Genomic DNA, 72,089 nt, shown 5'->3' with positions numbered 1-72,089 from the left:
ATAATTTTTCATGTACATTTATTATGGAAAATTTCCAGCATACAACAAAGTAGAGAGAATAACTTGCTTTTAACATTTCATATTTTTTCCTTATATATCAGAACTCAGATGGCTTAGCCAAGTTCCATAATGAGATAAACAAATGATTTTGGTCTCTATTTTAGGATAGTGTAATTTTCATCCTTTCTCTCCCTTCCTGTCCCTTTCCTCACACCTTCACTTCTTCCTTCCCTCTGACATGTTTTCTGAATATAAATTTTTCGATCACTCACTCTGAGTGATAGAACTCTGAGAAATAGAACATCCTGTAAATTTCTGGAAAGTAAAAGGTAATGGGACAATAAACTGAGTTTCCCACACCTGTCCCTTCAAATTATTTGTGTGTGTGTGTGTGTGTGCGCGCGCATGTGTATTGATATAGTTAACAGCAAGTACAAAATATATATTACAAAAGTAGAAGAGAGAAATGGGTTACTATGTACTAGGAAACTAATTTTTTTTTTTTTTTTTTTTTTTTTTTTTTTTTTTTTGAGATGGAGTCTCGCTCTGTCGCCCAGGCTGGAGTGCAGTGGTGCAATCTCGGCTCACTGCAAGCTCCGCCTCCTGGGTTCACTTCATTCTCCTGCCTCAGCCTCCCAAGTAGCTGGGACTACAGGCGCCCGCCACCGCACCCGCCACCATGCCCGGTTAATTTTTTTTGTATTTTTAGTAGAGACGGGGTTTCACCATGTTAGCCAGGATGGTCTCGATCTCCTGACTTCGTGATCCACCCGCCTCGGCCTCCCAAAGTGCTGGGATTACAGGTGTGAGCCACCACGCCCGGCCAGAAACTAATTTTTAAATGTCTATTAAAAGGTGATTTTGCTTCCTTACCATTTTGAAGACTACTTACAGTGAAGATAAGCAAAATTAAAATCCACATTTCTTTAGCACTAAGGAGTTCAGATCATATCAGAATGGACAGAGAACATTGTGTCTTTGAGGGGTCCATTAAAAGAGTTTTTAATATGTTTTTAAGCATATACATTTAAGAAGTACAAATGCACTATGAGAAACATAAATCAGACTTTTGATAAATTAAAGATATAAGGTCTTAGTTTTTCTATTTAGGAAATAAAAAAGATTTTTTTTGTCCAGAAACCAAAACAGAAAAAGACATGCACATCAAATAGACTTCAGTCTTCCTTTATTATATCTAGTACTGAAGAAATGCACAAAGAAGTATTGTTTTTACTTTTCTTACAGTAAGAACTTTTCTACTAAGATAACAAGCATACCTTCACACAAACACTAACTATGTAAGCAAGGTCAACAGCAAGTTATATAATAAACTCCTTGGGGGTGATAAATAGGTTTAATTGTAAGTGACCAGTTGCTTTTAGAATATTAGAGTGAATCTTTTGGAATTTTGGCGGGGGGAGGGTACAGGGGACAGAATGATGAGTAAGTAGCTACTACTGTTATTTTCCACTGATCAGTGCAATGCCCAGCAGAGCTGTGATCTTCAAGTGTTAAATTACATTGCATGCAAGTTGGTTTAGATGCTAGGTCAGCACAGAAATATACATGGGTAACTATGTTCCTTGTTAGCATTCCTGAGATGCTTCATTTGTTAATACTCAGTTCACATAGTGAGGCCCGTCTTTTCAAAGGCTTTTCATGCAACATATATATTTTTCCTTCAAATTATTTTCATTTTCTGCTGAACTTTGCTGAGGAAGTTGACATTTCATGTTAGTCAGCCAGTAACTCATTCAAACATTTTGTTTTGTCCACACTGGTTCAGTGACTCTTGCCATCGCTAACACAATTATTATTCTGGCTTGCGCTTACATCAAACCATAAATGCCTGCCCCTTCCATCTGTAGTAAAGCAAAAGCATTTGCCAAATAATTTTAACAACCAAATTGCAGATCATAAAGATAGAAAACAAATATTAAGGCAATATTTGTTCCAGAGCAGCAAAGAATTTAATGTTACATTGTTGCTAGGCAAAGGCAAGATAGTGAGGTGAGAAGTAGATAAGACGTGGTAAAGCCTTTTTAAAGAGCATCTCTGAAAACATTAGATAAAATCATTTTGCATTTAGCACATCTTAGTTTCAGCTTACTATTTTATAATGTCCTGTTCCAATGTTTATTACTGAGGCTACAAGTTAATTAAATGAAAATATAGTTCTTTGCAGTCTTTAGTGAAAAATAAAACTCTCACTTTAAATGACATCTTAAAACCCTATGTTAGCTTTGCCTATAGATTTACATTTAATATATAGTTCCTCCTCACTCTTTTTACTATGAACACAGGTTTTAATTCATTGTTTGTCCCTGACTCTTTAACAGTACAATTGTTATTTAGATGAACTTTGAACTTTTTGAATCAGGAATTCAGGGTTTTTTTTTTAAATTCCTAGCCTCCCATAAAGCAAGGACACTGCCTTCACTCTCAGTCTCACCCTTATCAGAACTCCTCTTTCCCAACACTAAAAAGTATTAAAAATACATTATTTTAGTGTTAGCTTACCATGTAAAATACCTACCAGAACTAGTATAGTCCATGCCTGCTTTATTTTAAGGCTTTACTGAATGCAACAAGCAGAGTCAATCTGTAGCATGATCATTTTGTAATAAGAATACCTATTAATTAGTAAGTATGTGCGACATCTCCCCTTAGGTATTGATAGCATTTTAGCCAAACATTACCATTAGCAAGTCCATAAATAAGTAATGATGGCAATACGTTTTGTAAAATTATAAAGATCTTTTTTTTCAGGGCTTATTTCTTTATAAATAGCAAAATGCTGTCATTTCCAAAATGAGAAAATCATCTACCATATCTTTCCTGAAAAGTAATATTTATACACAAAATTTAGGACTTCAAACGTTTCTTGAATTGCATGAGTTGAACAATAGTTATCCATCTGGGGAAAACCACCACAGCTGTGTGTGTTCCTATTTGATATATATAGGACCTCACATTAAACTCATCATTAAGGGGAGTGATTTTTTTTTTAAAGACTTTTTTTATTTAACCCCAGCTCTGGGTACAGAGAAGTGCAATACAATTAATCAAACAAATAAACATAAACCTTATTATCTTCATATTAGTTAAGTAAATGAAGCAATAGATAATTTATCATCACTTTTAATCATTTTGACAGAAGATATAGCTCACCATTCAGGGCCGGTGCAGAATACAATATTTTATCAGTCTTCCATCCCCCTATATTTTTAGCAACTTGATTTATCTCCAGGTAAAGTAAGTTAACATGACATTATATTATATATTAACATAATATTGAACTTAACTAGTATTAACTACTATTCATCAGTACAATTATTACTTGATAAGACTGTTATTAAGAGGATATATTTACTTAACATTTTTATCACTCCCTATCTTTTCTAAACAAAGGGAAATAAATCTTTCAGCTGAAAGAAGTTCCAATAGTCTCACAATTCAAGGTTGAAGAAATACACCTTTCATTCAAATTAAGCACAGACAACCTATGCAAAAGGTAAAACAAGAAGGTTCAATAACATGTGAAACGGCCTCAGATTATTCATAACACAATGGTATAAGAATAAAAGTTAGGCCATTTAAAGTCTGATAAAATTAAACCAGAAGTATTCCAGCCTGTCTGTAAAGAGCAAATAATAAGAGAGGGGAAAAATGGATATAAAATTTCCCAGTGAAAAAGAAATATGCAGTTGGGACTTAAATTGTGCTTCTAAACAGATTATTGTTGCTCTAGGTCTGCCTTCTCCAGTTAGTCTTTATCACGTTATTATTTCTTTATTCTGAGCAATCAGTTTGTATCATTTTCAGTATGTTGGTTTATACCCTAATCGAAATAAAAAGTACTGTTCATTATTGAAACTATCTCAAGAGTTTATTATCCAATTAACAAGCTATCCACATATTTCAGATATGCTTTGAAAGTTCTGTTCTTTGTTTCATACAAATTTTTTGTCAAAGTGAAAGATGAATTATAAATTCAACTTCAGATAGGAAGCTACTCTAATGCTTTGTACCACATTCATGGAGTTTCCTTATTGTAGAGTTATTGCAGAGGTTTTGTTTATTTGTTTGTTTTTTGTTTGGTTTTTGAGACAGGGTCTTGCTCTGTTGTCCAGCCTAGAGTGCAGTGGCACAGTCGCAGCTCGCTGCAGCCTCAACCTCTTGGGCTTAAATGATCTTCCCACTTCAGCCTTCCAAGTAGCTGAGACTACAGGTGCACACCATCACACCCAGCTAATTTTTGTATTTTTCTTGTTGTCGTTGTCGTTGTTGTGGTTGAGACATGGTTTTGCCATGTCGCCCAGGCTGGTCTCAAGCTCCTGAACTCAAGCAATCCGCCTGCCTCAGGCTCCTAAAGTACTGGGATTAAAGACATGAGCCACCACACCTTATAATTCATTGGGCAAGAACTATGGTTTCAGCTATTAATGGAATATTTTTGCTAGTGGGGCTGGTTTGCAGGACTGATCAGTTAGGAGAAGGGCAAAGGAATGGAAACTACCACCTTCAGAAGATCATGAAGGTTGATGAAAATGGTATGGGTGGGCAATGAGCACTCTGCGTTTTCAAAGCAGTATTTCCAAATGTTGCATATTACATTCCCTCTTAAATATACCTAATGTGCATTAAAATATTAAAGGTTCTGATATTACAGTTTGTTTACTTTAGAACTTGCCAAATTTATCTGACCACTTACATTTAGGGACAGGGTGTATATTATTATTTCTGGGAAGCAAAAACAAAGAAGAGGATGGCCAGAATGGCAGTAGAGAAAAGCAGCTGCCTGGCTGATAAGCTAGTGCCACTTGCCAGGGCATGAAGCAGAACCTCTGGGTCTGTGATTAAGAATGATGGAACACAAAGCCCTCATCCATGCAGAATAAGCAATAGCTTGCTGGGTTTTTTTGTGTTTTTGTTTTTGTTTTTGTTTTGTTTTTGAGACGGAGTCTCGCTCTGTTGCCCAGGCTGGAGTGCAGTTGAGCGATCTCTGCTCGCTGCAAGCTCTGCCTCCTGGGTTCACGCCATTCTCCTGCTTCAGCCTCCCGACTAGCTGGACTACAGGCGTGCGCCGCCACGCCCGGCTTAATTTTTTTGTATTTTGTATAGTAGAGACGGGGGTTTCACCTTGTTAGCCAGGATGGTCTCGATCTTCTGACCTTGTGATCTGCCCGCCTCGGCCTCCCAAAGTGCTGGGATTAGAGGCGTGAGCCACCACACCCGGCCAGTAGCTTGCTGTTGAAGCTACATGTCTTGACTCTTGCTTATGCCCTGGATGGAGAAATGCAATGCCTGCAGAGGAGAAGTGTGGGAACAAAAGAATGAAATTCTGCTGCAGAAATTTGTCTCTAAGCCAGTAGCAGTTCTACTGAAACTATTCCAAAAAAAAAAAAAAAAAACTGAGGAGGAGCAACTCCTCCCTAACTCATTCTATGAAGCCAGCATCACTCTGATACCAAACGCTGGCAAAGACACAATGAAAAAGGAAAACTACAGGCCACTATCCCTAATGAACACAGATGCAAAAATCCTCAACAAAATCCTAGCTAACCAAACCCATCAGCACATCAAAAAGTTAATTCACCATGATCAAGTAGGTTTCATTGCTTGGATGCAAGTTTGGTTCAACATACACTAATCAATAAATGTGACTCATCATATAAGCAGAGCTAAAAACAAAAAAAAAATGATCATCTCAAAATACATTGAAAAAGCTTTTAATAAAATCCAACCTCCCTTCATAATAAAAAAGCTTCAAGAACCAAGGCATCAAAGAAACATGCCTCAAAATCATAACAGCCATCTATGACAAACCCACAGCCAACATCATACTGAGCAGGCAAAACTGAAAGCATTCCCCTTGAGAACTGGAACAAGACAAGGATGCCTACTCTCATCACTCCTATTCAACATAGGACTGGCAGTCCTAGGCAGAGCAATCAGGCAAGAGAAAGAAAAGGCATCCATATAGAAAATGAAGTTAAACTATCTCTGCTAATGATATGCTTCTATACCTAGAAAACCCTAAAGACTCTGCCAAAAGGCTCCTGGAACTGCAAATCAAAATTACAATGAGATATCACTTCACCTCAGTTGAAATGGTTTTCTTTTTCTTTTTTCTTTTTTCTTTTTTTTTTTTGAGATGGAGTTTCACTCTTGTTGCCCAGGCTGGAGTGCAATAGCGTGATCTTGGCTCATTGTAACCTCCGCCTCCCGGGTTCAAGTGATTCTCCTGCCCCGGCCTCCTGAGTAGCTGGGATTACAGGCATGTGCCACCATGCCCGGCTAATTTTGTATTTTTAGTAGAGACAGGGTTTCTCCATGTTAGTCAGGCTGGTCTCGAACTCCCAACCTCAGGTGATCCACCTGGCCTCCCAAAGAGCTGGGATTATAGGAGTGAGCCACTGAGCTGGGCCTCAAATGGTTTTCATGCAAAAGACAGGTAATAACACATGCTGTAGAGGATGTGGTGAAAAGGGAACCCTCGTACATTCGTACAATGTTGGCGGGAATGTAAATTAGTACAACCACTATGGAGAACAGTTTGGAGGTTCCTCAAAAAACTAAAAATAGAGTTACCATATGATCCAGCAATCCCACTGCTAGGTATATAAGCAAAAGAAAGGAAATCAGTGTACTGAAGAGATACCTGCAATCCTATTTGTTGCAGCACTGTTCACAATAGCCAAGATTTGGAAGCTACCTAAATGCCCATCAATGGATGTTGGATAAAGAAAATGTGATACGTATACACAAAGGAGTACTATTCAGCCATAAAAAAAAGAATGAGATCCTGTCATTTGCAACAACATGGATGCAACTGGAGGTCATTATGTTAAGTGAAATAAATCAGACATAGACAGACTTCACATATTCTCACTTATTTGTGAGTACTAGAAAACAAAACAATTGAACTCATGGAACTACAGAGTGGGAATGGTTAATGATTACCAAAAATATATATAGTTAGAAAGAATGAATAAGACCTAGTATTTGATAGCACAACAGGATGACTATAGTAAATAATAATGTAATTGTACATTTTAAGATAACTAAATGAGTGTAATCGGATTGTTTGTAACACAAAGGATAAATGCTTAAGGGAATGGATACCCCATCTTCTATGATGTGATTATTGTTTACTGCATGCATGTATCAAAGCATGTCATGTACCCCATAGATATATATACCTACTGTGTGTCCAAAAGCATTTTTAAAAATAATAAAAATTTAAAAAAGAACAAACCTGGAGGCATCACATTACCTGACCTCAAACTATACTATAAATCTACAGTAACCAAAGCAGCATGGTACTGGCATAAAAACAGACACATAGACCAATGGAACAGAATAGAAAACCCAGAAATAAAGCTTTACATCTGCAGCCATCTGATTGTTGACAAAGTTAACAAAAATAAGCACTGAGGAAAGGACTTCTTACTTAATAAACGTTGCTGGAAAAACTGTCTAGCTATATGCAGAAGAATGAAACTGGACACCTACTTCTCAGCATATATAAAAATTAGCTAAAGGTGGATTAAATATTTAAATGTAAGGCCTCAAACTATGAGAATCCTAGAAAAAGACCTAGGAAACATCATTTCTGGGTATTGGTCTTGGGAAAGAATATATGATTAAGTCCTCAAAAGCAATGACAACAGAAACAAAAATTGATAAGTGGGGCCTAACTATAATAAAGGGCTTCTGCACAGCCAAAGAAACCATCAACAGAATAAACAAACAACCTGCAGAATAGAAGAAAATATTCACAAATGATGCATCAAACAAAAGTCTAATATCTGGAATCTATAAGGAACTTAATTGAACAAACGAAAAACAACCCCATTAAAAAATGGGCAAAAGACATGAACAGACACTTCTGAAAAGAAGACATACAAGCAGCCAAAAACATATGAAAAAATGCTCAACATTACTATCAGAAATGCAAATCAAAACCACAATGAGATACTATTCATACCAATCAGAATGGCAATTACTAAAAGTTCAAAAAACAACAGAAGCTGGTGATGTTGTGAAGAAAAGGAAACACTTAAATACTGTTGGTGGGAATGTAAATTAGTTCAGTCACTGTGGAAAGCAGTTTGGAGATTTCTCAAATAACTTAGAACTACCATTTGACCCAGCAATTTCATTATTGGGTAAATGTCCAAAAGAAAATAAATCATTCTACCAAAAAGACACATGTACTCATATGTTCATTGCAGCACTATTCATAATAGCAAACATGGAATCAAACTAGGTGCCCATAAGTGGTGGATTGGATAAAGAAAATATGGTGTATTTATACTATGGAATACTATGCAGCCATGAAAAGAATGAAATTATGTCCTTTGCAGCAACATGGGTGTAGCTGGATGCCATTATCCTAAGCAAATTAATTCAGGAAGAGAAAATCAAATACTGCATGTTCTCACTTATAAGTAGGAGCTAAACATAGGGTACTCATGAACATAAAGATGGCAACAATACACACTGGGGACTACTAGAGCAGGGAGGGAAGGGGGAGGATGGGATAAGGATTGAAAAACTATTGGGTACTATACTCAGTACCTGGGTGATGGGAACAATCATAACAAATCTCAACATCATTCAATATACTCATGTACCAAACCTGTGCATGTACCCCTGAATCTAAAATAAAAGTGGAAATTATATAACAAAAGACATTTTCCTTTAATCAGGGTTTAGAAGGGATTCTTTATTGCTTGTGTCCCTGTCCTAAATCTGATCCTTCTTTATATAAAAAAGTAACAACTTAGCATTATATTTGTCATCCAAACCACCCCCAAGATAGGTAAGCATCTTGGATTATCCATTTGCACTATTATGTCTTATTGGGAGACAGGACATTTTCCCACACAAGTATGGGAAAAACAGAAGCTTCAGGGTCAGGCTGATTCACGTTCAAATTCTAAATTACAATTTGCTAACTATCTGATCTTGGGTGAGATATTTCATTTTTTAACATATTTTTCCTTCAAGTGCGGATGATGCTATATACCTCACCTATGTTATCTTTTGCCCATGTTTTCTTCATGGCCACTAGCCAAAAATAATAAAATGTTCCATGAAGGCATTATGCTGAATGTTTTGCACATATTATCTTATTTAAATTTTGTAATAACCCAATGAAGTGGGTACTATCATTATCTACATTTTATAGAGGAGAAAACTAGTACACAGAGAAATGTTCCAAGGTCACATAGATATTAAGTGGTGGAGTTGGGAATTAGACTGATACTGAGTGTACTCTTGAGCACTATGCTAGTCTGCCTATACATGCAATTGCAGGAGAGGGAGGGTGAAATGTAAATTACCTGTATGTCCCTAGCCATGTAATATTAATCTATTGATAGTTAAGCTGGATCCTGATAGCTCTAAGTCTCTGACTGCTTTACTCTGAAACTCCAGTCCCTACCAAAGACCTCTCTGAGAAATCTTAACCTTTTCCAGCTAACTATTCTGATTACCAACCTTTTTTGTTTTTTTTTGTTTTTGAGACGGAGTCTCACTCTGTCACCCAGGCTCTGGAGTGCAGTGGCGCAATCTCAGCTCACCATAACCTCCACCTTCAGGGTTCAAGCAATTCTTCTGCCCCAGCCTCCCTAGTAGCTAGGATTACAGGTGTGTGCCACCACACCCAGCTAATTTTTGTATTTTTAGTAGAGACGGGGTTTCACCATGTTGGCCAGGCTGGTCTCAAACTCCTGACCTCAAGTGATCTGCCCACCTAGGCCTCCCAAAGTACTGGGAATACAGGCATGAGCCACCGTACCTGGCCTGATTATCAGCTCTTTTGATGGTCTTTTGCTCTCAAAAGTAAAGAGAATGGATCCTCCTCTGGCTTTACATAGTGGAGCCTATAGCATATTTGACACTGAATTTAGTGATGCAGACCATTTAGCTCATTGATACAGTTTTTTTCCTTCCCCTTGCACAAATGAGCTGGATCTAGGTAACTTTCCATATCTGTGTTCATTCTGAACTCTACTAACAATAGCATGACATCTCTGACATAGGAAGTTCAATTCCTCTGACAAGGAATTGAACCCCCAAAAACTGGTTTCAAGCCAATCCCATAACCTCTATGACTTTTTCGATAAGATATTAGTAAAATTATTTCATAACTTTGTCAAAGTTACAGATTAAACCTGGTATATCTTAATGGCCCATCCAGCTCAATTAGGCCTTCATGATGCCACATCTCCTGTTATAGAAGAACTGCCTACCTTCCTTCTTAGGGTTTACTGCTGAATCCAGTTCATCATAGAAGTTCTTTCTTTTGATGGTTTCTCTCTTAAAGTCACTAAAATCTTATCTATTTTACCCTTTTCGCTCTGAATTATTGAACCCCAATTGTGGATAAAACATAGTTAAAGTATAGCCTCAGCTGGGAAATGTTCTTCATGTCAATTGTGAATCAAAAATTTCAAATTGATATTCATAGGGAGATATGTCAGGTAATAAGATAGATGCAACTAAATGTCAATTCTTGCCAAGCAAGGACTCTGATACACAAACATGTTAGTAATTTCACAGTGGAATGCTGGACCTGGCTTATACTGGCTCAGGAAATTGTGAAATTTTCAAAAAATTTTGCAAGCCAGTTGTTAAGCTGTCAATATAGCTTAAAATTGACTACAGTGGGAGTAGGAGTGTATGTGCCATGGAAATCAGCAAACACTGCAAATCCCCTAAGTGCCCCATCTCACCCCAAGAGAACTAGTTAAACATTTCCCAGCACAACCCTCTTTCTTCATCTTATTTTGTTGAGTGCTAACAGAAGTGGGTGGTGGCAAGTCACTCGAGGCTTTCAGTAAAGTGAGATGTTGAAATAGGACAAATCAGTAAAGACTCATAGTTTCTCAAATCCAGCTGAGGAAATTCTGAGGAGCTGGGATTTGCTTTTAGCGAGTCTAGTCCGTCTTCTGATTCTCATCATTACAGGGTAAGAATGTAGGTGAATGTTTTCTGGTTCATTTAACATGTCAGTTGGCAAAAAATTCTGAAACTAAGGATACCACTTAATTTTTGTGGCAATGACTTCAGTTGCTAAACCTTTAAATGCCTGTTTTCTATATAAAAATTAACAGTTGATGTTAAAGAAATTAAGAGCCAAGATGTCTTATTTCAGTTTGAATATATATTAGGTTTAGAACAGGGCTTCTTAGCCCTGATTGCAATATGAAAATCACCTGGGGAGCTTTGCGAGCATTCTATTATTAGGGGCCCCTCCCCAGATCAATTAGTTTAGATTCTAGAGAGGAGTCATGGCTACTATTGAATAAAAGGTTCTCCAGGTGATTCCAATGCACACCAGGATTAGAAGCCGCTGTGAAGGTTTTGAGACTTTGGATTCCTCCCACCTGATTGAAGTCAGTATGTAATTACAAAGGCTGAGCTTCTGAAGGGTTGACATTTCCCTGAAGAAAGGAGATAAACACAGAACTGTAAGTGGTTGGGATTTGATTTTGTTGCTTTTGTGTAATTTTAATAATGTTTTCTTTATGGCCAGCATATTTCAAAGTTGTAGTAACGGCACTCATGTAAAAACACTGGGAGCAACTAGAAATTTTAGGGAATCACTTGTGAACCAAATTTACTTGTTGACTGCAGAAATACATTCCAAGTGAGGAAGGGGTAGATTTCTCTGATGGTATGTCCTGGATATTTCTCCATTTCTGTGATATTCTTTCATTTAGAGAGATTATTACACAGAGATGAAACAGTCATGTCTAGATTTGTGTTTTCCTTGTTGCAAAGTTTTTATTTGTCACTTCTCTGTGTTGCAAAGACACCTACACACTTGTTATCAGGAAGTGTATTAAGGCAGCCTGTGCTTAAGTGTGGTAAGGGCTATTTTAAACCCCAAATATGTTTAAATATTTTTTTAATCATAAACTTTAAGATAATTGTGGGATTGCAAAAATTTTCTCCCATTCTGTAGGTTGCCTGTTCACACTGATGGTAGTTTCTTTTGCTGTACAGAAGCTCTTTAGTTTAATTAGATCCCATTTGTCAATTTTGGCTTTTGTTGCCATTGCTTTTGGTGTTTTAGACATGAAGTCCTTGTCCATGCCTATGTCCTGAATGGTATAGCCTAGGTTTTCTTCCAGGGTTTTTTACGGTTTTAGGTCTAACATTTAAGTCTTTAATCCATCTTGAATTAATTTTTGTATAAGGTATAAGGAAGGGATCCAGTTTTAGCTTTCTACACATGGCTAGCCAGTTTTCCCAGCACCATTTATTAAATAGGGAATCCTTTCCCTATTGCTTATTTTTGTCAGGTTTGTCAAAGATCAGATAGTTGTAGATATGTGGCATTATTTCTGAGGGCTCTGTTCTGTTCCATTGGTCTATATCTCTGTTTTGGTACCAGTACCATGCTGTTTTGGTTACTGTAGCCTTGTAGCATAGTTTGAACTCAGGTTGCGTGATGCCTACAGCTTTGTTCTTTTGGCTTAGGATTGACTTGGCAGCGCAGGCTCTTTTTTGGTTCCATATGAACTTTAAAGTAGTTTTTTCCAATTCTGTGAAAAAAGTCATTGGTAGCTTGATGGGGATGGCATTGAATCTATAAATTACCTTGGGCAGTATGGCCATTTTGATATTGATTCTTCCTACCCATGAGCATGGAATTTTCTTCCATTTGTTTGTATCCTCTTTTATTTTGTTGAGCAGTGGTTCGTAGTTCTCTGTGAAGAGGTCCTTCACATCCCTTGTAAGTTGGATTCCTAGGTATTTTATTCTCTTTGAAGCAATTGTGAATGGGAGTTCACTCATGATTTGGCTCTCTGTTTGTCTGCTATTGGTGTATAAGAATGCTTGTGATTTTTGCACATTGATTTTGTATCCTGAGACTTTGCTGAAGTAGCCTATCAGCTTAAAGAGATTTTGGGCTGAGACGATGGGGTTTTCTAGATATATAATCATGTCATCTGCAAACAGGGACAATTTGACTTCCTCTTTTCCTAATTGAATACCCTTTATTTCCTTCTCCTGCCTGATTGCCCTGGCCAGAACTTCAAACCCTATGTTGAATAGGAGTGGTGAGAGAGGACATCCCTGTCTTGTGCCATTTTTCAACGGGAATGCTTCCAGTTTTTGCCCATTCAGTATGATATTGGCTGTGGGTTTGTCATAGATAGCTCTTATTATTTTGAGATACATCCCATCGATACCTAATTTATTGAGAGTTTTTAGCATGAAGTGTTGTTGAATTTTGTCAAAGGCCTTTTCTGCATCTATTGAGATAATCATGTGGTTTTTGTCTTTGGTTCTGTTTATGCTGGATTACGTTTATTGATTTGCATATGTTGAACCAACCTTGCATCCAGGGATGAAGCCCACTTGATCATGATGGATAAGCTTTTTGATGTGCTGCTGGATTCTGTTTGCCAGTATTTTATTGAGGATTTTTGCATCGATGTTCATCAAGTATATTGGTCTAAAATTCTCTTTTTTGTGTGTGTCTCCACCAGGCTTTGGTATCAGGATGATGCTGGCCTCATAAAATGAGTTAGGGAGGATTCCCTCTTTTTCTATTGATTGGAATAGTTTCAGAAGGAATGGTACCAGCTCCTCCTTGTACCTCTGGTAGAATTCGGCTGTGAATCCATCTGGTCCTGGACTTTTTTTGGTTGGTAAGCTATTAATTATTGCCTCAACTTCAGATCCTGTTATTGGTCTATTCAGAGATTCAACTTCTTCCTGGTTTAGTCTTGGGAGGGTGTATGTGTGGAAGAATTTATCCATTTCTTCTAGATTTGTTTATTTGCATAGAGGTGTTTATAGTATTCTCTGACGGTAGTTTGTATTTCTGTGGGATCGGCGGTGATATCCCCTTTATCATTTTTTATCATGTCTATTTGATTCTTCTCTCTTTTCTTCTTTATTAGTCTTGCTAGTGGTCTATCAATTTAGTTGATCTTTTCAAAAAACCAGCTCCTGGATTCATTGATTTTTTGAAGGTTTTTTTTGTGTCTCTATTTCCTTCAGTTCTGCTCTGATCTTAGTTATTTCTTGCCTTCTGCTAGCGTTTGAATGTGTTTGCTCTTGCTTCTCTAGTTCTTTTAGTTGTGAACTCATCTGACAAAGGGCTAATATCTAGAATCTACAATGAACTCAAACAAATTTACAAGAACAAAACAAACCCCATCAAAAAGTGGGCGAAGGATATGAACAGACACTTCTCAAAAGAAGACATTTTTGTAGCCAAAAGACACATGAAAATATGCTCATCATCACTGGCCATCAGAGAAATGAAATCAAAACCACAATGAGATACCACTCACACCAGTTAGACTGGTGATCATTAAAAAGTCAGGAAACAACAGGTGCTGGAGAGGAAGTGGAGAAATAGGAACACTTTTACACTGTTGGTGGGACTGTAAACTAGTTCAACCATTGTGGAAGTCAGTGTGGCGATTCCTCAGGGATCTAGAACTAGAAATGCCATTTGACCCAGCAATTCCATTACTGGGTTTATAGCCAGAGGATTATAAATCATGCTGCTATAAAGACACAGGCACATGTATGTTTATTGCGGCACTATTCACAATAGCAAAGACTTGGAATCAACCCAAATGTCAAACAATGATAGACTGAATTAAGAAAATGTGGCACATGTACACCATGGAATACTATGCAGTCATAAAAAAGGATGAGTTCATGTCCTTTGTAGGGACATGGATGAAGCTGGAAACCATCATTCTCAGCAAACTATCACAAGGACAAAAAACCCAATGCCGTATGTTCTCACTCATAGGTGGGAATTGAACAATGAGAACACTTGGACACAGGAAGGGGAACATCACACAATGGGGCCTGTTGTGGGATGGGGGCAGGGGGGAGGGATAGCATTAGGTGATATACCTAATGCTAAATGACGAGTTAATGGGTGCAGCACACCAACATGGCACATGTATACATATGTAACAAACCTGCACATTGTGCACATGTACCCTAAAACTTAAAGTATAATTAAAAAAAAAAGATAAGTTTGGGAATATCCAAAAAAGTTTTGATGTTTTTCCATGATATATTAGCCCCCTTTTAATAACAAATATAAAACCCTTTCAAAAATATTTTTGGTTCACCAAATTTACTGGGCTATTAAGCTATTGAGTAACTCAGCGTGTATTAGTTGATGTTGGCTCACTATAAAGGAATGCCTGAGATTGGGTAGTTTATAAAGAAAAGAGTTAATTTGGCTCACAGTTGTGCAGGCTGTATAAGCACGGCACCAGCATTGCTTCTGGTGAGACCTCAGGAAGCTTCTACTCATGGTGGATGGCAAAGGGGGAGCAGGCGTGTTGCATGGTAAGAGAGGGAGCAAGGGTTGGGGAGATGCCAGGCTCTTTAAACATCTAGCCCTCCCATGAACTTATTACCATGGGGAGGGCACCAAGCCATTCATGAGGGATCCACCCCCATGACTGAAACACCTCCTACTAGGCCCCACCTCCAACACTAGGGATCACATTTTCATATGACATTTGGAGGGAACAAACATCCAAACAGTATCACAGCACTAGATTCAAAACGATGTTTCTGATTTTTGCTGACTTCTTTCCTCAGAGATTTACTAACCATGAATTTCCAACTTTCAATATGATGACACAGTGACTGAGATTACAGTCTGAGGATGATAAATTACCACCTAAAAAAGATAGATTTTGAAAAGAAAAGACTGAAAAGTCAGAATAATATTAGAAATCTGGTCCAGACGATAAATGCTGAAATAAGAGATAGTTTTGCCATTTAATCATAATTATTTGAAAAGCCATAGAAAGGTTTAATTTCCTTATAAAAGCATTCTTTTTTAAAAATCCTAATTACATAACATTTATTTATATAAGATCTTAGCAATACAAGTTTCAAGAGTATGTTGAACTTTTATTTGATGAGCTTTCTCTGGAATTGACCTTTGTTTCCATTTTATCCTTGAATATGGGAGAAAAACACTTAACTGGCAAAAAAGAAGATTTTCACAATAATACTTAATTATAAAAGCAAATGTATCTTAGTGCAATTATCACATTCATTTCATGCATACTAAAGGGGTTAAAGCCAATTTAACTTTATGGTTTCTAAGATTAAGTGAGTTTCTATTAAGAAATTGGAATGTCATATTAAAATTCAGTTTCACTGAAAAGGGTCAAGAGCAGTTTTCAGAAACATAAAAGTATTCCTATGCCTTACAGATTATGACTTTCAAACTTTCTCATAAAGAATATCAATACACATTAGTGATATGTATTGAAAATGATGTGGGCAACAGCTTTAATATTTGCAGGTTTCTTTTGGTCTCTATTCCTGAAATCACCTTGAATATGAATAATTATGACCCTTCTTTTATAAAGTTATTTAGTAAGGCTGAAAATTATGGGCCAATTATGTGTCTAAGGGGACAAACCCATCTCAGCCTGAGTAATGACTAAGAAGACTTCAAAGTGTTGTTAGAAGTTGTGGCTCTGTTTATAAGACAGCAAGCGAGCACATTTGAATGTCTAAACTGAGTGTATGTCTCAGCATTTTTTCCACTAAAATAACATAATTTTAATACTCCAACATATTGGAAAGACTATTTATCCTGCCTCTCATTGCTTCAGAGAAGGAGAAAATTAAAAAGTCATTTACTACCACCAGCTAGGTCCTTTGTGCTCCATGTGTAGTAGAACAATTTCAGTTAAGATGCTCAAAAAAGTTTTAATGCAACACAGCGATAGGAATGCATCTTTCAGCACCATTCTAATGTCATTTGTTAGGCAACAGTTTGGAGTCTTTCCCTTGGAAAAATTAGAGTTATTGGAAAGGAAACTCTATTGTACTCTTGCTCAATTTTATTTAATGACAGCATGATTTGGAGAGGCAAGAGGGCCTCTTTTTAAGAAAAGAAAACCGCCGTTTAAAAACTTAGTTTTTTTGTTTTTTGTTTTTTTTTTTTTTGAGACAGAGTCTTGCTCTGTCACCAGGCTGGAGTGCAGTGGCGTGATTTCGGCTCCTTGCAACCTCCGCCTCCTGGGTTCAAGCAATTCTCCTGCCTCTCAGCCTCCCGAGTAGCTGGCGCTACAGGCACACGCCACCACACCCAGCTAATTTTTGTATTTTTAGTGGAGACAGGGTTTCACCGCATTGGCCAGGATGGTCTCGATCTTTTGACCTCATGATCCACCAGCCTCGGCCTCCCAAAGTGCTAAGATTACAGGTGTGAGCCACCGTGCCCAGACTGTTTTTTTGTTTTGTTTTGTTTTGTTTCCATAGGATTTTGGGAAACAGGTGTTATTTGGTTACATGAGTGAGTTATGTAGTGGTGATTTGTGAGATTTTGGTGCACCCATCACCTAAGCAGTATATGCTGAACCCAATTTGTTGTCTTTTATCCCTCACTGCCCTCCCACCCTTTCCACTGAGTCCCCAAAGTCCATTGTATCATTCTTCTGCCTTTGCAGCCTCATAGCTTAGCTCCCTCTTATGAATGAGAACATAACAATGTTTGGTTTTCCATTCCTGAGTTACTTCACTTAGAATAACAGTCTCCAGTTCTATCGAGGTTGCTGTGAATACCATTAATTCATTCCTTTTTATGGCTGAGTAGCATTCCGTCTTATGTATACATACACCACAATTTCTGTATTTACTCATTGACTGATGAGCAATTGGACTGGTTCCATATTTTTGCAATTGTGAATTGTGCTGCTATAAACATGCATGTGAAAGTATCTTTTTCATATAACAGCTTCTTTTCCTCTGGGTAGATAACCAATAAGTGGGATTGCTGGATCAAATGGTAGTTCTACTTTTAGTTCTTTAAGGAATCTCCACGCTGTTTTTCACAGTGGTTTGTACTAGTTTGCATTCTCACCAACAGTGTAGAAGTGTTGACTTTTCACCCCATCCACACCAAAATCTATTATTTTTTGATTTTTTGATTATGACCATTCTTGCAGGAGTAAGGTGGCATTGCATTGTGGTTTTGATTTGCATTTTCCTGATCATTAGTAATGTTGAGCATTTTTTTTTATATGCTTGTTGGTCATTTGTATAGCTGCTTTTGAGAATTGTCTATTCATGTCCTTAGCCCACTTTTTGATGGGATTTTTTTTTTTTTTTTCTTGCTAATTTGTTTGAGTTCATTGTAGATTCTGGATATTAGTCCTTTGTTGGATGTATAGATTGTGAATATTTTCTCCCACTCTGTGGGTTGTCTGTTCATTCTGCTGATTGTTCCCTTTGCTGTGCAGAAGCTCTTTAGTTTAATTAAGTCCTACCCATGTATCTTCATTTTTGTTGCATTTGCTTTTGGGTTGTTTGTCATGAAGTCTTTGCCTAAGCCAATGTCTAGAAAGGTTTGTCCAATGTTATCTTCTAGAAGTTTTATAGTTGAGGTCTTAGATTTAAGTCCTTGATCCGTCTTGAGTTGATTTTTTAGTAAGGTGAGAGATGAGGATCCAGTTTCATTCTGTTCATCCTAGCATGTTTGGCAGCATCCATGTCCTCTAACCACCAGATGCCAGTAATCGTCCTTTCTCCTCAGCTATGACAACGAAAAATATCTCCAGAGTTTGCCAAATGTCCTTTGGGAACAAAATTCCTTCCTCTCCCATCATTGAGAACCACTACTGTGGATTCTCCTGCATTGTGACATAATCATACATTTTCCAAAATGGGTATTAGGAAGTATAGATAATCAGCCCCATACTATTGATAATCCTTATGTGCAGTACCAAAGGAAGTACTTAAAAGAAAAAGTTGAGTTCTTTGCTCATTAAACTGTATTTATTGCTTGTTAAAGGCAAGCTGTACTTGTAAGCATAGTCTCTCTGAGAAAAGAAGAGCATTGGACTTACACAGGGTTTAGGAAAGCGAGGAGTCCCAGAATCGGCAAATTTTGGTGTGAGTTGTGTTGATATAATAGATTAGGTCCAGTTTGTAACTGGTTCAGGTAGTTACTTATTGCTACAGCCAAAGAACAATCAGTCATTTCCAAGTAGCATAGGAATCTTTTGCTTTTAAAAGTATTATGCCCTAAAGTTTACGAAAATACTTTAAATGACAGAACAGATATTCCACTTCAATCTTCAGAGTCTGAAGACAGCACATACGCTGAGTGATTACATAGTACCTCCCAAAGTTTCTCATACTTTTTTATTTTAAATGAATGTAATAGTTTTTACTCTGATGGCATTATTGAACTGTTAATTGGGTTACCTATTATATAAAGATATTATCAAATTACTGTTCATAAAATAAACAAGGTTTGACCACTTTCATGGTCTAAATCGTATGTGAAATTCAGTCTTAATTCTAATTCAGGTCAGGGTTATATGAGGCAAGGCAACGAAATGAAATGAATTTCCTTTTTTTTCTTACTTCTTTGATGTTTACTATTTTATCTTATGACATACTTAGTGTATTAAAATAATCAAATGGAAAGAATGTTTCATGTTTCTCACTCCCCAGCTTATCTTTGTTGGGAAATATCACATTTAAATGATAAGAAATATTTTTCATATTTTTAGGGAGAGGTTTTCTAATGGTGTGGATGGAAGACAGTGGTCTGTCAAACTCTCTCTTGAGTAAAAAGAGGCAGTTAGACATAACTCTTAGCACTGATTTTTCTCAGGCAAAAATGATCAAGGGCTCTTTTCTTAGACTAGCATTTATCACAATGTGATCCTTGAACCAGCAGCATCAACATCATCTGGGAACATGTTAGAAATGTAAATTCTCAGTCTGCCTTCCCCTATCCACCCCCACCCCAAAAACTTCATATCCAGATGATTCTGACGCATGCTAAAATTTGCAGGCTACTTTCTGAAACTATAGAGAAGTTTATGACATCTGTCATTGCTTTATCTCTTCATTTCTCACTAGTTTCATAATCATTCAGATACTAGAAAATAAAATGAAATAATAGAAAGCACTTTCTTTCCTATAAACTTATTCTGTCTACACTGGATACTTTGCTGCATACAGCTAATTCTCAATTATTTGGATGGTAATTTATTTGGGTGGTGAATTACCAATCTGCCAGCAACCAGTTCTTGCTAGCAATTATGTAGTGGAATATCACAATTAGTGAAAATTAGATCTGCTCCTTTATTGTTGCTACCTTTCATGTGCTTGCCACTATAAACTGGAGACACAGTCTAACCCAAGTTCCACATAATTTGGCCCCCTTGGTTTTATTTCCCATTATTCCCTAGCCTAGTTCATGTAGTTGTACTGGTGAGGGGTGGAAAATTGGTTTAGATTAGTTCATAACAATACCATACTTAGTTTCAACTGCCTGTCTTCATTCCTGTCCATAATTCCAGAAAGCCCCTTATCTCCCTTTGCCCCACTTCATCAAATTTCTCTCCATCTCCTGTGGGAGATCAGCATGTAGGTTCCCATTTCAATGAGAAAACCAAGTCCAAGAAGGGTAATTAGAGCAAAGGCCCAACCATGAGAACTGGCCAACTCAGTAAGAGAATATGGCCAGACAGCAACGTGGTAGTAGGCATCAAGGAATAGGGCCTCCCTCTGGCAGTTAACTAGCTATAAAGAAACAAATATCTTATAGGACCTGCTAGCTGGTCAGGATAGGCACGGTCAGAATGGACATGGGACAGGCAGGGACCTGACCCTACAGGCTGAAGACATTCGTGAGTTCAGATGAGAGGGGACTGGGAAAGCCCTGTAAAGATGAGATTCAGGCCCAAATTCTCCAAAGCCTGTTCCTAGATCAGCCCCATTTTCATTATTTTTCTCATTTGTTCAAAGCATGTTGCACCTCACAATTTAGGAGTTAGTAACCTGCTCTATTTTTGTTGAGCGTCATTTTATTAGTCAGCTTTAGGCACTAAAAACTTGATATCTGCATTTGTCAGCTCAGGCTGTCATAACAAAATACCAGACTGGGTGATTTAAACAACAAAAATTTATTTCTCACAGATTTGGAGGCTGGGAAGTCCCAGATCAAGGTGCTGGCCAATTTGGTTCCCCAGCAAGGACTCTTCCTTGTTTAAAGCCAGTTGCCTTCTTGCTGTGTCCTCACACAGTAGAGAGAGAGTGTGTGGAAGCATGCTTTCTTTTGTTTCTTCTTATAAGGGTACTAATCTCTTTGTGAGAGCTCCACCTTCACAACCTCATGTTAACCCAATTAATTCTCAAATGCTGACCTCCAAATACCATCGCACGGAAGGTAGGACTTCAACATGTGAATTTCAGGGGGGACACAATTCAGTTCATAGTAGTCATTTTGAGGAAATATATAGTTTTTTTTTCCTTACTGAGCTTTTGTAATACTAAGTGCAAAGTAGGCAGTCAGTTAAATTTGCTGGTTATTTGATATTTGCATCCTATGTGCAATTGATTGCCACTGTTTTTTTTAAAAAAAAATTGAATAAAATGCCTTTCTATAAGTTTGGACATCTTGCTTCTTAAGGTTTCTTCTGTATAGATCAGGCATTTACTTGTCTTGTAATTCATGGTATTCAAGTTAGCCTTTGGAGGGGAAAAAAGGAGGTAGAAACAGTAGCACCTGTGAAAGCAGCTTTGTTAAAAAAGCTGGAGATTGAAGTACAGCTACCTTTAAGATCTGCCTGCAAATCTGAAATTAAAAGTAGATATATTGAGGGTTGTTGACTTTTAATCTAAAATAATGCCTTATTCCTGTGGCTTATTTACTCAGGATCTATAATGCCCAATTTGTTGTAAAGCATTCCACAGCTAAAATACATCAATTAAAAACAACATTTACTGAGCTAACCCTAGGTACCAGATTAACTCCAATATACTGATAACTAGCTGAATTTACCTCTTCTGGAAAACTCCGTTGCTTAGGGGACAGGTGAGTAGAACAATTGTATTTGCTTTTGTTTTTGTTTTAATTTCATTTGTTTTATTTTCTTTGCTTTTTTTCCTTCTTTCTTTATTGTTTTCCATAAGTTATGGGGGTACAGGTGTTATTTGGTTACATGAGTAAGTTCTTTAGTGGTGATGTGTGAGATTTTGGTGCACCCATCATCCAAGCAGTACACACTGCACCATATTTTGTAGTCTTCTATCCCTCGCTCTCTTCCCACTCTTTCCCCTAAGTCCCCAAAGTCCATTGTATCATTCTTATGCCTTTGTGTCCTCATAGCTTAGCTCCCACATATCAGTGAGAACATAAGACGTTTGGTTTTACATTGCTGAGTCACTTCACTTAGAATAATAGTGTCCAATCTCATCCAGGTCACTGCAAACGCTGTTAATTTGTTCCTTTTTATGGCTGCATAGTATTTCATTTTATATATATATTATATATATTCATTATATAATGTATATATAATTATATATACATTATATATAATTATATAACATTATATATATAAAATTATATATACATTATATATAACATTATATATACATTATATATAAAATTATATATATAACATTATATATACATTATATATAAAATTATATATATAACATTATATATACATTATATATACATTATATAATGAATATATATTATATATATATACACACACACAAACACACTCACACATATATATCACAGTTTTTTATCCACTCACTGATTGATGGGCATTTGGGTTGGTTCCACAATTTTGCAATTGTGAATTGTGCTGCTATGAACATGCGTGTGTAATTATCTTTTTCAAATAATGAATTCTTTTTCTCTGGGTAGATACCCACTAGTGGCATTTGGCTTGGTTGCACAATTTTGCAATTGTGAATTGTGCTGCTATGAACATGTGTGTGTAATTACCTTTTTCAAATAATGAATTCTTTTTCTCTGGGTAGATACCCAGTAGTGGGATTGCTGGATCAAATGGTAGTTCTACTTGTAGTTCTTTGAGGAATCTCCACTGTTTCCCATGTGGCTGTACTAGTTTACATTCCCACCAGCAGTGTAGAAGTGTTCCCTGATCACTGCATCCATGCCAACATCTACTGTTTTTTTATTTGTTGATTATGGCCATTCTTGCAGGAGTAAGGTGGTATTGCATTGTGGTTTTGATTTGCATTTCCCTGATCATTAGTGATGTTGAGCATTTTTTCATGTTTGCTGGACATTTGTATACCTTTTTTTGAGAATTGTCTATTCATGTCCTTAGCCCACTTTTGAGGGAATTGTTTTTTTCTTACTGATTTGAGTTTTTGGATATTAGTCCTTTGTCAGATGTATAGATTGTGAAAACTTTCTCCTACTCCGTGGGTTGTCTGTTTACTCTACTGACTGTTCCCTTTGCTATGCAAAAGTGCTTTAGTTTCATTAGGTCCCAGCTATTTACCTGTTTTTATTGCATTTGCTTTTGGGTTCTTGGTCATGAAATCCTTGCCCAAGCCAAAGTCTAGAAGTATAGTCATTGCAATCAGACTATACTTCTTCTAGAATTTTTGTAGTTTCAGGTGTTAGGTTTAAGTCCTTAATCCATCTTGAGTTGATTTTTGAATAAGATGAGAGATGAGGATCCAGTTTTATCCTCCTATATGTGGCTAGCCAATTATCCCAGCACCATTTGTTGAAAAGGGTGTCCTTTCCCACTTTATGTTTTTGTTTGCTTTGTCAAAGATCAGTTGGCTCTAAGCATTTGGGTTTATTTCTGGGTCTCTATTCCGTTCCATTGGTCTATGTGCCTATTTTTATACCCATACCATGCTGTTTTAGTGACTATGGCCTTATAGTATAGTTTAAAATCAGGTAGTGTGATGCCTCTAGATTTTGCTTAGTCTTGCTTTGGCTATGCAGGCTCTTTTTTGGTTCCATATGAATTTTATAATTGTTTTTTCTAATCTGTGAAGAATGATGGTCATATTTCGATAGTGATTTCATTGAATTTGTAGATTGCTTTTGGCATTATGGTCATTTCACAATATTGATTATACCCATCCATGAGCCTGGGGTGTGTTTCCATTTGTTTGTGTCATCTATGATTTCTTTCAGAAGTGATTTGTAGTTTTCCTAGTAGAGGTCTTTCAACTACTTGATTAGGTATATTCTTAAGTATTTTAATTTTTTTGCAGCTATTGTAAAAGGGGTTGAGTTCTTGATTTGATTCTCTGCTTGGTCACTTGGTATATAGAAGAGCTACTGATTTGTGTATATTAATCTTGTATCTGGAAACTTTGCTGATTTCTTTTATCAATTCTAGGAGCTTTCTGGAGGAGTCCTTAGCATTTTCAAGATAAACCATCATATCGTTCGCAGTGACAGTTCAACTTCCGATTTGGATGTCCTTTATTTCTTTCTCTTGTCTGATTGCACTGACTAGAACTTCCAGCACTATGTTGAAGAGGAGTGGTGAGAGTGAGCATTCTTGTCTTGTTCCAGTTCTCAGAGGGAATGCTTTCAACTTTTTCCTGTTCAGTATTATGTTGGCGGTGGTTTTGTCATAGATGGCTTTTAGGTATGGCATTAAGGTGTGTCCCTTGTATGCCGATTTTGCCGAGAGTTTTAATCATAAAGCGATGCTGGATTTTGTCGAATGCTTTTTCTGCATCTATTGACATGATCATATGGTTTTTTTTTCAATTCTGTTTATGTGGTATATCACATTTATTGACTTGCATGTCTTAAACCATTCCTGCATCCCTGGTATGAAACCCACTTGATCGTAGGTAGTGGATTATCTTTTTGATATATTGTTGGATTTGGTAAGCTAGTATTTTCTTAAGGATTTTAGCATCTATATTCATCAAGGATATTGGTCTGTACTTTTCTTTTTTGGTTATGTCCTTTCCTGGTTTTGGTTTAGGGTGATGCTGGCTTCACAGAATGAATTACGGAAGGTTCCTTCCTTCTCTGTCTTGTGGAATAGTGTCAAAAGGATTGGTACCAATTCTTCTTTGAATGTCTGATAGAATTCTGCTGTGAATCTTTCTGGTCCTGGACATTTTTTGGTTGGTAATTTTTAAATTACCCTTTCAATCTCACTGCTTGTTATTGCTGTATTTGGGGTGTCTAATTCTTCCTGATTTAAGCTAGGAGGGTTGTATTTTTCCAGGAATTTATCCATCTCGTCTAGGTTTTCTAGTTTATGTGCATAAAGGTGTTCATTGTAGCCTTGAATGGTCTTTTGTATTTCAGTGGTATCAGTTGTAATATCTTCTGTTTCATTTGTTAGTGAGGTTATTTGGATTATCTCTCTTCTTTTCTTGGTTAATCTTACTAATGGTCTATCAATTTTATTTATCTTTTCAGAACCAGCTTTTTGTTTCATTTATCTTTTGTAGTTTTTGTTTGTTTCTTTGTTTCAATTTCAGTTAGTTCTGCTCTGATCTTGGTTATTTCCTTTCCTCTGCTGGGTTTGGGTTTGGTTTGTTCTTGTTTCTCTAGTTCCTTGAGGTGTGACCTTAGATTGTCTAGTTGTGCTCTTTCAGACTTTTTGATGTGGGTGTTTGGGGCTATGAACTTTCCTATTAGCACCGCCTTTGCTGTATCCCAGAGATTTTGATAGGTTTTGTCATTATTTTCATTCAGTTCAAAGAACTTTTTAATTTTCATCTTGATTTCATTTTTGACCCAAGGCTCATTTAGGAGCAGGTTATTTAATTACCATATATTTGCATGGTTTTGAAGGTTCCTTTTGGAGTTGATTTGCAGTTTTATTCCACTGTGGTCTCAGAGAGTGCATGATATAATTTCAATTTTCTTAAATTTATTGAGGCTTGTTTTATGGCCTATCATATGATCTATCCTGGAGAAATTTCCGTGAGCTGTTGAATAGGATGTGTATTCTGCAGTTGTTGGATGAAATGTTCTGTATATATCTGTTAAGTCCATTTGTTCCAAGGTATAGTTTAAATCCATTGTTTCTTTGTTGACTTTCTGTCTTTATGACCTGCCTAGTGCTGTCAGTGGAGTATTGAAGTCCCCCACTATTATTGTGTTGCTGTCTATCTCATTTTCTAGGTCTATTAGTAATCGTTTTATAAATTTGGGAGCTCCAGTGTTCAGTGCATATATGTTTAGGATTGTGATATTTTCCTGTTGGACAAGGCCTTTTTACCATAATATAATGTCTTTGTCTCTTTTAACCACTGTTACTTTAAAGTTTGTTTTGTTGGATATAAGAATAGCTACTCCTGCTTGCTTTTGGTGTCCATTTGCATGAAATGCCTTTTTCTGCCCCTTTACTTTAAGTTTATGTGAGTCCTCATGTGTTAGGTGGCCTTCTGAAGGCAGCAGATAGTTGGTTGGTGAATTCTTACTCATTCTGCAGTTCTGTATTATCTTTTAAATGGAGCATTTAGGTCATTTACATTCAGCATTAGTATTGTAAATGTGAGGTACTGTTGCATTCATCATGCTCTTTGTTGCCTGTGTACTTTGCTTTTGTGTGTGTTTCTTGCTTTTGCTTTTTAACTTCTATTTTTGTGTTATAGGTCCTGTGTGATTTGTGCTTAACGAGGTTCTTTTTTGATGTGTTTCCGGATTTGTTTCAAGATTTAGAGCTCCTTTTAGCAGTTCTTGTAGTGGTGGCTTGGTAATGGCGAATTCTCTCAGCATTTGTTTGTCTGAAAATGACTGTATCTTTCCTTTATATTCATGATGCTTAGTTTTGCAGAATACAAAGTTCTTGGCTGATAATTGTTTTGTTTGAGGAGGCTGAAGATAGGGCCCTAATCCCTTCTAGCTTGTAGGGTTTCTGTTGAGTAATCTGCTATTAATCTGATAGGCTTTCCTTTGTAGGTTACCTGGTGTTCCTGTCTCACAGCTCTTAAGATTCTTTCCTTTGTCTTAACTTTGGATAACCTGATGAAAATATGCCTAGGTGAAGATCTTTTTAGGATGAATTTCCCACGTGATGTTTGTGCTTCTTGCATTTGGATATCTAGGTCTTTAGCAAGGCCAGGGAAGTTTTCCTCAATTATTTCCCCAAATATGTTTTCCGAGCTTTTAGAATTATCTTCTTCCTCAGGAACACTGATTATTCTTAGGTTTGGTTGCTTAACATAATCCCAGACTTCTTGGAGACTTTGTTCATATGTTCTTATTCTTTTTTCTTTGTCTTTGTTGGATTGGGTTAATTCAAAGACCTTGTCTTTGAGCTCTGAATTTCTTTCTTCTACTTGTTCAATTCTATTGCTGAGACTTTCCAGAGCATTTTGCATTTCTAAAAGTGTGTCCAAAGTTTCCTATATTTTTGATTGTTTTATCTTTAAGCTATCTATTTCCTTGAATATTTCTTCCTTCACTTCTTGTATCATTTTTTGGATTTCCTTGCATTGGGCTTCACCTTTCTCTGGTCGCTCCCTGATTAGCTTAATAACAGCCTCCTGAATTCTTTTTCAGGTAAATCAGGGATTTCTTCTTGGTTTGGATCCATTGCTGTTGAACTAGTGTGATTTTTTTGGGAGTGGGAAGAGCCTTGTTTTATCATATTACCAGGGTTGTTTTTCTAGATCTTTCTCATTTGGGTAGGCTCTGTTAGAGGGAAGGTCTAGGGCTGAAGGCTGTTGTTCAGATTCTTCTGTCCCACAGGGTGTCAGTGTGTTGTTCAGATTCTTTTGTCCCTTGCCCTTTTCTTATGGATGTGGCTTCCTGTGAGCCAAACTGCAGTGGTTGTTGTCTCTCTTCTGGGTCTAGCCATGCAGCGAGACTACCCAGCTCCAGGCTGGTACTGGTGATTGTATGCGTAGAGTCCTATGATGTGAACCATCTGTGGGTCTCTCAGCCATGGATACCAGTGTCTGTTCCAGGGGAGGGGGCAGAGGGTGCAATGAACTCCATGAGAGTTCTTAGCTTTGGTGGTTTAATGCTCTATTTTTGTGCTTGTTGGCCTCCTGCCAGGGGTGGCACTTTCCAGAAAGCATCAGCTATAGTAGTGTGAAGAGGGATGGGTGGTGGGCGGGGCCCTAGAACTCCCAAGATTATATGCCCTTTGTCTTCTGCTACCAGGGTGGGTAGGGAAGGACCATCATGTTGGGGTGGGGCTAGGCATGTCTGAGCTCAGTCTTTCCCTGGGTGAGTCTTGCTTCGGCTGCTGTGGGGGTTGGGGATGAGAGTTCCAGGTCACTGGAGTTGTGTACCTAGTAGGGTTATGGCTATCTCTGCTGAGTCACTCAAGCTGTCAGGGAAGTAGAGGAAAGCTGGCAGTCACAGGCCTTACCCAGCTCCTGTGCAAACCAAAGGGCCCGTCTCACTCCCACTGTGCCCCCAGCAACAGTCTGTTTCCAGGTGGAGGGCTAGACAGGCTTGAAAACTTGCCTGAGGCTATCTGCTTCTCAGCTGCAAAAGAAAAGGGCTTTAGTTCTTCCCCTACCTGTGAAGTCTGCACACAAGATTTGCTCCCTCCCCCGAGTTCTGGCCAGAATACTTCTCACCTGTTCAAATTGTTACAAAGTTCAGCTAGGGAATTCCTTCTCCCTGTGGAGTTTTACCCCCTGCTCCTCTGGCCACCCTCCCGATGGATTGATCCCTGGGGTGCCAGGCAGGAATGGGCTGCTTGGGGACCCAGTGAGCTCCCAGGGCCTTTCTGGGGCTTCCTTTACCCCTGTATTTCACTCGGCTCTCTAACTTGATTCAGCTCCAAGTCAAGTCGGAAACTTCTCCGGCAAACAGAACTTCAGTTTCTCCAGTGGATGTGTGTATTAGGGAGAGGAGGGTCTCCCTTTCCCACTTCCGCAGTTGGGGAACTCACAGTATTTGGGTATTTCCTGGGTTCTGCAGGAGCAGTCCACATCCTTCAGAAGGTCTGTGGTTTCTCTCGGGATTGCTGGTTTGTTCCTGCAGTCAATCTGGAGCTAAAATTCACAGTGTGAGCCTCCACATGTTGCTCTGTCTGGAGCTGCAATCTAATCCTGCCTCCCATCCGCCATGATCCCTGGAACAGTTATATTTGGACATATGGACCAAACCATACAATTTGGAAAGAAAAAACAAACAAAAAAAAGGTCTGCAAAGGGTCCTTCCTTTATACTCAAAGGAACATAAATTTCTTTTGCTACCTGTTTCTGCATTTCAGGAGAAAAACACGAATTCTCTCTTTGTGCTCTGGGGTGTACACTTAGCTCATCATATAATGGAGCTCTACTTTCCCTTTAAATATGAACTATGGATTTTTGGACAAAAGTCATAAAAATTCTACCAGATTAATACAGAATTGCAGATTTTTCCCAAAGGGCCTTTTCCTGATTTATTTTTATCAGCATGAATAACTCCTGAGAATATGGTGAGCTGTTTCCTCACGGAGATACAGAGCCTGAAGTCTGGCAGCATTTCCACCATCTACCACCCACTGAGCTTGATTTTAAGTTGTTTTTCTCAATACAACAAGACCAGTGATTTCTAACAGCAGTCACATCCAAGTTTGTTCTGGAATTGTCAGCTACATATCTAAGTGTTATATGTTATTTCCCTCCTGTTTTTCTTCTTTATTTTTTAAGCATTTTATTTTGAAGTAAATTTAGATTTGCAGAAGAGTTGCAAAGATAGTATAGGGGTATAGCTTTACCCAGCTTCTTGTGATTTAAAAAATGTATCTTCCCAAGGTACACTTATTAAAATTAAAAAATTATCACTGGTACTATACTATTAACTAAACTCTAGATTTTGTTATACTTTTTGTTTTGTTTTGTTTTGGTTTTTGAGATGGAGTCTTGCTCTCATCACCCAGGCTGGAGTGCAATGGCACGATCTCAGCTCACTGCAACCTCCACCTCCCAGGTTCAAGGGATTCTCCTGCTTCAGCCTCCCAAGTAGCTAAGACTACAGGCGTCCACCACCACACCCAGCTAATTTTTGTATTTTTAGTAGAGACGGGGTTTTGTCATGTTGGCCAGGCTGGTCTCAAACTCCTGACCTCTTGATCTGCCCACCTCGGCCTCCCTAAGTGCTGGGATTATAGGCGTGAACCACTGCACCTGGCCTATATTATTAACTAAACTCTAGATTTCCAGTTTTTCCACAGATGTCTTTTAGCTTGTTCCAGGACCATAGGATGCCATGCAGCACCATGTCTCTTAGTCCATGACAGTTTCACAATCTTTCCTTGACATATCTTTCTTGTTTTTAAATCTCTTTCCAAATGTACCCTTGTTACACATGCAAGATATAACCATTGACTAAAATACCCTATTTTTATTTAAACACAATTTCTACTGTTTTTTAATATTTAAAATAATCTTTTTTTTTTTTTGAGACGGAGTCTCGCTCTGTTGCCCAGGCTGGAGTGCAGTGGTGTGATCTCGGCTCACTGTAAGCTCCACCTCCCGGGTTCACGCCATTCTGCCTCAGCCTCCTGAGTAGCTGGGACTACAGGCACCTGCCACCATGCCCGGCTAATTTTTTTGTATTTTTAGTAGAGACGAGGTTTCACCATGTTAGCCAGGATGGTCTCTATCTCCTGACCTTGTGATCCGCCCTCCTGGGCCTCCCAAAGTGCTGGGATTACAGGCGTGAGCCACCACGCCTGGCCTAAAATAATCTTAAAAAACGTAAGCAAAATAAAAACTATTTACTAAATGTAAAAATGAAAACTACGAAGCTGGACCTAACCCTTGGTATGTTTGCCTTTTAAGTAGCTTTCCTGCTTCTGGTATCACCATAGTCAAATCCAGTGGATTTATCTGAAACATTTTAAACATTCAGAATAATGTTTCTAATGTATTAATTATCATGTAATAATAATTTTGAAGGTTCAGTGGTCATTTGCATAAATTCCAGATTCTTTAGCATGGTATACAAGTGTGGCCTTCATGATCTAGCACCCACCTTTCTCTCCGGAAGCATCTTCAGCTGTTCCTGAGCTGATGTAAAGCCCTCTGTGGCGGGCAGCCTCTGCCAACACCACATGAGTAAGCCTGGAAACGGACCTCCTCCAGTCAAGCCTGGAAATGACCGCAGACCTGGCCCACGATCTGCAACTTTGTGAGAGACCCTGAGCCTCAGGACCAAACTGAGCCATGTCTAAATTTCTAACTCATAGAATTGGCGAGTTAAGTGTTTGTTGTTTTGGAAGGAAAATTTTTAATTAATAACAAATATATGTTGAATCCAGCTGGACTCCCTACCTAGAATATCCCACATTGGCCATATTTTCTCATACCTTGGTGTCCAGGTAGTTAGTCAGACAGTTATTTTGTGATTTAATTGATATTCCTAAGCCCCTACCAAATACCAGGCTATGTGCTAGGTGTTGGAATCAAGGACTCTAAAATATGGTTAAAGGAACCCACAGTTAAGTAGAAAACACAATGATGTTAGTTACTGGTAATAACGTAAAAAGTGCTTCAGTTGATGAATATATTTTATAAATTTAGAGAGAAAAATGATTACATTTGATCTGGAAAGCGAAAGATTCCAAGAAATTTTTGAGCTAGATTGTGAAGTTTAGTGGGTTTCATTACATAAGAAAGTCAGCAGAGGGAAGAATGTGAACAAAAGATTAAGTGTGAGCATCCATGTTGTGTTTGGGGAGGGCAAATGTGCCAGTGGGTTTGGGGATGGAGGTATATTGGATGAGCACTGTTGTGGAAGAGTGACCTGTCTTCCATTCTCCTCCCTCCCTGTTATAATCTTGTACATCTCTCAAGACTGAGCTCAAATTCCATTGTTTTCTTGATATCATTTCTGATTGTTCCTAACCACGAGGATCTCTCCCATCCAATCACATACTGTCTCACATTGTTCTCTAAGTGCTGTCTTAGCAAACGCTTTGAGATGGCAAATTATCTTTTCTTCTGTATGCACATCTAGAACACTGCTGGGCACATAATGTTAGATAAATGCTTATTGATTAATTGAAGATGGCATTTTTCTTCTGTGTTACTTAAAGTCTAAGTTAAAGTGATTAAGCTGAAAATGCATACACAACTAGTAACTCCAAAGCAACACTGAGGTACATGCCTGATAATGATGCTTAGAAATTAAAATACAGGGAATGATTAGTAAAATTCCTGATGTTTAGAAGCATCAACTTGATGTCAGTAGGCAAATGAACACTTGGAAGTGAGAAAAGCACAAGAAAATGAACAGATGTGACTGGACACTGGGTAGAAGGGAGGCAACTTTGTTCCAGAGAGCAGCAGTAGGAGAGCAGTGATTGGGAGGGAAAGGTGAGTCCAAATGAGAAGATGTAAGCTCTGATTCATGAAGGACATTCCAGTTTGGTAATGGCCTAGGTGGTCTGTCCCATGGATCTCAGAGAAGGAATTTATGTAGTATGGTGGTAAGAGTCCTTTTTCCCTAATAAAAGTACATATTCTGGGGGATACATGTCAATGTAACCTGCCTAGGAATTCTCTTATTAATATAGGATTATTAGACCCTGAATGTCCCACAAATAGTTTACTGAAGTGCAAAGGATAGTCTGTCTGAACTCACAAATGAATCTAATCAGTTACCATGTGGCATCCATATTTGGATCTCTCTAGTTCTCTTTCCAGTGTCAGACACTCTTTCCCTAGAATAGGACCATCACTCATTCCTGCTGTCCCTGCCATGCCTGCTGTTTATCACCCCTGCCATCAAGCATCGAGGAGGAGGTTTGTGCTGAGCAGGCTGTCCCCACTGCCTCTGAGGGATGGAGCTCAAGCTACTGAAGCTTCATAGTTGTCTACTGGGAATCCAGGGAATCTCTGGTCATCTTTGTCACTACAATCATTATAGTCATGTGTCCTAGATCACAGATATGTGCACCCCTGATTATAGATTAAAGTAAAACAAGTTGTTTCAGTTTTTACTTATAGCTCCACACCCTATTCACATACCTCCCAGGTGAAAATTAGTAGTAAACATCATGCTGTGTTCAGACTTTTCTTCTCCTCACCTCTAAAGCTACATTACCCTATTAAGTGTGCTGTGCTGCAACCTCCACCTCCCAAGTAGCTGGGACTACAGGCACGCACCGCCATGCCTGGCTAATTTTTGTATTTTTAGTAGAGACGGGGTTTCATCATATTGGCCATTTGAGACTGGTCTCGAACTCCTGACCTCGTGATCTGCCTGCCTCGGCCTGCCAAAGTGCTAGGATTACAGGTGTGAGCCACCATGCCTGGCAATCCTTTCTTTACTTAGACACTCCTCATATATGTAAACTTCTGGTGTGTTGACAGCATATTCTCAGGTATCTCTAGACTCCTCCTGGTTGAGGATAAACCAGGATCTCAGCTACAGTATGATTGTGTCTGAACAAGGGATGCCAGACTAAGAAAAAGTAGTGTAGCCCAGATAGGAATAGGGCCACAGAAGGCAAGAGGGAAACTCATTGCATTCTGGATGGATTCTAAGTCATAGGCTAATTGCCTTTTCCAGACATCATTTTACCCACCTTTGACATGTGCTTGTATGGATGGAACCATTTGAAAGTGAAAGGGTAAGCAAGGGACTGAAATTGTTAAAATATAGATTTTTTTTTTAAGCAGTAATCTGACAGAGGCATCCAATGTGTTTATACTAGTGGAAGCAGGAAGATCAGCAAGGAAATTATTAAAATAATGCAGGCATGGAGTGATGGGCATGTTTCCTGATCTTCTTGCCTGTCAGAAAACTCAGAGTTAAGTTTTGTACTGACTTGTACTAGCTGTCATTTATCCAGTTTTAGAATATTATTACCTTTCATTTTCATTTCTCCAACCATATACTTGCTTCCTTTGTCTTATTGGTCTTTGGGTTTTATTTTACTTTGTTTCCCTTATAGCCACATCTTACTTTTTAGAAGTAGATTATAAGTATAAAAATGCATGAATAAAATAGGCCTCTTGGTGGTAAGGGGAAGACTGAAGATAAATGGTGTTTATTTGATGTGACCTGGTATAAATAGCTGAGGATTCTACAAAGCACTGGGTTAAGAGGTATCTCCTAATCAATGAATGGTAATGGTTGTGTGACTGGGAGATATAGAACAAAGTTATGATGACATAGTAACTTTTAACTTCAAAAGGACAAGAAGCTGGGGGCTAGGGTTTAGCAATTGCTGTTGAACTCTAAGAATGTGCTGTGTTTCCATACCTATTTTAAAGATCAGTGATCAAAATTAAATAATAACTTGAGTAATACAAAACTGAGTAAGACTCTGCTCCCTTACGAGGCAGGACAGATGGAGGAGTGAGAAGCATGGTGTGATCAGAGTGCCCAGGCAATTCACAGTAAGCGGATGTGCTTGTCCTGGATCCAGAACAGTAACTCCATGGGGAACATAGTCATGTGCAAAGCGTTGAACTTATTCATTAGTGAGAATTCTTGCTCTGTTGAAGCTTAAAAAGAAAACAGAGCATAATGAAAAATTTACAGACAGAGAAAGGAATGACTATGAAATCCTGGAGTACGTAGCACAAGGAGTTCCAAACCCAAATGCCTATAGAGTCCAGGCAGAACATGTAAATAAGTGAAGTGGGCAAGGTGAAACCCAAAAAGGAGTGGTGGGAATCATTCCAAACTGAAGAGCACTTGATCCTCAAAGAGCGCAGCTTCTGATCAACTCCAGTTCATCATTGCATATGGAAACATGAGCCCCATACCCCCAGGTATACTGATAGTTCAAGAGAAGCCAGGAAATCAGACCTCAACTAAAATAGGATTTTCTAAATGTTGGGTTAATTTTGTAATACAATGTATAGGCCAAAACAAAACACTTCTGTGACTGCTTTAAACCTCTGGAGACTGGTTTGTGGTTTCTGGAAGAGAATTGTTTAAGTCTTATCTCTTTAGGGATAAAGAGCACATACTGTTACTTACACAAAAGAGGCTGGCTGGGAAAATTGAAGGGGAAAGATAGCATTTTCCTTAGGGAATGGGATAAGGCATAGCCAGATATGGGAGTGAGATCCCTTCTCTGATGAGTGGGTTCAGGAGGTAGTGTAGGGGCTCTCTTCTGAATTAGACCCTGTTATCCTATGTGAGTCCAGCACCTCTAACAAAAATATTTTAGCAGAGTCCACTCAGTCAGTCTAGACAGAGATGATGATATGATTGGGATGAGAGCAGAGAGTTTGAATTTACTAAAAAGACAAGAATAAGCCTTTTGGTACAAGGTCCTCCCCAAAAATGTGGCTGCCACAGCCTTATTATGTGATAACTGATCTCAAGGTTGGGGGAAAAATGTTCATTCAAATGCAAGTCATTTAATATCTACTAAGTGTGAGAAAAAAGACAACTGATAAAATCTTCCAAACTTCCAAAGGTTTAAATTATGGGATCCAAAGTTGGGTTTGGGGCTGAAATTAATTTTTTATGGTTGTTATAACAACAAAAATAATATTTCTTATGTGGTCACTATGTACTAGAAAGTATAGTGAATTTTCAACATGCATTATCTTGATAATTCTTCATAGGACCCCCGAAGCAGGTATTTTTATTATTTCCATGTGATACTACAGGGTACTCAGCCTCTCACAGGTGAAGTGACTTGCCCAAGATCACACATACAGAGACCAGGGTGTGTGCCCCACCCCTATGCAAACTTTCTCCATCAATTTAATCATGGCATGATTCAAACTTTCTCAAAGTGAGAGTTGTGAAAACCAAATGTGATGATACACATAACCATATTTTATAAGCTGTAAGACAGTTTCTGCTTCCAAGCACAAGAGAAGCTGTTAGGTAATTTCACTTTTGATGGCTATAACTATTATTTTTTGCAATTACTCCTCATATGAATTTCTACTTATTAATTAGTTCCCACTGCCTCCATTCAAAAGAAAAGATTTCTTGCCCTATGCATTTGTTCAAGTCACTGTTTACATCTTTATGTCCCCAGTTTAACCTAATTATATGGTCTCCCTCTGGGACCAGCTGGGGATGAAGATGGAAAGAGACACAGCCACCTGAGGCGTCTGTTCATTGAATGACGATTTCACCACTGCTCATGAGCCTAGTGATGGTGAACTTTCCTTACAAACCGAACATTTTTTCTACTGGCTTTTAAAGTAAGAAAAATCATGACCCACTGCTGAGAGTATATCCAGAAACACTCAGTTAGTTAAAACCACAGGAAGAACTATCACAGAATATGAACACTTTGTCCTAACACAATTTCATCAGAAATTTTATATACTTTGACTCTCTAAGGGAGAAAAAGAAAAGAAATAAAAACAAATGAGAGAATAGGAATGGATATGAGAAGGAATCCAGCCAAGTGTAAGGTTGCCACACGGAAACACAGAGCAGTTTCTACCAGTCAAACAAAAGCCTGTCACAGGAAGGGACACCATAGGGCTAGACCTGAAGACAGGCACCACACATCATGAAAAGCTTAATCAAGGTGAGAGGGAGAGGAGTAGGACATATATTTTCTTCCCTTCCTAAATGGCTTCATAACTACATTAGGCCGGCAAAAAAAATTGCTTCTTAGTATTGGTCAGTTTAGTAATAGCAGGTCACTGAAAGAAACAACCCCTTCCTCTTCGTTTTCTTTCATGTGGTTTTAGGAAGGAAAATAGATAACAGGGAAAGAAAGAAAAAAAAAAAAAGCCTGTTGCAGCAAAGAGCTATTTCTTTTGAGTCAGATTTCGTGCTAGACTATTAAGTACTCTAGAAATTACTTTAAAGATTTTTACCTAGTTAATGAAAATAGTTAAGTATATCAGATCTAGGCATGACTTGTTCTTGGGTAGATCTCATAATTAATAAGTTCATTCAGAGAAATGGCAAATTATTGAAATAAGGTGGGTATTATTTTGATATTGCATTGCTTTGTATCAATTAGCCACATCTTTATGATAAAGGACACCATGAATGTAAAATGTTCAGAATATTTATGGCATTCATTTTTCCAGTGCTGATTATACATTAGGTACAGAGGTAGGTGCTATAATTCAGATCATGTCAGTTTTTTACAATCCCTCAGTGTCTCCCCATTGAACTCAAAATGAACTTCAATCTCACACAACAATACCCTGGGCCTGCATGACCCAGTGGCCTCTGCTTCTCCCCATCTTTACCTCTACCACAATCCCTCTTACTTGCTGCTTTCCACCCACCCCAGCTCTCTTCCAGTGGCTCAAACATTCCAAGATTTCTGTCGCTGGTCCTCTCTACCTGCTGATTCTTCTGCCCAGAATACTAGCTTCCTGTCTTTTTTATGAGTGGTTCCATTACATTCCTCAATCTCAGCTTAATGTCACATCCTCAGAAAGACCTTCCCTGAGTCTTCTTTTTAAAATAGCCACCTGTCATCTACCCTGACGTCACCTACCCTGATGCCACAGCATCTTTTTATGTCCTTCATAGAATGTGTTATAGTGTGTTTTTCATTTCGTTTTTGTTTTGTTTTCTTGTTTTATTTCTCTGGCTATAGTATAGACTCCATGAGGGTGGGACCTTGTTATTCTTAATTTCTGTTCTATCAAATCCTGGAGTGGTATCTGCACACTAGACATATACTACTTATTTGCTAAATGATGGATAGATGAATAAATGTGGAGATACTAACACTTAGAGAATCCCATTTTTACGTCAAGTATTGTACTAAGTATTATTATCTATGTTAGTTTACATAGTTACTACTGTGAGTTAAGTGTTGTTTTCATCTTGCTGATGAGAAAAATGGGAACTTCAGTCTTATAATGCTGTATAAGCCCTTAAGGAGCTCCCAGTCTGATTATATCATTAGACAATAAGCTCATTATATAATAAATCCAGATTTTGTGTTTTTTCCACAACAGCATGTAGAAATCTCACATAGCACGCTTAAATTAAGTGGTTAGATTTAGCTCTGCTCTTCACGCCTCCAGTGAATTATGCATGCCTTTGTGGATTTGAATACGTCTTTATGAAATAAACATATTTTGGAGAGCAGACACTGTCTCTCTCATTTCCATAAAAGTGAGATGCCCATTATATCAACATTTGTGATCCCTTGATTATAATTCTTTACATTCATGTAGCTCTTTTGCAAAGAATTTTCAGACATATGAGTTCCTTCCATTTCCTTTCACATCTCTGTAAAGGAAGGGCAGGCAGGGCAGGTGTTATTTGTCCTTGTCTTCCTGCCACAGATGATGCTGCTAGAGTTCTGTGACATTAAGTGGCTTTCCCAAGGTCACACATTTGGTAAGTGGTAAAGCCTCTTGGCCCTGGCCTTCTGTCCTCAGAACATAATTCTGTTGTCCCCAAAGCCCTGAAGTGTCCCTCTCCCTGCTGCTTCTACCCCTCCTCCCCACCCCAATCATCCTTCTCTATTCTTTTCTATTTCCTGAAAGTCTGCACTATGACATACTGAGAGCTTTAAATGGAGGTGAGAATGAAGGGGTTCTTGGTAGTGAAAACAGATGAGCAGACAGATTTCTCTGCCTGCCTCCCATCTTTCCTCAGTTCCTCCTGTTCCCCAAAGAAATATAGAGGGTGTCTCCAAGGGGCTCTTACTACGGAGAGCTACTCCATGACTATATTTTAATAAGTGAAAGTGAGGAGGTAAATATTCTTCTTCTGATCATTTGACCAGGTATGCTAATAAAGCATGTCCCAAAATGTCTCTCAGATTGTTCCCTTCCCTTCCATTCTCACCAGTATCTCTCTAGTTTTAGTCATCATCTCTATTGTTTTCCAATACTCTTCTAACGTGTCTCCTTTCCTCTGGCCTAGCCACCATCCATTCTACTCTCTATGCTGCAAACAGAGCTTCCATTCTAGGGCATAGATCTCATCGCATTGCTCTTTTCCTCTTAATCATCAGTGTTTCTCCGTTGCTGCTAGCCTAATTTTAAACTCTTTGATATGTCATGCAAAGCCATTGACACCTGAGTTCCTTGCTGCTCCAGCCTCCCTTCCTGCTATATACTGTACTGTCATCTTAGAGGACTTCTGGCTAGTGACTGCCTGCTGTGCAATCTCATACCCTGTGCCTTTGCATGGTGTTCCCGTCTCTTGGAGCACCTTCTCCCTGCTTCTCTGTAAAGTTCAGCTCAAAAATTACTTTTATCTTAAAGCTTTCCTGGATTCTTCTCTATTATACTTCTCCCTGAAGAAGATGGGATTCTTCCAGCCTTTCTCCTATGGCAATTTGTTTAGACATCTATTAGGGCTACACTGATGACGTTTTCTGGTTTTAATATCGTGAAAACAGGGTTTGGCAACAGAATAAAGTAGTTTAATAATGATAGCTACCTTTTTTGCATCCTCTTCAGTATCTTTACTTCATAGACTATGGTCTCATTGAAAGGACGGACACTACCTTATTCTTTGCGACATTAGAACCCAGTCAGTACAGCACCTGGCATGTAAGAGTAAGTTATCAATGCTTGTTGGACTCCAGGCATTCTTGTGTATACTTTAAATAAACTCTGATTTTTACTGCAATCTTCTGAGGTAGCTGTGATGCTGCCATTTTGCAAATAAGGAAACTGATATTAAAAGGATTTTTATTTCATAGAGGTAGCATTTGAACTGATGTGTGAGTTTGACTCCTAAAGTGTGTTCTTTTCTATTATATGAGAGATTACCTACATAAATTGATCAAGTATTATTATTCCCTCTTTCCTATGAAAGCTATTAAAGGTAGGTGGAAATTAATTTAGTATTTAAATAATATGATTGAGCATGAAAGCCAAGAAAAGCAGATTAAAGGAGATTTTTTTGGAGGGAATGAAATTAGTAGACAGAGACTGCATGGAACATATTAGCAGACAGCCATGTGGGGAAATAAGCTAAGTCCGTGATTTACTGAGATTGCTTTCTATCACCTCAGTGAACATTTACCTCAAGCAAGACACACTGCTTGACAAAGACATAAAGTACTTTACATGTGGTTTAACATGTAGCCCTTCAGAGTCCTAATCTTGGGGACAAGACTGGCAGAGATGGCTGAATTCTCAGGTCTCCTTATCTGCTGCTTATGGTTTTATTCATTCTCTACACCTTCCAAAGCATGCAGTGTTCCGCAGCAAATTCAACAAACAAATTAAATGCAAAATTGCAGCATTTCCCACTGATCCTCTGGAGCCATCTTATTTGGCAATAGAAAGTGCAAAGAAAAATCAGGTGAGACCTTAAATGAAAGGTCACACAAACCTCTAATAAATTATCTTACATGATGATATTATTGTAAGATACTTCTAGATTGGCTTGAGGGTTTTCAATTTTTTTCAATATTTTAAAAAGAACAATGCATTTCCTTTTGGCAAGAAGGACATTTCTGACCAAGGAAGCTGCAGTGACACACTTTTCCGGAGATGAGAGAAAGGCACACACACACATTCACCAGTCACTTAGAAAAGTGAATGAGATGCTGGGGCAAATACTGTGTTCTAAACTTGAGAATGGTCATAAAGGGAATGGGAAAGTCCCTGTGTTTTTAAAGGAAGCAAATTAGTTGCAGGCAGCCTCGGACAAGTTGAAGAAACATCTGGGTAGACCGATAATAGACTGACTTCCTGACATGCCATTTTAACTATGATGACTTCAGACAGGAAGCTTAAGTTTCTCATTGTAACACTGGAAAAATACATAAAATTATGAGGCAAAATATTAACCACATACAAAATTGTAACTTTCTAATAATATATTTTATAAAATTATAGAGATTTAACATTATTATTTTCAAGATCTAAAAGCTATCAAACATTTTAGTCTATGCCTCTCCTTCCTGAGGAATATTTCAAGAAAAATATATGTACTTGTGTCTATTAAGTCCAAATGCTATATACTTTCTTCAATTACTCTATTCTAGAGGCAATTTTAATAGAAATGACATTTCATTTCTCCAAACCAGAATTTTGATATGAAAAATTTTTTCACTATGATAAAATCACTAACAAGGAGAAAAATTAGTAACTAGCAAATAAATTAACCACGTTTTTCCAATGATATGGTTGTTGGCCTTTCTAAGACCTTAAGGCAGGGCTATAAGAATACTCCTGAAAGTTATCAAATATCTTTGGAATGTTTTCAGATTTTACATATATATGCATGTGTCTATCTATGAAAATAAATTATTCAGGGCAGACTCTCAGGAGATAAGGAAAATTCCTTAGCACCGTATTTTGCTCATCTTGTTTCCCTTATGCCAACGAATTGCAGGGCCCTATTAAGTTAAATGGCACCCCACTTATTTTGGAAATATCTTTCTTCTATGTTTAAAGAAACATACATTTTTAAAGAGCCTACACTTGAATATTCTTTGGGGCTTTATGTTGCCCATTTCTATATACATGACATTGTAAAGCAGCATAATTTTCATGGTGAAAGAATAAGAGTTACCCTTTATGTCCTCATGTCATGCAGAGACTCATAGGTCCTGGTCTTTTACCCCAAGTTGCATGTATAATTAGGAAAACCACAATTCTTTACCCAATCGCTGTTGGTGAGGAAGGGAGCTTTTCCATGAATGCAAAAAGAGTGCAGTGCAAGATCCATTTAATTATGACTGTGGATACAGGCTTTTGAGTCTAAGACAAATTTCATTATTTTACCAGGCACATGTTTTTTAAATATTTTAAAAGAAAAAAACTAAATCTTTCCTTTTCAACCAATGCAGCTGTTCTGCACTTGTTCTACATCTCCCCTCCCACTAGCACTCCATGTCTAGCTAAGCAGATTTCCCTATATTCCCCTTTAGTGGCTCTGCTTTCTGGTATGTGTGCCTTCTCCTACATGGGTACCTTTCTGATTTATCCATTTCTCAAAGTCCTTTCCATCTTTTTTAGGACTGACTTCAAATGCAATCTCCCACATGAAGATGTACCTATCACTTCTGCAATAATTAAGTGTGCTCTCCTTCGGGTAGCCCTATATTATTTCATTATTTAGAACATTTAATTCAGAAAATACTTGGTGAGAGGCTGTCCTTTGAGAGGCAGTGTCCTTTGTTCTGTGGGGGTTGGGAAAGTAAGAAAACAACTTATCCTTCAAAATTAGAAGAGGAAATAAGGCACGAACAACATAGCTATGATGCAATGCAGACTCCTATTTAATATCTGTATTCTACTAATTGGAATCGAATGGTTTGAAGTTTACACACACACACACACACACACACACACATGCGTAGCACTTATAGTGTCTACCTAACAGTAGGCCTAGAGCGATGAGATAGGAATTTAATGGCATTGCATAGGTTTCAGGCCATCCATAACTTTTTTCCCAGTTGAGAAGTAATTTACAAACAAAAATTATTTGTCTTCTGGACAAATCCACCTTGTATTTTCCATAGTTCTATCATATGTAAAAAGCTATCTTTTCTCAAAGAGAAAGAGACAACAAGTCTGCATACAGCCTCTGCCTTTTCCATCCCCCTTCTACAAATGTGCTTGATTCCATGCACATATGTATGCACACACACACACACGTACACAGACACCCCCACCCACACCCCATTGCTGTCTGAATCTCACAGTCCCAATGCTGTAATCATAGGAAGTATCCCATTTGCTTCCCACTTGAGTTATTTTTCTGCTCTAACTCTAGAGATTAAGAGCCAAGAGAGATTAGCTTGGTTTCCCTCTGAATTCTGTATGTGCAGAAACACACTATGTACAACTTCCTTCTCCTCTAAAGGGGGCAAAGGTGCAGACAGGTAGAGGGGGCTTCTGTTGGAATTCAGAATCTCTGCAAAGGTAATCCTTGCTCTATAGAGTAGTTAATAGCCTTAAACTGTAATGAATCTATGACTCAGTGGTTTCAAGGTTGTACTTTCAAGCCCATTTTGAGTATTTGTAGACTCGCCAGAGGACTTTGCAACTACTGAAAACATCATGTCTGTGGAAAATGTGTTTCAAGTTCCAAGCAAGTAACCTTTACAGGAAGCACTGGAAATGCCCTGTGTCTGGAGGAGCCTATAACCAGCTGCAGCATGCTATATGTATAATACATTTATAAGCTAAATGCAGTAGAAATTAGACACCCAACCTCATTTTACAAAGATTTTCATAGTCAAGGACTGCAAGTCAACACTAAATTTCATATTAAAATTGCCCAAAAAGTATTTGTAGAGGAAGTTCTTGAATTCTGACTGATTTTTAGATGGAGCAGAGAAAACAGCATTGCAGTCCAACATTTAAAGAGAATACCAAATTACTGGGCTGGTAAAGTAAAAAAAAAAGTAATAACACTTCTTAAGCATTTAACTTTATTTTTCAGTTTGTCTATCTTTGAAGTAGGGATAGTAATAATACTTACCTCATAGGGTTGTCAGGTGAATTAAGTGAGTTATGTACATGAACCACTTACAGTGCCAGGCACATAGTAAATATGTTCGTGTTCATGACTGTGAGCACTGATTGATGGTTCACAGACCCTTATGGACAAACACACTGTACATGGGACTGCTTTGGGCACCAGATGGCAATCTCAGGCTACTCCCTCAAAAGTACATTCAGCTCCTGTGTCTAAACAGCTAAGTAATTCTTAATCCTTTCATTGATTTTTTTGTTTTGTTTTGTTTTTTTAAGGAAAGAGAGGACACTGCTAAAGTTTACCCCTCTTGACTGCCAATAAGTAAGGGTTTCTTTTCACTGGGGATGGGGTGAGGGGTGAGGGGTGAGGTTGGGGAGTGTGAAGAAAATGTTCTAAAACTAGATTTTGATGATGTTTGTACAACTCTGATAATATACTAAAACCGTGAAACTGATGCTTTAAGTAGGTGAGTTGTATAGTGTATGAATTATATCTCAAGAAAGCTCAATAAGAAAGTGTCTGGCATTCTTAAAAGTTCTTTCTAGGCATTAAGGGAATTTTCTCTGTCTATTTACAAAAGTGAATCAGGACAACATTGCCAGGAGCTTTTCACAATAATTTTTAATTATTTGTGAAAAGATGAATGCAAACTATAATGCCTGTGCATACTAACAAGAACATCCTGTACCAGTTTTCTGAATGCGTTAAACAATTTTGTGTCAACATACTTTGGAATTAGAGACTTTGAAAGTAATGATTTTCCTGAGCTCTTACCTCTGTGTTTATAATGCTAACAATGTTAGATTATTTTAATTTTATCTAAGTGCTAACTTCTATAGAAACTCTAATCAGCGGTCACATCATTCATATTCTGAAGGCACAAGACAATAGAATTGTACTCTCACCAAAGTGATATTCTTCACCAAGAACTTGCTCCATACTGTTTTTTTTGTTTTGTTTTTAAGTAGAAACTCATGCTATATTTTGTAAGGGCTCATCCAGAGTGGCACCTCAACACATAGTCATGGAGATAAACAATGAGACAGGATGTTTCAGATCTACTGTAACTCTCTGTCTGAAGGTAAAATTCCTCCATTGTGGCTGTAGCAAAAGTCCAATTTTATTTTTATCACCTACATATTTAGCTGGTAACAATTGGTGATGACATAAGCCCAGCTGAAAAACACAGGGCACCATGCCATCCTTTTCACACTGTCTTATGGACAGCTATTATCTCAGTGGAGGCTATAACCGCCCTGTGAGGAGAGATACCATGCGGGTTCTGTTTTCCACTCTGTGAGATGGATCACCAGAAATGCCAGTCATGGTCTTCTGATGATAAAACTTGTGGAAAAGTATACTTCAGATAATTTGACTAGTTCCTGTTTTTAACCTTCACTTATGTTTTTAGTAGTTCTTTACTTTCCAAGTCTTATAGAAACCCAACATCATTTCCTGTAAAACATCTATTTGTACACTAAAGTCAAGAACAGTGGGGCCTTAAAAAAATTGTAAGTGAGCCCATTAGTAGCTCCTTAGATTTAGTGAACAACGTCAGAGTATCTCAAGTGAAGTAGGTAACCAGAATTAGGTTCAGCTTATGGCTATAAATAAAAATAACCAGCCATATAAATAACATTAGTCAGCCTTTCCAAATCAGCTCAGTTGTCTGACTTCTCCCACACCACACATACCCCTAAATGAATTGAATCGAACAGTTTTGGATTTGGGCTTTATCAGTTTCTCTGCTCAGATCCTACCCTTGAATTACCATCATCCTTAAGAGAAATTGAGAGACTATGCCAGCTGAGGGATCTGCATCTCCTGTGTCCCTTCATAGGAACAGAGGTCACTTGGGCTCACCTGGAGATTATGGGTTGCCTCATTTGGCTATTCATTTCCTTCAGTCATGGCTGCTGGAACTATGACTCTGACTATTACCAAACAAACCTATTTACTTCTGAAATGCAGTCACTGTGGTAGGGAAATCTTTCTAGCCTCATCCTACTGAGGATAACTTTTATCAGTAATTTTTTAAAATTAATATTTAGTTTACATTAGGTCTTTATAAATATTACCTACAGTTGAACCATGTATCTACGATTGCTATGTTAATTCTTCTTGTGCATGTTTGATTTCTTTTTCCTGAAGTTAATAATTGCCTCTGATTTTGGTTGGTTGGTTGTTCAGCTTCCTATCTACCTGACACTCAATTCTTAATTTTCTGTTAGTATAGAAAAATGACTTTGGAAGGTTTAAACATCAAGTAATCACTTACTCTTTCTCTCTGCTAATATTTATCCTAGAGTTGCCTGTTCCTGTGCTCCAATGTGGATCTTTGCTCTCTAGATCTGCTGTGACACTGTCAACTAGAGTGCATGCTGTCTCTGTCTGTCTCCTCTTTGGATCTTCTGTATCCTGAATCTTGTGTCTTTCATTTTAATTCCACATTTTGATGATGATATCGTTTAGCAGATTTCTGAAAGAAGATGATGATTTTCTTTGAGATCTGGCATGTCTGGGAGTACCTCAATTTTACTCTTAATTTGATCTAGAATTCTATATTGGAACTAACTTTCCCTCAGAATTGTGATGGCATTGCTCTGTTTTAACTTCTACATTTACTGTTAAGAAATCTAATACCATATTTATACTAAATATATTATCTGTGACTTTTTTTTAACCCTTCGATGGAAGCTCCTAAGCTCTTTATATTATTTCTGATAATCAAAAAATTTATAGTAAAGTGACTCTTAAAATTGTTTCTCTCTCTTGAAAGTAGAAATTCATATACACTACATTTTTTGCAATATTTTTATTATATTATTTTGTATAAAATCTGGAATATGTTTTCTCATAGTTTTTATTGGATAAATCTTCCCTTTTTTCCACATTCTCTCTTTTCTTTCTCTGAACAATTATTTGTATGTCAAGTCTCTTGGACTGATTATTTTTGCCCTTTTGGCTACTTTCTGGAAGATTTTCTTTTTACTCTCTTTTTCTCTTGATTTTTTTTTTTCACTTGTGCTATCATTTTAAATTTCTAGAGCCTTTTAAAATCATTACTTGCTTGTTTTTTATAGCTTATTTTATATTTTTCCTGTTTCTTGACTAAAAGCATTTTCTTCTCTCTTCATGAGCACATTAGTTATAGTTTGAAGGTTTCTCTTGTTTTCTTCCTTGTCTTCTTCCTCTTTTTTCTTTTTCCTTTCTGTTTATTTTAAAGGTTTCTTCAGATGCTTTGTGATTTTTCTCTATAGGCCTCTATTTTAAAAAGAGGCACTAAAATCCTGACTGGATGCTCTGTGTACATAGGCAGGGAAGTTGATGGTGGGTTTTCCAGATGGGTGATCAAGTGAAACCTGGCCATTTCATGCTTGGAAAATCTCAAATACCAGACCCTTTTGGTATCCTTTCTTCTGGATGTAAACCTGGGTGATAGACTTCTGGGAGTGGAGAAAGGGAAGGAAATATATTCACAGTGTAAGCTTTTCTTTGATAGGCTATTTTCTGTGCAGTGTTTCAACTTCATCCTCATCCATATCTGCAGAGAATAAATATACACTCTTGTTTGAAAGGAGAACAATAGGAGAGGGGTACCTATTAATCCTTTGATTTTTCAGCCCCAGCTCGTACCATTACATTCAGAAGTGCTGGTGACTGCAGTCTCTGAGCCTCTGGTGAGTTCTCTGATACGAATCAGCTTGTTTCTTTTAGGTTTCATTTCCTGTTCATCTCAGCAACACAAAGCTACAACTCTTGCATCTGCATTTCCTCTTCCAAAACTTTGTTCCTATTTCTCACCTGCTGTGATCTTGTCTTCCATTCTGTTTGACCTTGTAGATTTATGTCTTTTTAAAATTCCTCAACTGTCATTATAGTGGAGTTTGGGAGAGAGCAGAAATAAATGCAGGTGTTCAAACTTCCGTGTTTAACTGTAGGTTCAGAATTTATATTTAGTTCTATTAAATGTACTCTTGGTGGTCCTAGCCATCCGTTTAGCTCGTCAAGATCTTCCAGACCCCAGTACTTTCATTCATTGAATTATTTGTATCACCAAGCTTTGTGCAAATCTATCCATTTCGAGAGTCTAGGATGAACACAGCTATTTAGTAAGATTTCGAAGTTTTCCATTTAGCACATGCTCAGCTCTGCTCCCTCATACAAATTGGGTCACCCTTTGTGAAAACCCCACCCAATTAGTATATAGTACCCTTTGTTCTTGACTTGTGACCAGAGCTTCTTTAGAAGTTTATAAAGACATTTGAAACAAATGCTCCCTCCCATATCTCTCTGTCTTCTCTCTCTTTCTGTCTCTCCCACGACCTCTCTCTCTCTCTTCTTTACCTCCCTTTCTCTTCCACACACACAGTAGTTATCTATGTACAGTCAAAGGCATCTATAACTTCTGAATTCTGAACAGCATCATGTGGCTTTAATCTTTTTTAAAAAACTTTAGGTTCAGGGGTACATGTGTAGGTTTGTTATCCTGGTAAACTCGCATCACAGGAGTTTGTTGTACAGAGTATTTTGTCACCCAGGTACTAAGCCTAGTACCCAATAGTTATTTTCTATGCTCCTCTCCCTCCTCCCACCCTCTACCCTCAAGTAGGCTGCAGTGCCTGTTGTTCCCTTCTTTGTGTTCATGAGTTCTCATCATTTAGCTCCCACCTGTAAGTGAGAACATGCAGTATTAGATTTTCTGTTCCTACGTTAGTTTGCTAAAGATAATGACATCCAACTCCATCCATATTCCTGAAAAAGACCTGATCTTGTTCTTTTTTATGACTGCGTAGTATTCCTTGGAGTATATGTACCACATTCTCTTTATTCAATCTGTCATTGATGGGCATTTAGGTTGATTCCATGTCTTTGCTACTGTGAATAGTGCTGCAATGCATATTTGTGTGAATGTATCTTTATGGTAGAATGATTTATATTTATCTAGCTGTATACCCTATAATGGGATTACTGAGTCAAATGGTAGTTCCATTTTTGGCTCTTTGAGGAATTGCCATACTGCTTTCCCCAATGGTTGAACTAATTTACACTCCTGCCAACAGTATATAAATGTTCCATTTTCTCTGCAACCTTGTCAGCACCTGCTATTTTTTGATTTCTTAGCAATAGCCATTCTGATTTGTATGAGACAGTATCTCACTGTGGTTTTGAATTGCATTTCTCAAGTGATTGGTGATATTGAGCATTTCTCAATGCTTGTTGGCTGCATTTATGTTTTCTTTAGAAAAGTGTCTGTTCATGTTATTTGCCCACGTTTTAGTGGGGTTGTTTGTTTTTTTTTCCTTGTAAATTTGTTTAAGTTTATTACTGAAAATTGATATGGTTAATCAGAATACTAGCAACTAACTTTTTTTGAGACAGGGTCTTTCTCTGTTGTTCAGGCTGCTGATAACTTTCAATACCATATCATTGCCTTAGATTTTTTAGATTCTTCTACTATGTGCCTGCTGATTTGCATCTACTTAGGTGTGTCTATAAAGCAAACATAGAATTTCTATATGTACCTTATTTTTTACAGGGAAGAGGACTTAAAGCAATTTGCTGAAAGATGCCAGAATATTCTAGAGAATTGAGACTTCCTCACAAATGCAAGAAAGGCCAAACTAGAGCAAAAATAGTAAAGCTCTGAATGTGATATCAAATTTCATTGCATTCAATATCTAAAGTAAAATTCTATGAAATCTGAAAGCTGTGACTTAACATCTCTAGGAATTACTATTATGTTTGCAACTTTGGAGGCAAAAATATTCCTGAGTTCGTTTACTTGCAAACAACTAGTTTTCTTACCATGGTTTAATTTTGACTTATCCCAACCCTTATCTGTTTCAATGTTGATATTTCTGAGTCCTTTAGATTGTTCTTAAAATCATGATCATATATATTACATCCATTCTTCTACCCTCTTAGGTTAAACTAGTTGTTTATTTACAGGAAGGCACAACATCTGATAACTGAATATCACAAATGGTTACATGTTTTGATTTTCACTTTCAAGTGGCAATGACAGATATCCAGTTAAATTATGTACTGAAAGACTTAACATTTCTCCTTTTTAAATTATCTACCCCTAACGGGGGGGAAAAAACCAAGGTAGTTTTGTTTTTAAATAGAAATTATGTGTCTTTGCCTTTACTCAAGAATTTAGATTTTAAAAATTATAAATAGGCTGTTATGGGTAAAATAAACATTGGGGAAATATTCAGAAAGATCCATAACAGTCATGTAGTAGTAATAGCGGTATTTGGAGGGGAAATGAAATGAAACTAACATCAACTCAAGCCTTAAATAGCTGTGAATGCAATTATAGCAATTCATGCCCCTTTAGACTTGATTTCTGATAAAGCAAAGTCCCAGAAGACCCAGGTGATAGGCATGCCTACCAGCCAACTGCCATGCTATGAGTCCCCAGGAGAGCAGCTTCTCCTGCTGACAATTAGTAGTTTTTCTACATAGGCACTCTGCCTTGTAACATTAGCTCATCTATTCTCTTGGACTTAAACAGGAGGACCTGACTCTGTGCGACATCAGTTCAGAAGCAGATGCTAGTGTTTCTGACGTATTTGCAAGGAAAATGAGTGAGATTCATCAGAATGTCAGATGATGCACTAAAGATTGTTATATAGCTGTCACTGCTATTATTGTAAAGGTGTGCCTTCCCATTTCTTAATAATGGTAGTTTATGAAAGGAATAAAGAAATACTGTACTTTTTATCTACCCCCCTGAAAGACATTAGGTACTTAGACACATGGAGGAATTATTAAAATAAAATGGTTCTAATTGTATAGCAACCTGTAATTACATATTGCAATTATGCAGGGGCAGTTCAGGTGTGACTCATTATTTCACTAATGCTTCTTTGTTATTTTTTCTTTTATGGTGGGAACTCTTCCAATAGTGGCAAGAAAAGTGGGGGAGAGAAGAAATCTCTGACAACTTTTTTTTTAATGAAACAATTTAAATATACAAAATGTTTTTACTGCAAAAGCTTAAAATGAGTTTTAGCAATAGTAGATTAGGCTAATCAGAACAGAAGTATTTATGCAGCATATTCAATTAAAATATTAGCAGCATCATAACTAATAACAGCAGACATTTCTATCAGCACTCAGAGAATATGGTAAATAGGTATTTTATGTTGAAAGATATTATAAATAACAAACATAATAAAGAATTCTTCCCTCCAAAATTGTGTGGTATAATAACTGGGTTATGTTGGAAGAGCACAACGTCATGTTTTTAGATAGAAATAGTCTAAAAAATTGGCTTTATATTTTTAAATGCCTGAAAGCAGTGAACAGAGGGACGGGTTCAGTTTATGAAAACTTGAGATATAATTCTGTCTTGGGAGAGCAAAATGGGGGCAGAATCATAGCCTTGGAAGGGAAATTGATGGATGGAGAACCCTATGGATACTCACATCTGTTGAATTCCTGCTCTTTTCCCTTTGGGTGCAATGTATTCAATAGTGCATTCGAGTCACATCCACACCAACTGCGAAAATCTTATTGTGGTGTTATCTCTGTGATTGCTCTTTCACTTGTTGAAATTTCCTATGCAAAATTTGCCTGCAGGAACATCAGCTTATGCAGTGGGTTAAATGGCATTTCATGTAGTTGTAAAACCACTTTGGAGTGTCTGATTTTTTTCTTTTATGTCATATCATCATTGCCTATGTTTCTCAGATGTTCTTAGCATAAACGGCAGTAAAGGAAAATTTCTGTCCCATGAAGGTTTAATTTGCAATTTTTAAAGATAGTCCATTTTCCTTGTTTGGGAGTGTCTCTTTCTTCTTGACCTTTTCCATGCAGATGTGAAAACTGAAATCTGAATGTTTTATAAAGGCAGGATAAATTTTGCTTTAACTCTTTTTTAGCATCTACTATAAAATCAGCACCAGAGTCATTGAATTACATACGTATTTCTTCAGGAATACATGATCATTTGAAAAGCTATATTCAATCAGAAAATTGTTAGCTTTGATGTTGGGGCATAAGGTAAAAGGTAAAAGTGATCATGCATATAGTAAAGCATGCAGAGTGTGAGTTTCTGACACTGGCAGGAGACAACCTCTGCTATAAGTAATGGTGCTAGAGAAGCTAAGTTGTATGAAGGGGCCAAGATGTAACCAGCTTGGACAGGGTGCCAGAACCCAGGGTCAGTCACCCCTTCATGACCAGATGATTGGAATTTGAGCTGAGCTTCAGGGGAAGGGTGCTGCCTCATATTTTGCCAGATGTCTCCAGCAGACTCTTGGAGTGCTTGTCCACCATCCAGTCAATGATGCTTTTACTATAGGTAGAAACTTCGTTAAAAATACATATAACTGAATAATTCTCTATTCAGGTTTTAGTATTATTGCTTACTACGTTCTTATCAAGCTACGATAGAAACATTTTTCAGGAAATAGGAATATCTGTTTGTATTCCTCATCAAAAGTCAGCTATTGCTATTTGCTTTTGTGATCTATGGGCTCTTGTGATGTTTGTTTAGTGGAATGCACTCATTTCTAGAGCCATTTATACTGGGAAAGAAGGGAAGGAGAAGAGGAAGGAGGCAGGAAGTATAAAAGCAGGGATTGAACAAATTTGATAGGAAATGTTTAAAATTTTAATAAAATGCTGGCTTCCCTTTATTATGGGAAATGCCACAGGGCCTTTCCATTCACTCCTTGCCTAATTCCAGAGCCCCTCCTTAGAACAGGAGTGCTGCCTTGTATTCTTCTTTGTCCAACAAAGTATTATATTTTGGAGACCCTCCTGCTAGTGGCATGCAGCATATTTTCTTCATCTGAATCAGTCGTGATTTTGGATATTTGCTTCCAGGGTCATTAGTACTCTAGACTCTACTTGCAACTTCAGTGATTTCGGTTTCTGGGGACTTCAGTGGGCTTTGGAACGCAGCACGATCTGAAGCATCTTCTGATTGTCATTTCAGGCTGTAACAACTTTTGTCTGGCTTCTCCTCCTTATCTGTTCACAAAGAAACTGAAGTCTTCATATCATTTTGTCTCCAGAAATATTAGTTTCAGCTTTTGTTTTTCTCTTTTACAATCATAACAGAAAATCTTGAAGGGGAAAAATATGGCGCTATTGCAAATCTACAAAATATATACAACTTTGTAGATTTCTGCTTTCCTGGAAAACTTATTGATATAAAACTTATTGATATAAAACCTCTTATTTTTTTCATCATGTCACTCAGATCAGCCAAGTTTATAGACCCACATATCATTTCAAAAAGGTCCAGACTATTTTCTTTTTGTTTCCCCGATTTGACTGGAGATTCTTATGAGGAGGGCTTCCTGTTCCTCTTTGTATCCTTAGGCCCTAGCATAGAGCCTAGCACCCAATAGCTGCTCCACAGATGCTTTTAAAATTGAATTGTGAATGCCTTTAAACAAACTTTATACAAAACGACGTAAATTCTTCCCTTTTTCTACCTATTAAAGCAGTTTCGGACTATTTTCATCACAGTGTCTTAGGGGAGGACTGGTGCAATCTCATCATAACATGAATGAATTTGCTAGTATCAGACTGGAATTACTGTCACTATTCAAATACCCTACGCCTCCACTACAAAGTAGTTCTTTCAGTCCTCCAACATGAAGGAAGCATACACCTAGAGCCTGGATGACTTGCTTCTTAGGAGGCCTCACTCTTAGCTTAAGTGAGGCAAGTATTCTGTGTTGGTTTTTCTTTAAAGGAAATAGAATTTGTGTTAGCCGTGAGGTAATTTGACTGTGATGCATTGGAACAGATGGCACCCAACTGGTGATAATTATGTTAGTGAACCCTTTGGTGGTGCTACTTGGAGATCACAGATAAGCTTTCCCTTTATGTAAAACCTAATGAGATAGAATGTTATCACCTTAAGTGCTTCAGTTAGTAGTGCTCAGTTTAAATAGAACTTATCAGACAATGTTGGCAGTAAAGATAGTATAGTATAGTCAGGAAGAAAAATGAATATTGCCTTTACTTGTTATTCCTTCCAGCAGTCTCAACACATTTAGACAAAATATTTGTATTTGAGACACAATCTGCCGAGAGTAGACAAGAAAGGCCTTTATAGTTAGACCTGGACTTGAATTTCAATCTTGTAACTTTCAACTAATGGAAACTTGGGAATTTGATTTATTTCTCTCAGCCAGTTTTCTCATCTGTAAATTGGAGAAAAAACATAATTATATATTCTATTTATTTATGGATGAATAAAAGGTGAAATTTTTAGCACAATGCCTGTCAAGGTATTGTTTGTTAAATATTTGTTAGATTCCCTCTCCTTCAGTACATCTGGTATTGATCTGAAACTTTACAGTTAAAAATTAATGTAGGTGAAGAAAATGTAAAGAACCTCACTTAATGATTTCTTTTATTTTTGATAAATTTGTCCAAATGCTATGCATAAGTAATCTGTCTTCTAGAAATCTAAAATAAAATGAGAAGTTTGTTTATGGAAAGTCATGATAAAATAATGGGGGAAAGTATTTTGCTGGGAGTCAGAAGACCTATTCTCTTTTTCTACCTCTGCCTCAAACACAATGTATCAAACAAAATATGTTAATTGTGTTGTTTTTTATTCATAATGGTTTTATATTCCCACTGCTATATTCAAACCTAACCCTTTTCATCTTGTTTACAGACAACTGCAGTAGTCATGTAATTCAACTTTCTATTATACATTTTTACTCAAATTAAGAAAAAAACATTGCTTCAAGTAATATTTTGTCTAGATTACTGAAAAGTTGAATATCTTATAACTAGGTTCACATTTTTCTCAAATAACTGACTAGGGAAACCACAGTATACCTCAAGCACATGGTACAGACAGCAATATTACTGTGACAGCTTATGAAATTATGCAGTGTATAGCCTGTTTGGCCTTGCATTAAGCTTTTGTCTATAATATGTTCAAATCAATCATTTAAGCAATTCTTGGGTCTTAAAACCCTTCCCTGATTTTTCTTTTCATTGTCCATGCTATAAAGTCCAGAGAATCAGAGAAAAACTGTGATTCACCATCCTTATATTTAGGTCTGACATGCCCTGACATGCCTTCCCAGATCTATTTCTCCATTGTGTCCTAATAAGAAGCTGCTATGCCATCCAGACTGGTCTTGCATAACTCTTACTCAGACCAATCTAGAGGCTGACTATGGAGCAGGGTATAGAAAGGAGAAACAAAAGAAGTGTCAAAAATGGGTAGGACTAGATGAAATAGTTTGAAGATAAAGCAAACCAAGAAGAAAAGTTACAGATGTTACTAGAAGGGGATCAGGAGACAAAATCCAGAAATTTGTCTCGGTTACCACACCATAACTCCATTGGTTGAGAGAGACCAAATGAGTAGAGAGACTGAATCCTTTAGCTATTTGATGAGACCTCTATTAGACATGAGAGAGAGATGGCATTTGACTGTCTGTTAAATATTTTAGAAAGAAAATCAAAATCCTAAACTCATGATTAAAGCCCTGTAAATTACCACTAAGAAAAGAATGTATAAGGAACACTGAGTAAAATTAGAAGCACATTTTCATGAGAATGAGAAAAAGTAATTCATTGTCTTCGTTGCTATACTTAATAAAGCCTATTTGTAGTTGCAGAAAAAGAAAATTCTTATTGCAATTAAAACAATCTGAGGTTACCAAAATAGCATCAGAGACTCTTCGTTAACCTTACTTCTGTCATGTCATTTCTTTCATTGCCTTATGCCCAACCTCAGATTCTTGTTAAAATGAAGGCAAAAAAAAATTGCAGATCTCAGACGGTGTGCTGGGAGATTAATGAAACACATTATGGAACAGAGGGAGGATTGAAAAAATAACACCAAGTTTTCTGTGTCTGTTATATGAGCTGCTTCATATCATCATCCTGTAGCCAAACTCTCTCTCCTCCCTCCTAGAGCCCCTCTCCCCCAACTTCAGCATGTCTATCACATCCTGCTGCTCATTGGCAAATAAGCTTCTCAACCTCCATGTTATGGGAATAGTAATATTGCTATTAACAATGCTATCACATACCCCAGAGGCCTAAGGTGTATTCACGTTAAAGAAAGGTGAGCTCATTACTATGTGTACACTATTCATTGATAATTTTATACATATTATATGTATCCTACTAAAATTCAGTTAGGGATTTATTATATACTTAATGTGGTGCTACCTATTACTTTAACTCAGATATTGTGAAGAGTAAACAGATAAATAACGAAACGACAAAAGAAAAAAATCAAAAGCTTTAAGAAATAGTATTTTAGTGATGGCTGCTGTACCCAGGGTGGATCCTTACTAGAAAGACACAGGAAGTGTTCAGAGCAAAGCGTAGGGCAGCCATTCAGTTAACACTTATTCTGGAAGTTGGTCTCTTCCTAAGAATAAGGAGAGGTGTTTATAAAATTCACATCATTACTGAAGCACAAAGATCAAATAATTATCCTCAAATAGTAGTCAGCTGAAGCTCATGCTTTATGAAATTAGATGATAATTGCAGTTCAGTATTTGAATAGATTGGTGCTGTGGTAAACAGGAACAGAAATATCTAGAACTAAGTAATAAGTGAAGAAATATCTGTAATTTAGAGTTTAAATTACAACATACAAGACACAAAGTCTCACTCTTTTTTTTTATTGTATATCAGCTCTTAGCAAGGGGGTGATTAGTTCAGCCTGAGCTGATAATGAATTTCTGACAAACTTGAGGAAGAAATCAAGTAGCCTCTTGAAGCCATTGAGGGTTTTTTTTGTTGTTCTCTATTTGGCTAATGAAGTTACAAATACCATAATGAAGTGGGTTGGGAAGTACCAGTAATCTCATATTGAAGTGCTTGGTGGAATTTTGTTTATATTATTTATGATTAAAGTTTTCATGAACTGAATATTGTTTACTTCCCAGTTTGAATAAGTTATTGACTTATGCCAATGTCATCTTCATAAAGGGCCTGTGACAAAACAATTCTTTAATTATTATAGATGTATATTCAGACTCTGACCCAATCAAATTATGGCTTTGAGGATTTCATATAAAAATAGGTAGACCATATATGGAACACCACTTACAAAATATGGCTTAGTGTTTATTCCTTTGTAGATATTCTTACTAACACATTGGCCATCCAGGGCTTTTCTTTAATGGTAGCTTTTAATAAATATTTGGGGCAATCAGGGAAAAATTATCTAACCCTTATCTGTATAGATATATAGCCCTAGACATTTATATCTAAGTATATAACATATACATAAATATGCATTCACTACAAATTTTTACACCATGTTAAAACACTCTTACATATTTTTTCTTGTCTTTTTGGAGCGCTTCTTTATTTTTAGAAAATAATCCTTGAATAGGACGGGCATGGTGGCTCATGCCTGTAATCCTAGCACTTTGGGAGGCCAAGGCGGGCAGATCACGAGGTCAAGAGATTGAAACTATCCTGGCCAAAATGGTGAAACCCTGTCTCTACTAAAAATACAAAAATCAGTTGGGCGTGGGGGCGGGCGCCTATAGTCTCAGCTACTTGGGAGGCTGAGGCAGGAGAATCGCTTGAATTCGGGAGGCAGAGGTTGCAGTGAGCCGAGATTGCACCATTGCACTCCAGCCTGGGTGACAGAGCCGGACTCCATCTCAAATAATAATAATAATAATCCTTGAATAGAGTATGTTGCCCTATATATCTCCCATATCTATGCAGGAGTCAAAAAGTATAACAAATATCACTGTAGATCACTACACGAGAAGTTAAAAGACAAAAAAAATCTGATTAAAAGCAAAATTGATTATATGGATATCATTAAGTATTTGTGGCATTTCACTCATTCATTCATTCAACAAATATTTATTAAGTGCCTACTACTTACAGGCGGTCTTCTAGGGCTAGAGATTTGGTAGGAGAGACAAATGATGAATAAGTAACACATACCTTGGCAGAGGATAAGTTCAGTGCAGAAAAGGCAGGGAAGATGGCTAGGAAGTACTTGCTATTTTATGGATGATCAGGGATGACCTCTCGAGTTTCCCATGGGCGAGGGCTGGAGCCAGGAAGGAAGAGCGTCCAGGCAAAGGAAGCAGCATGTAGGAAGGCCTTGAGGCAGGCAACACTCAAGGAACAGCAAGGTAGGGAGCACACGTCATGTATGAATTTGAAGGTCACTGAATGCCATTGGGCTTCTTCTGACAAAGAGAAGGAACCTACCTAAGTGTTTTCAACAGAACAGTGACATTATTTGACACTTTGAACAGTGACAGTTCAAAGGAGATATGATGATGATGTTAACATTGTAGCAATTGAAGTGGTGCAAAGTGGTCAGATTGTTGGATGTAATATAATATTTCAGAGAATACACAACAGATTCAATAAATGCTAACATCGACTCTATTGGTTAGATTTTTAACATTTATGAAAAATTACAGATTGGTTCAAACCATCCCTTGAACATCTCCCTTATTCCATTGCCTACACCTGCAAGCCTAGAGAAAATCACTTTGTAATTTTGCATATACCTTTGTTAATCCTTACACTTTACTCCATAATATATGTTCATAAGCAATATATAGTATTTATATGTATATTTAAATTTTACATAAATGCTATTTACTATAATTTTTCTCACTCAACCTTATTCCTTAGAGTTCTGCCAAATTGATGTATAGATTTATATTATTTCCTTTACTTGCTCTTCTGTATTCAACTGCATGATTATACCATAAATCCATTCTTATATTAGTGGATATTTAGATTGTTTCTCTTTGTCTTTTTTTTTTTTTTTAATTGAGACAGAGTCTCACTCTGTCGCCCAGACTGGAGTGCAGTGGCGCAATCTTGGCTCACTGCAATCTCCGTCTCCTGGGTTCAAGAGACTGTCCTGCCTCAGCCTCCCAAGCAGCTGGGACTACTGGTGCGTGCCACCATGCCTGGCTAATTTTTTTGTATTTTTAGTAATGATGGGGTTTCACCATGTTAGCCAGGATGGTCTCCATCTCCGAACCTCATGATCCGCCTGCCTCGGCCTCCCAAAGTGCTGGGATTACAGACGTGAGCCACTACGCCCGGCTGGGTAATTAGATTGTTTCTATTATTTTTCCTGTAATTAAAAGAAAAAAAAAACAGTGATCAATATCCTTGTGCATGACTACCTGTAGACCTGTATAAAACTTTCTCTGGGCGGCAAATAACTATAAGCTGAAATCTATTTAATAGATCTCTTCTAATTTATTAATAATAACAAATTTCCTTCTAGAGTGGTAGTAAGAATTTACATTTCTTCCAGTAAAATTTGAAAGTTCTCATTTTATACATTTATTCATACTTAATATTGTCAGGCTCTTCATTTATTACCAATTTTATAAGTTGTGGAACGGTTCTCTAATAACATTCTTAGAATTCTCCCCAACATGACAAATCTTTCAAATGTTAGTCATTTGGGTTTTCTTGTCAATGAATGATCTGTTAATTTTTTTATAATTGGAGTTATTCTCTTTTATTTGTTCTGTAGTAACTCTACTTATGTTCTTGATATCAATACTTTGTTATATATATTACAGCTATCTTTTCCTAATTGGTGGCTTGTCTTTTAACTTTGTATATTTTTTATTAGATTTAAGAAATATTTTACTATTCATTCATGTATTAATCATTCCCTTTATATTTTATGCTTTTTGTGTCTTTTTAAGTAAATCTTTTATTTCTTTTGTGTTTTTGATTTATTCATTTGAGAGAAGTATGTAAAATTATTTCTCTATAATCACAAAATACCAGCTTCTTTAAGAAAGTCTCTCAGTTTCGCTTTATGCCTTGTGAAGATATACTATTCAGTACTAGACATGTATTCAGGATTTTTAAATAATCACAGTGATTTTTATTTTATACAAAACAGACCCACTTTAAACTATTAATGAGTTTGCCAAAACATATTTTTATGGTATTAATAATGAGACCTAAGCCTTCTTTCAGTTAGAATTTGTATAGTATACTTTTTGCCATGTGTTTAAACTTTATTTTGGTATGGCTTGATATTTTACAAATTTTTCAATAAATATTCAAATGAATACAATTATATCTATACTGAAAGTATAAAATAAAAAATTGCTGAGAGTTTAAGTGCCCCTGTGTCTCTTTCACTGACTGCAGCTCTCCTCCCATCTTTGTGTTAATTTATCCTCAATTTGGTATTCAAATTTTCCTTGCACTTACATTACATAGTTATATTTATGTAGACATATGAAAATCTATTTCTCTAGATACGTTTTATATAGTACTGTTTTGCCTTTTGAAAACTATTTACTTCTATAATTTTGCATTCTAAACTATGTTTGTTTTTCTTTTAATATTTCTAATGTTGGGTGTGTATGGTGAGTTCAATTCATTCTAATCTGGATGGTCTTTTATAGTATGAATTTATAATTTATTTTCTGATGTGCACTTTGTTTACATTTTTTAAAAATTCTAAACAATGCTGTTACCAACATCTTTTATCTCTGTTTCCTTGTATACATGTGAGACCATTTCTCAAGGATATATATATCTAGGAAGGGAATTGCTGGGTCATATAATTGTACCAATTTACATTCCCTCCAGTAGATTATAAATTCTAGTTATCCCATATCTTTGTCAACACTTGATATTGTCAGACTTTAAACATTTTTGCCTCGCTGATGAGTGTGAAATAATATCTTATTGTGATTTTAATTTGCATTTACTTTTTACAGTGAAGTTAAATGTTTTTACATGTGTTTGTAGGCCATTTGGGATTCCTTCTTTCCGAATTGCCTATTTGTATTTGTTTTCTATTTATCTACTGGTTTGTTTTTCTTTTTGTTACTATCTTGTAGACTTCATGCATTCTATGTGCAAACTCTTCATTAAGATATAGTCTAATTTTATTACCTTTGTATTTTTTGGGTCTCAACATTTTCCTTTCTCAAGGTCATAAAGATTATCTCAATTGCTTTCTGAGCATTAAGTTTTGTTTTCACATTTACGTTTGTAATACACTTAGAGTTGACTGTGTAGGGTATGAGATAGGCATCCAGCTTTTCTGCATTTGGACAGCCCTTAGGACAGCACTATTTACTGAATAGCCAATATCTCAACTGACCTGCAAGATCACTCTGTCACCTCTCAGGCTTTCATTCTGAGTGGGTTTGTTTCTGGGTTCTCTGTTCTGTGCCATTTGTCTGTATATCTCTCCATTCTACAAATATCACACTGAATCAATTACATATCTGGTAGGGCAAGTCTTTACACCTCAATTTTTTTTGTAGATGATGACATTAGACTATTTATTAGGGACTGTGTACAGATATGGTACTCGTATGTATAAATGTGTGTGCTCACACACACATTCTCTATGAAAGGACATTTTAAGCTGCCATTTGTAGACTGTAAGTACATAGAAATGTGATTGATTTTTCTATATTTATCTTATAATCAACATTAAATTTTCTAATAATGTATCTATAGATTTTATTGAGTATTCTCTGTGAACAAACCTATCATCTGAACTTCTAATTTTTGTGGGTACATATTAGGTACATATTTATGGAGTATATGGGATATTTTGATACAGGCATACAATATTTAATAATCACATCAAGGTAAATGGGATATCCATCACTTCCAATGTTTATCCTTTGTGTTACAAACAATCCAGTTATACTTTTTTAGTTATTTCAAAATGTACAATTAAATTATTGTTGACCATAGTCACCCTGCTGTGCTATCAAATACTAGATATTATTCCTTCTAATTATTTTTTATATCCGTTAACCATCCTTACTTCCCTGCCATGCCCCCACAATACTCTCCCCACCCTCTGGTAATCATCATTCTGGTCTCTGTCTATCTCCATGAGTTCCCTGATCAATTTTAATAGAAGCTAACAGGAATTCTTGACACCTTCCTGACTTTCGGAAGAGACAATTTTATTTCAACATTAATAATACTGTTTGCTATAGCATTTTGGCAGGCATCTTTAATTGAGTTAAGAAAATTCTTTTCTCTTGTAAGGTTTGTTAAAGTTTTTTTTTTATTAAAAAAAGAGGCAGAAGCATTCATTAAAATTCAACATTCATTAAAATAATCATGTATTCTAGTCTCCTTTGAGTTTTTAATGAGGTGGATTAAATTAGTAGATTTTCTAATATGAAAGCATACTTCTAATTCTTAAGTAATACAAACTTTATCTTCTTGTTTTAAATATTACATTAGTTTGCTTGCAATTTGGTTGGAATTTTCCATCTAGGTTTATAAGTAAGTGGCTCAGATCTTTCTTTTTCATATTGTCACGTTGATTGGTGTTGGTACCAGGGTTATTACTCTTGAGCAGTAGTCTCATTTTTTTTCTATTCTCTGGAATAGTTTGCATAAAAGTTTTAAATATCTTTTTATTTTTTATTTATTTTTTAAACTTAGTCAAATAAAGCAGTGGGAGTGGAGAAGAAACAAAGAGATCCACAACTGTTTGTAATCACTTAGTTGCAAACACCATTGCACTTAGACCAGCCTAAATACTATTTCTTATATATTTGTTGGTGCTCACCTATAAAATCATCTGTATTTTTCTGGTTAGTAGTTTTCTTTCACTTTAAAAAAATACTGATAGTAATAGAACAATTTGTTTTCTTGCATTTATCAGTTTCTTTGGGAAAGTTATATTTTTCAAAGATTTGTTCTATTTAACAAATTATTTTGCAAATGTTTTGACAAACTATTTTTAAATTCATACAGGAATTTTGAAAAGAACCATCCTTGTCATGATCCTTTTTTCCCTAATAAGTTATATTCAGTGGTCCTGGTTTTCACTTAATTTTCCAAGTTCACGTTTCAGGCTTATGTTTTGACTTCTCATGCCTTTACCCTCTCCCAGGGCCCTAAAGAAAGGCCCATGGGAAAAGTTTTTTAGCTCCTTCTTACCACCCAGGGGCTTCCTGTTCCAGCTCCTCCACTGTCCATGGTCTAAGACAAATCCTGATGTTCCTGGGTGGGCACTGGGAACCCAGTCACTGGCCCCTTAGCATGAATTGTGAACAAAAATCCCTGTGGCCATCATGTTCTCAGCTACCGATTGACATTTCAGCTTTAATTTCTTTATTTCTGGTACCCAAGTGTTTTCCTTTATTTTGAGCTTGGCTATCTGGAGAAGAATATAGTGAGATTTTCTCCGTAATTTTTCTTTTAGACATGGAGTAAGGGTTTGTCCCACCATCCTAGTCTGTCATATTGACAGAAGTCTTTCAGCTTATTTCTCAAAGTGGCCCACCTATATCCTCTAAAAAGTAAATAAATTTTAACATATTAGTGCAGTTCAAGGAAAAACATGGTTCAGTGTTTCCCTCAAAACTATAAAATGTTTCTTTATTATATAAGTAATAATGTATACAAGTATTTCTATGTTTCTTCAATAAAATGTAAACTTCCTTGTAAATTGTTCTCTATAATATGTAAAGGATTATTTTAGTAGAGAATATCTTCAGTTGAAAGTGGTATGAATCCAAAGGTTCTATGGTCCTCATATGCCTTCCTCTAATTTGGGGACATAAAGGAACATTGGACCTTCTATTTGAGAATATAACCTAATTTCCCCCTCTATTAGCACACATTTAAGTTTTCTTTTACCTAACAGGGCAGAATGGTGCTTTTTCTATTGTCATTCACATCAGGAAATACATCATTTTATTCCATTTTTATTTATACCAACTTGTTATAGTAAGTTACATTTATTTTCATAAAGAGATTTTCTCAGGGCTTTCCTCCTGTGAAAATTATCTTTGGGGAGTGTGTGTGTGTGTGTGTGAGTGTGTGTGTATGTATGTGTGTTTGTGATGGTTTGACTACCTCAGACTGGTATAATACTCCTGGGAGGATAACTCAGTTCACCTAATTATTGTGAGAAAAACAAGCTCATAGTCTCTAGCAGCAGATGCTGGTGAGGCTCTGTCAGCTGAATATTAACAGAGCTGTAGACAATCTCACTAAGAAGTTCCTGCCTCGCCGGTTCACAATGGGAACCTGGGCCTTGCCAGCACCAGGTGAAAAGATTTTGTTATAGATGTTTGTTTGGGGGCTGATGATACCATTTTATGTCGTGTACATACTAGTGCATGTGCTGGGCAGGAGGAAAATGTACAACACATTTTTAAAATTTTAGCATGAATATTCAACACACTTGTCTCAGGAAACTTTTCTTCTTATCAATGGAAAAACACATGTCTGTCAGATACTTGTCATTGTGCCTGCCAAACCCTGCTAAGAAACAACAGTAGCCAACAATCTTTGAAAGATTTTGACTATCAAAGAGAATTCCAGCAATAGGGGGTGAGATTATGTCCTCAGTCTCATGAAATGCTGAAAACTGCCACAAAGGGACTTGGATCTGGGAACAAGCAGGTACTTTTAGAGTTGAAAGGATGCTACGACTATTAAAAGTAATTTGCTCACATCCACCTAACAAAATATCACTCCAAAAGGTACCCAAATTAACAGGCTATTTTTATTTCTTCATTTGAAGAAAATTGAAAATACATGGAGAGAAATAAATTCAAAATCTTAACTACCTAGAAATAATTCTAAAAAGGATCCTTCCTCTGAATTGAAAAACAAATCATAGATTAGCTTCTGTTCTTTCATTTCCAGCATTAATTAAGGATGCTGGAAATGATGCTTTGAGATGATGTGGGGGCATGGGGTAAAAAGAAATGGTAAACGGGGCTGGGCGCGGTGGCTCACACCTGTAATCCCAGCACTTTGGGAGGCTGAGGCGGGCGGATCACGAGGTCAGGAGATCGGGACCATCCTGGCTAACACAGTGAAACCCCATCTCTACTAAAAATACAAAAAATTAGCTAGGCATGGTGGCGGGTGCCTGTAGTCCCAGCTACTCGGGAGGCTGAGGCAGGAGAATGGCTTGAACCCGGGAGGCGGAGCTTGCAGTGAGCCGAGATTGCGCCACTGCACTCCAGCCTGGGCGACAGAGCGAGACTCTGTCTAAAAAAAAAAAAAAGAAAGAAAAAAGAAATGGTAAACGGGAGAGAAATAATGTGCACTATTTTTATATATGAAACTTTAATTCTCACAATTATGCAGTAAAGAAGCTATTATCATTATCTCTATTTTACAGACGAGGAAACTGAGGCATGGAGCAGTCCACGTGAATGAGTCTCGTAGTAAGTGATGGAACTAGGATGCAACTCTCTGGTGTGAGTGCCCCACTCTGAGAGGTAAGGAAAGGAGTACACGGTTAGTACAACAGGAGCCATGCAGGGTCTTAAGTGGCTGCAGTAAATTCTAGTTAATATTTTCATAAATATAAAGATGCCAATGCACAGGATGCATTTCCATCCTTCCAGTGTTGTGCTCCGTTCCTTTTCTTTATTAAATTGATTTGAGGAATTGTTGGGATGGCATGTAAACAGTGCTTACTATATCATTATCAGCACACTGGGTCAGCCGTATCATAGAAGAAAAGATACTCTGGTTTCAGAAGTAGGGTCATTTAAAATTGTAAACTATTCCTTTGTACCTTGTGGACAGTGTTGCAAAATAGAACATAGTTATTAAGTCACTTATCTCTCTTAACCTCTGCATCATCAAATCTATTAGACAGTCAAAGCTTTTATTGCTTTTTGGGAAAAAATGCAATCCAAGATTTCACTGCTTTTAAAAATAATGTGCAAATATTATGTCTTACCCTAAGGAGAACTAACAATGATCCTCTGAATTCACTACTAAATATCTTTCAATCTAAGAAATTTCAGCTTTGCATTGCATTACCTCTGTGACAAAAGCAAAAGCAATTACAGGGTTGTCTGCTTTTTTCTTCAGCTTCCACACTAAATAATAGCTTAATCTAGCCCTTGATTCTAGTTGAGAGGCATTCCCTGGATCACAATAAACCTCATTTACTTTTTATTAACTACACTGTGTAATTGTGGTATTTTTTTTCCTTTTATTGCATTGAAATTTGTCTGCCAATCATTTCCATTCCATGAAGTTAGTTTTGCCTCCAGTATCATCATCAGATCCAGTGGAACCCTTCTCTGCAGCCCAGGTAGATCATCTAAATAAGCTGTCGGGTAGCCTCCCACTAATTGTTTTCTTGTTTTCAAGAGAAATTTCCACAGTTTCGTCAATCATTCCTCAGGATATGATTTTCTTATGCTTCTTGCTACTCATTACCCCTTCTCAATCCATCCTTTTTTGCCAAAAGCCCACTCAGGATACTGCCCATATGTAACACAATTCTGCAGATTTGGTCCTACCAGCCAGAGTGCACAAAGACAAAACTTGTTCTGGTTGCTTTTTTTCTATCAATGCATTTGATTAAGAAGATCCCTAGGCTGGGTGTGGTGGCTTATGCCTGTAATCCCAGCACTTTGGGAGGCCAAGGCGGGTGGATCATGAGGTCAAGAGATCGAGACCATCCTGGTCAACATGGTGGAATCCTGTCTCTACTAAAAATACAAAAATTAGCTGGGTGTGGTGGTGCACACCTGTAGTCCCAGCTACTCAGGAGGCTGAGGCAGGAGAACCGCTTGAATTCGGGAGGCAGAGGTTGCAGTGAGCCAAGATCATGCTACTGCACTCCAGTCTGGTGACAGAGCGAGACTCCATCTCAAAAAAAAAAAAAAAAAATCCCTAATCAGACCATTTCTGTCATTTCTATAAGAAAAATATGCCAAAGAGGGGACCAAATAGGCAGAACAGTAGAACTGACTTGTATATACAACCATGTTTTTTAAGCAGAGGGGGACCATCAAGGAAATGTATCTTCTAGGGACTAGATACCAAGTACTCACATTTCTATGGTTTTCTCGGCATGCAATGCTCTCTGTGTCTCCCATCTGCTTGGCAAACATCTGTTTGTCTTTCCAGCTCCTCCTGAATAAAGAATTCTTGCCTGCCCTCAACGTCTGCTGAGTCAATCTGCCCTGAACACAGCACTGATGTGGGGGATACTTATGTTCTGTCTATAGTCACAGCTGATTGGGCAAAGAGGTGGGACCCCTAACTTAATGATGCTCATGGTGTGATCCAGCTCATAGATAGAGTGGAGTGGGGCCTACTGGCTTCTCTTTGGGGATGTAGAAACAGAGAGACCAGGTGCAGGAGCAGCCAGGTCATGGGTTATGTGGGGCTGCAGTGGCTCTCTTGTGCCATGCAAGCTGATGTCCTGGGGACAACAGCCCATAGAGAGAGGAGAATGGAGTGGACGCACAGGCAGAAACAGATTCTGTGTGTGAGGGACCATGTGGTCCTGAGTGGCTGCCCAGCTTCCTTGTGGCTTGCTGGTTGCTTCCATTTCTAGTCAATGACTGTATTTTTAATAAACCCTACTTTGCTTGAGGTGAAGGGAAGAACTACTCTTCTTTGAAACAAGAAGAGCCCTTGCCAAAGCCTCTTTCACATGGAATAACCACCTTCAATCTGTGGTCTCCCACTGTAGCGGATCCATGGTTCCCCAATGAGATACGCTACCCTTCTTGCTCCCTGCTAGGCTGTAAAACTTCTTGAGAACCTGCATGTTGTTAGTACTTATTTCTCAGTATAATAAGCCTTTGTTCCATGAATTTGTTTTTACATAAAAGAATATTTATAGGATTGTGGATTTGCTGCTTGTAACATTTGTTGGGTGTTGAGTATTTTTGTATTTCTATAAAAATTATTGAGCTTTGTTCTGGGATGTGGTTAAGGTACTTGGAAATAGTTTTATCCTCTAGAGTCTTATATTTAAGATTCATTAAGTAGAACCAGAGTAGTGCATATTTTGGGCTAATTATTCCCCATTACTGAAGCAAAACCATCCTGAATTTACCCAACTGTTGCCTGTAAGTGACAAGGTTTTTTTCCAGCCCGACTGTGGTAACAAGCATTATTTCTAGCCCTGTGTGGATATCAGTCACTATTGCATTCCTCTAATCTTTTCAGATGCTTTCTTTTTCTGGCTTCAAGTCATTTTCTTATATACATGTGCTGCTAGTTCTCTGCTGGAGTTTCTAGAAGGACTCTCTGCCGATCTCAGGAGTTCTGTCTGTGCCACACTCTCCTCTCCTTCTCTGTGTCCTGTCCCATAAGATGTAGCTGCCTGATCCCCCTCAGACTGTCAGCTCTGTCTTCTCAGCAGGGAGCGCACCAGGCTCTGCTTGAGTTTCCTCCCTGATCAGTGGCCTGGACACTGGCTCATGGCAGTGCTGGGAGCAGTCACTGAAGTGGCTTCATTTGCCTCACTCTGGACTTACTGTCCTTCATTTCCTCTTGTCTCATGTCTTGAAAACTTTTTAAAATATAAATTTTACCTCTTGGATATTTTTGTTGTTTGAGATAAAAGGGTAAACCCAGTGCTCATTGTTTTATCTTGGCAGGAAGTGGAAATTGTGTAACACTTGTTGACTTATTTCCTTAGGAAAGTTTGATAAATATTATAGTCAGTATACTTGCCTACATTTTGTCCAGTTGGATGATTTTTTTAAAATTTCTGCTTAGGACTTTAAGCAAAGAGACGTATAACACACATAATTTAAAGCAGGCCCTTTGAGCTACAAGTACCTGACATGAGTATAAGCATGTTTAATCTTTGATTTTATTGCTGCTCAAAATCAGGGCCAAAGTTAAAGGCAATGAGTTAATAATGGATTAAGATGCTATCACATTTTCTTTAGAAGAAATTCATTCCAGTGAACCATTTGAGTAAAAATAGTTTCCCAAGAGGAACTTAATTCTGGAAAGATAATTATCTGTTTTAGATGCCTGTAATTTTCAATTATGTTTGGTTAGCTTCCGAATTGTGAGTGTAGGAAGTGTTGCAAGACTTAAAAAGTTAGCTGATATGTACTTCATGCAATTGCTTTCCAAAGCACATGAGTGTCAAACATATTTAGGAAGAGACCGTGGGCCTGCGTTCAAGAAACCCCTTCAAACATAAACATGCATGACTCTGTGAGCATGAAGCTACACCAAAAAATACTGCTAATTTTGTTATCAGTAATAGTATTATTTTTACATTTTCTTTAAAAACAAAGGAAATGACAAAATGATTTTTACCTCTACCTAGAAAAGCATCTACTTATCTGTAAGGTCCTGAAGGAAATAAATTCTTTCTCTTTCCATTTGCTTGTGCCTAAAGAATGGACCCCAAAGTCTCAAAGTTCCTAATCAAGTATAATAGAGAGAGGCCCATCACAGTAAGCCCTTCCACTTAGAAGGAGGGTCCCGTGTCTCTTCTATGGAGAAGCTCCCAGTATTTACCAGGCTGAGTAGAAGTTTCCCCCACTCTTTGCCCCTGGGCTGAAGGAATGCTGGTACTTTGGGCAGCCAGGCATGAAGCCCTTGGTTTCTCCAAGATTCTTTCCAGAGTTCTGATCTCAGGCCATTAAGCGAGAAAAGAGCCCAGTGATTAGCAAATGATAAAAATTATTTCTGGAAACAAGCAGAGCTTTTCATCACAACCGAATGCCTCCTTGAGGATATGTTTTCATGGTGATTCTTCGAATTGTCAACCTCCGCCAAATCTCACTCTCTTATAACCCATAACAAATCTTGGCTCTACATATCACATGTACCGTAGTTTTCCTTCTAAGGATCAGGTTTTAAAAACCAAAAAACCCAAACAATTGGATATATGATTTACCTCTTTTATTAACTCTAAAGATAAAAACCAACTATTGCCTCTAAAATTAGCCAAGTTAAATGTCCTTGATAATTAAGTCTCAGAAATAAAAATCTAGGTGATTTAATACAAAAAGGCACAAGGTGGAGGGAGATTAGAGGCTCCAACATAGCCTACAGGGACTAATGTATGTGCTTAGGTTCTGGCAGGCAGTCCAGCCACACATGAGCCTAAGGAAGCACTCTTCCCCATAGACTCGGAGGGCTGAGGAGTGGCAGAAGCCAAGGAATGATTCACTCATGGAGAACAGAAACCACAGGGGTGACAATGAATCTTTGTTGATGGCCAGCCAGCTTTGCTGACCACAGTTTACTCTTTGGACTCAAATAAGTCTGGCCACAGTCAGGGAAGTAAGGTATATGGGTCACAAATCAGGGCAAGATAATAGATCCATTGTGCTTTCTGTGTCTTATTAGTGACTTTGCAAGGCTGGCAGTGGCAGTGTGTGCTATGAATCATATTTATGTTTTCCTGAAGGCAGTGTTGATCACCTAGTCTGGCTGGGAGCTCTGTGTGATAAAGGATTCGTGCCCACAGTGGACTAGGGGTAAGGTCCTTATTGTCTGTCTTTCCCCTGAAGTGCTGGATATGGGTTTTGAACACAATAGGCACTGATCGTTGGTGGTAATGGCCATCAATTAGTAGACTCTGGTGATTTTAGCCAACACCTTGTTTCTAAGACTTTGTTCCACTGCTCAGTCCAGGCAGATTCCTGAATCTGCCTATCCAGATCACCTTTCTGAACTTGAAGTCTATTATCTATGATAACCTGTGAAATTTGCTTTATCCTGCTAGTGTTTCTCAATGACAGCACTATGGTTAATTTGGGTCATACAGTTCTTGGGTGGGTGGGACTGTCTCAGTGCTTGCCTTGTAACATCCCTAGTCTCATGCCACTAAATGCCAGTATCAACTGTCATTGTGAGAAGCAAACCTATCCTCAGACATTTATAGACATCCTACCTCAATCAAGTGCAGTATCCTGTTGTATATAAACCTGAACCCCTCATCCACTTCCACACTGTCTGCTCAGACTTCTGCACTTCTGGATGCCCCACCAGATCACTTGTCTTTCATTCCTAATCTCAGGACTTTTCTTCAGGTGGCACAATTCTCTTTCCCTAAACTTGTTCTGCCACAGCTATGCTTTCTAAATCCACCATCATTTATCATATATGAATTCAGAATAATGTTTTTTATTTTCATGAAAATTCAAAAGTGGCTAATGCACACTGTAGCATGAGGTTTATTTATTTTTCTTATTTGAAATCAAAACCAATAACCTTAATGGTTTTGAAGAGATTCTCTGAACTTAGTCATCTCTATTATTCTGAAAATAATTTGTGAAAAAAAGTTGTACGTGGGATTGTGTGTGCGTATACATATTTATGTATACATACATAGAGATACACTTGTATAATAATAAATTTTTTCATAATGTAAAGAAAGAGCCTAATATATAGAGGGCTCATTCTGAAGAGGAAGAAAAGAAGCTGGGACTTCAATTTTATAACGTGTAATGTCCAAAGAAAGAGAGAACCCTTTCCTTGTTCCAATTAAGGAGCATGACAGAGGGAAAAAAAAGCTTAAATTATAGCAATTGTGCATTAGCTTAAATAAAAGGTGTTTTCCTCATCAGAGATAATAACAAACTTTGGAATAGACTATGATGGAACTGAGACTTCATCTCTTGACATGCATAATACACTTCATTTGTCCTGGTCTGTATTTTAGATGAGTGAGTTCAAGTAGGAGCACAGAGATTGTATCAGTAGGGAGGATCACTGTTGGTTTCAAGATTTGTCTAAATAGTCCAGGCATCCTCTTTTTGAATTCATTAACCTGATTCCACCAACGCCATTGAGAGCCTATCATGTGCAAGGCACTATGCTACAGCAGTCTCATTACCTTACTTTTCACATACATTAATATTTTACTCATAATAAAGCTGTTTTGGATCTCATTAAAAAAATTTAAAAATCCTGGTAATGAGTAATAAATAAAGCTGGGGTCGGAATTCAGGCCTCAGACTATAATAATCTACCTAAATACCCACATTGCAGTTGAAATTAAAGGCCCAGAGAGACTGAATGGTTTACTCATTGCCACACAGTGATGAAATAATTTGTCTTCACAAAAGGAAAAAAAAATTATAGTAGCTAATGAAGGGAGGAACAGACAAGCACTGTGAGCCTACCAAAACATTTTGAACTACCACACTAGGTAACTTTTAAGGTATCTTCCATTATAGGAGATTTACTGTGCCAAGACACCAGCTGAAGTGCCTTGTTTTCCAAACTGAGATGCCAAGACACTGCTGTGTTATGAAGTTGAATCATGAATTTGAATGTATTTTTAACATAACGTTAAATTTCAAGGAAATGGCAGGCATGCAGTGTCTGAATCAGGCTAAAGCTTATATTCCATGGGATATGCTTATATTGTCACCATCCATTGGGTTACTTTAGTGAGAAAGTTTGCAAATCATTGGGCTAGAAGAATATGAAGTATTTTTTTCCTGGTCAGCAATAAGTGCAGCTACATAAATCCACCTGGATAAGATGAGAGCTCTTATTTCATCTAATCAAATCTGTTTCATCTTACAAAGAGAAAAAGAGCAATAAAACAAACAAAAAAAACCAGTAAAAATAATCGTGACATTTTATCTGTAAACAAATATGCTCAAACAGCAATGCTTTCAGTTATATCTGTTATAAAATCTCCTGATCATCTCACTGTGATGGAATTCTTCTGCGTCTAATACATATCTTGTTAACTTGACTCTTTTCCCATCTTATGAATAGATAACCTTGAACAAATACATATTCCTGTCTCAATTTTTAAAATTTATAACCTTTAAAATAATGACATTTATGCCTACCTATCTTATAAACTGAATAATAAAGTTATCCCAGGTTGAGCTTTGACCTATAATGGCAGCAGAATAATTTGCTTAGAGCATGTAGCAATTAATATGATTTGAGTTGTAAAGTATACACATTTTATACATTTTATTACTTATTATCTTCCATAGGGAAGAAGAGCTATTAAAAATTTTATTTGGGCTACTAAATTTTCAATTCCTATTTATAAGGATGATCTTGTTTTTAAATAAAAAACAGAAAGATTACAAAATAAATATTTTATCATTTGAGAATATGTGACTCAAATTAAATAAATGTTAAACTACAATGTTCTTTTTTATGTAATTAGACTATACCAGTAGGAATTTTTATTTTTATTTGAGCAATTTTTAGATATATTCTAAAATGTTATAAGTGTCAAAGATTTTCATTACGTTTGAGTGCATCAAAGTGCTTTTGACATTTTATC

Source organism: Pan paniscus, chromosome 2 (genome assembly GCF_029289425.2).
Source record: "Pan paniscus chromosome 2, NHGRI_mPanPan1-v2.0_pri, whole genome shotgun sequence".
NCBI lineage: Eukaryota > Metazoa > Chordata > Mammalia > Primates > Hominidae > Pan > Pan paniscus.
This window is presented reverse-complemented; position numbering follows the sequence as displayed.